General features: G+C 39.4%; 2 protein-coding genes, 2 long non-coding RNA genes and 1 pseudogene across 4 annotated transcripts; 4 read left to right on the forward strand and 1 right to left on the reverse strand.

Annotated features, from left to right (window-relative positions):
- Nucleotides 1-9,708: 9,708 nt before the first annotated feature.
- Nucleotides 9,709-11,548, reverse strand: LOC122900530. Its single transcript, XR_006383243.1, has 2 exons — nucleotides 11,456-11,548; nucleotides 9,709-10,403 (listed from the first exon to the last, which is right to left on the reverse strand). It is a non-coding gene; the product is annotated as an uncharacterized LOC122900530 (long non-coding RNA).
- A 5,511-nt stretch (nucleotides 11,549-17,059) lies between these two features.
- On the forward strand, nucleotides 17,060-18,874 carry LOC122900531. The gene is made up of 2 exons (XR_006383244.1): nucleotides 17,060-17,152; nucleotides 18,205-18,874. It is a non-coding gene; the product is annotated as an uncharacterized LOC122900531 (long non-coding RNA).
- A 22-nt stretch (nucleotides 18,875-18,896) lies between these two features.
- On the forward strand, nucleotides 18,897-19,016 carry LOC122901381 (annotated as a pseudogene).
- A 28,376-nt stretch (nucleotides 19,017-47,392) lies between these two features.
- LCE6A (late cornified envelope 6A) lies at nucleotides 47,393-57,408 on the forward strand. The gene is given in 3 exon segments (XM_044236798.1): nucleotides 47,393-47,417; nucleotides 48,431-48,698; nucleotides 57,383-57,408. Coding segments are annotated over 2 exon segments (273 nt in total). The 5' UTR covers nucleotides 47,393-47,417; nucleotides 48,431-48,451.
- Nucleotides 57,409-67,830: 10,422 nt separating this feature from the next.
- LOC122898844 (late cornified envelope protein 2D-like) lies at nucleotides 67,831-68,261 on the forward strand. Its single transcript, XM_044236526.1, has one exon. The coding sequence runs from the start codon at nucleotides 67,839-67,841 to the stop codon at nucleotides 68,181-68,183; it is 345 nt and encodes a 114-aa protein (XP_044092461.1). The 5' UTR covers nucleotides 67,831-67,838; the 3' UTR covers nucleotides 68,184-68,261.
- Nucleotides 68,262-72,089: the final 3,828 nt, after the last annotated feature.

The raw sequence follows: 72,089 nt of genomic DNA on the forward strand, positions 1-72,089 counted from the left end.
ACTTACATTAGCACCACCCTATAATAAAATACTTAGGTGTAATTCTGACAAAATATTTATAAGATGAATATGAGGAAAGCTATAACACTCTGATGAACAAAATCAAATAAGAACTACAGAAATGGAATGATAATCCATGTTCACGGATAGGAAGAATCAATATTATCAAGATGTCAGTTCTTTACCATTTGATCTATAGATCCAATGCAATCCCAGTCAAAATCCCACAAAATATTTTTTGGTATCAAGAAACTGATTTTAAAATTGATATAGTGAGGCAAAAGATCCAGGATAGTCAACACAGTGTCAAAGGAGAAAAATAAAGTTGTAGGACTGACCCAACTTTAAGACTTAGTATAAAGCTACATAATCAAGACAATTTGACATTAAGAAAATAATAGATAATAGATCAATGGAACAGAATAGAGATGCCAGAAATAGACACCCATAAATATAGTCAATTAAACTCCGACAAAGAACAAAAGTGATACAATGAAACAAAAATAGACTTTTCAACAAGTAATGCTGGATAAAAGGGCTATCTACATTAAAAAAAAAAAAAAATCTAGACACAAACCTTATACCTTTCATAAAAATAAACTCAAAATGGATCACAGACCTAAATGTAAAATGAAACATTATAAAACTCCTGGAAGATATCTATTGTCTCCCATCCGAGTACTAAGCAGGCCGGACCCTGCTTAGCTTCCGAGATCAGACGAGATCGGAAGCATTCAGGGTGGTATGGCAATAGACCTGGAAGATAACTATTGAAGAAGACCTAGACTAACTTGGATTTGGTTATGACTTTTTAGATACAATACCAAATACACAATACAGGACAGAAATAAGTGATAAACTAGACTTGATTAAATTAAAATCTTTTGTTTGCAAAAGACAAAGTTAAGAGATGATAAAACACAGACTATCAGTATTTTTAAAAGACCATATGATGAAGGACTATTATTCAAAACGTATAAATAACTCTTAAAACTCAACAAGAAGAAAACAAACAACTCAGCTAAAAAATGGACAAAAGTCCTTAACAAATACCACACCAATGAAGATATACAAATGACTAATAAGCATATGAAAAGACACTCCTCATCATATGTCATCACGGGAATGCAAATTAAAACATCAAGGAGAAACCAGTATATACCTATTAGAATGGCCAAAATCTGCAACACTGACAACACCAAATACAGATAAAGATATGGAGCCACAGGAACTCTGGTTTATTGTTGGTAGGAATGCAAAATTGTATAGCTACATTGGAAGATAGTTTGGTGGTTCCTTACAAAAGTAAATGTACTCTTAACCATTTGATCAAGCAATCTTATGATATTTAACCAAAGGGATTGAAAACTTATGTAAATACAAAAACCTGCACACAGATATTTAGAGCAGCTTTACTCTTAACTACCAATTACAATATCCTTCAGGAGGTAAATGAATAAAAAACTGCCCAGACAAGGAAATGTTATTTGGCACTACAAAGAAATTAATTATCAGGCAATGAAAAGACATGGAGGAACTATAAATAATATTACTAAATAAAAGAAACCAATCTGAAAAAGTTATATGTTGTATGACTCCAGCTATATGACATATGGAAAAGACAAAACTATGGAGACAGTGAAAGGTCAGCGTTTTTTTAGTTTTTTTAAGATAAGGATGTTGCTGAGGATAGGATGGGGAGGTATGAGTAGGCAGAACACCAAGGATTTTTAGCACAGTGATAGTACTCCATATAATACCATTTTTATGGATACTTGTCATTGTACATTTGTTCAAACCTATAGAGTGAGTAAACAGTAATGTAAACTATGGACTTTGGATGACATTGATGTATTGATATAGGTTCATGGATTGTAACAAATGTAGCACTCTTTTGGGGGATGTTGATAATGGGGAAATTATGCATAGATGACCGTAGGGGGTATATGGGAAGTCTCTGTACCTTCCTCTCAGTTTTTCTATGAATCTAAAACCACTATAAAAAATGGTTTAATAAATAACTTGGGAAAATAGATTGCAAATGACAGTTATAGGACTAAAATCCCTAATAAATATAGGGTTCACATAAATTAAGAGTAAACAAGTAACATTCCTATAAAAGATTTGGAAAAACCACGAAGGATGGATTCTAAAGAAAGAGAAAGTGGGCCACCTGCTTTTGTTACTCAGGTCAGGATCGCAGGACTCTGGAATAAGGGTCCCCATCCCCCCATGTCAGGCTCCCTGCTGGTCGGGAGTCTGCTTCTCCTTCTTCCTAAGCCTCTTCCCCTGCTGTGCTCTCTCTCTTTATCTTCAAACAAATAAATAAAATCTCAAAAAAAAAAAGAGCCAAAGAGAAGGAAGAAAAAAAAAATCTGTAATTACCACTGAAATTAATTTGGAAAACCAATTCTATCTCACTCATACAGAAGAAACAGGATTTGTTTTTTAAGGAGGGAGCTGTCAGATTTAAAATTAGCTCACAAAACTCATTATTGGTACAAAAACAAGTGAAGTGCAAATGGTCACTTATGCTTTGTTCCTGAGAATGCAAATTAGCATAAAGATTTGATTCCTTAATTCATTCAACAAATATTTATTGGGGTAGATGAACTGAGCTTAAAGTGAATGTACCATTCATAACATAAGATAAACATTGTTATGACATTGAGTCAATGTTAAAAAAAAAAAAATGAAAGAAAAGATGCATAAGAATGTCCACTCAACAATTCAGAAGTAATGCGAGAACCCAGCACAGTTGAGATAGATATGAGGTAAATATAAAAAAATTAGTAAGAAGACTTAGAAAATATAACTTTAAAAGTTGCTATTTAAAACAGTAACTGAATTTTCATTTAGACTCTAAGAATATTACTTCATCATTTATAATTTAATAGGATTTAAAGGGTTTATAGAGAAAAAGCAAAGATTGCAGATTTGCTTGGTGCTGGTTCTGGGGCACAGAGAAAAATGATTTCTCATTCTGCACTGTTTCTGGTTAGATCTCAGCAGTGCTTTCTTCATTCCATGAGATAATGAAAAGTTGACAACTCAAGGTGCTGGGAAAAAAGTTTTGTTGGTATAGTGTTTTGATCCCCACTCAGCAGCACAGAATGGGGCCTTGGGCCTGGAACACTTCCTCATCAAGAGATAAAGGGGCTGGCACCTGGCCAATCCCACTGTTGCATCTGTGCTCTGAGTTGGGGGGTGGGGGAATGTTGTGTATCTTGCATCATATCACTCAGATAAGGTTATAATAAGTTCCTTCACATTCTGGCTTGGATCTTATATTTGTTTACCTCCATTGGTTCATACAGAGCTATGCACAGTGAGTAGTTAATGATCTTAAAATCGTATTACTAACATAAGCATTGATTTTTTCAAGTGGCAAATACCTAATCCTGATGAATAAGGTCATTCCCACAGGAGACTACTCTCCAAAACAGGCTCAGTGAGGTGTGTTCCCCACATTGTGCTGAGAGATTTGTTCTCCTGCTCAGTGTTGGGGGAGGTCATGGAGAGGATGTGACTACTGTTTGGCCCATAAGCTAGATGGAACTTGGCAATTGATTTCTCACCCCTTCCCCATCCTTGGGATGTGAGTTCAGCTATTTTCCCTGCTCCCAGAGGCTGCCCTAAGGACACAGGCTTGAGATGATTATGTGTTGAGACCACCTAGATATTTTATGTGACTGAGCACAGTTAAGGCCTCCATATAAATTTTTAAGATTTGAAGGGGTGGGGGTGTGAAGATCTACCTGTCTTGCAGTGGCCCAATGCAAGCCTCTTGTCGTCAAACCTGTTGCCTACCAACCTGAGGCTTTCTTCATTCTCTCCCTGCCCTCTGCCAATAAAAGCCAGTTTCAGATTATACCAGGGAAGCTCGTAAGCAGCTTGGAGCCAACATTCAGGCTCTTGCAAAGGAGTTGGTAATGGGGAAGTGGTCAAAACATGAATTCCTGCTCCTGATTGGTGAGATGATGGAGTTGAGATGCCATTTGATCCATGCAGTTACCTCTATGCAGGCAATGCCCAAACTGTCAATTGACCTGACTTAGATGTAGTTAATGAGTCAGTAGAATAGTTGTATTATGAAGACAGGATTTTAAGCCTTGGTTAAAAGTCTCATGGTGTTATTAGCAGTCCAATATATAAACATTTTGCCCATCAAAGCATTGGTTTTCTGAGGTTTCCCATTTGTCAATGTGTCTGTTGCACCCTCTTCTTTTTGTCAGACAGAGTACCATGCACAGGTTATGAATCCCAGGGGAGCACTATAAACACTCTGCCCATTGAATCTCAGTATCAGAGTTGCCAAGGAAAACATAGTGCATTCAGTCACTAAAAGGAATAACATTTCACTCATATAGAGAAGAGACAGAACAAGACTGGCTTCCACAGTGGACATTGATCCCTCATGGCCAGTGGCCATCCCTGTCATGTGGCAGTGGAGGAACTCCCACACTTTATTCCATGATATTTTCCTTTCTGAGACAATGAAGTTCAAGTCCCATTTGCTCTGTATCCTTTACATAACATTATCTTACAAAGGAGATTTTAAAAATCCCTTTAACAACACAGCTGTGCCTCATATTTCTCATTCCCCTTTAGCAAGTAGTATATGCTTATGCAAGCATAGACTTTTAAAAACCCTTTCATTAGTCTTACTACTACCTTGGCAGTTTGCAAACAGCTATTCCCTATGACTCCAGTCACCCTCATGAGAGACCACACTCCAACACAGGCTCAGTGAGGTGTGAATGGCCACACCCCTCAGAAGCCAGCCACTGTTTCACCTGACCATGACATTTGTTCAATTTGTTCCAGTGGGCTTCCTTATGGGAAGTGTCTAGGATATCCATGCCTTGGCTCACATGGGAGTTCAGCTTCTGATTCAAGGAGGTAATCTGGCCCCTGCCCCTGCCTCTAGGCAGGGCAGCACTCCAACTCTCCATCTGCTTGGACTTAGTGATGAGTCAGCCACATGGTTGCAACCCTATCACTTGGACTGACACTTTGGCTTTGGTTATGAGCTATCAATGGCTTTTGGCATTCAGTAAACATGTTTGACTATTAGAGGGCTTCTGAGGTCACCTATTCACCCAAAGGGGTCTCCAAAGAGACACCCATGTCTCTTACATGGTCATTCCCTCTTCTCTCAGGGAGCTGGATGGGGGCACTGCTGAGATCACATGGGAAGCAATTCAGACTAAATTAATTTTCCTTTCCTCCCTTCAGAGCTACAAATGAGTACTTAATAAATTGTAGTTTTCTTCATCTCTGAAATTAATATTCTAAAATCAATAGAAAATACAGACAACTGTTGCTCAACTATTAATGGGGGAGGGTGTAATAAGAATGGCACGAAACCCATAATATATAAAGAAAAGAGTTGATCAGTTAAATTACAGGAAAAAAAAGTTTTATACAGCACAAAGTATCATATATAAGGTAAAAAGACAAATAATTACAGAACAATACAACACATATACCCCGTAAGAAGTTGATAGCCCCAATATATAAATACATCTTACAAAATCAAAGTAAATAAGCATACACAATGAAATGAGTAAAAGACACAAAAGCCCTTACCTAATCCATCCCTCCCCCCACCTCATTCTTTCCCTCATTCACTCATATATCCACATGCCTTGTGTTAGTCTGGGTTTTCCAGAGAAACAGAACCAATAAGATGTGTACACATATACAGAGAAATTTATTTTAAGGAACTGGCCCACACAGCTGTGGGAGCTGACAAGTTTGAAAACTGCAGAGCAGGCTGGCAGGCTAGAGACCTAGGGAGTGGTGATAGTGCAGCTGCCAGTCTGAAGGCAGCCGGTAGAATTCCTTCTTCTTGGGTGGCCCTGTTGTTTTATCTAATTCTTTCTACTGACTGGTTGGGGTACATCCACATTATGGAGGGTAATCTCTTTTACTCAAAGTCAACTGATTTAAATGATAATCACATTAAAAAAAATACCTTCATATCAACATTTACATTGAGTGTTTCGTTTAAAATCTGAGTGCCATGGCCTAGCCAAGTCCACACATAAAATTAACCATCACAATTCATCCCTTGTCAACTTGACACCCATATACATCTCCTTAAACAATATTCAACCTCCAAATAAAGACAATGACAAGGCCATACTGCCAGCTAACATGAAGCAATTGGGCTCTGGATAGCAAATAATGCAAAAACTCTTTCACCAGAAAAGGATGTGAAGTCCTTGAATGATGTTGGCTCTTCTCTTTGATATCCTTAACTTAACTTCTATTATGTAATGTTGAACAATACTAAAATACATCAGTCAAAACATCTTATGTTATATGATAAGGGGATAAGAATGGGAGGAAACCAAAGGTACTTAACACACACACACTCACAACAAAGTAAGGAAGTAAACATATCCTATAAAGAAATGCCTGCAGTTCTGGCCATGGTTCTTTCTGGCTGGTGAGGTGACCCAATATTCATTCCTAAAGGGTATGGGGCATGAATAGTCCTGTCTGAATTGGGTTCTTCTAGTTTTCCATGGACTTTAATTGCAGGGCATGGCAGAATTAAGAGTTGCCCCAAGGGATTTCCTGTATTCCACACATACTCTTCTTTACCTCCACTGTGAATAGCAGTTTAATTTCTCTGTGGAAATCAAGATCATCCCACTGAGCTCAGTAACTACCTTCTTTTCCTATTGATTCAGAGTCATGAGGAGGCCAAAGTAGCCATGTGGCAGCCTTAACTTGCCGTTCAATGGAATCACTGTGTTTGCTGGTGCCTTCTCCTATCTTGGACCCCATTGAAAACTAGCAGATTCACAGTTACTCAGTAAATGGGCTAGGGTAACACACCCAAATGAAGAATATGTTACCTCCAAAACCCAAAGAGTCACACTAGGTGTTGTGCCTTATTTTTTTATTGTAGGAGGGGCCAGATGGAACTACTTCTATTTACTTCTGTTTCACTGTACTATACCTTGTACCACTGGACCCCTAGAAATTCCACCAAGGTAGAAGGCCCCTGAGTTTTTATCAGAGTTATTTCCTACCCTCTGGCACACAGATGCCTTGACAATAAGTCTAGAGTAGTTGCTACTTTTTACTTGTTAGGCACTAATCCACGTAATATTGACATAATGGACCAGTGTGAGGACTTGTTGAAGGGAAGGACAATCAAGATTCCTGAGAACTAAACTATAACATAGGGTAGCAGAATTGTCCTACTTCTGGGGAAGGACAATAAAGGTACATTGCTGGCCTTTCCAACTGAAAATAAACTGCTTCTGATAGTCTTTCCTAACAGATCTGAAGAGGAAAAAAAAAAAAAAAAAGTTTTCCAGATCCCTAGCTGCATGTCAGTTACCAGGGGATGTGCTAACTCCCTCATGTAACAAAACCACAGCTGGTACAGCAGCTACAAGTGGAAGGAGTCACCACTGGCTTCAGTTTACAGTAAACCACCATCATTCTCTAAGACTCATTTGCTTTCTAGCAATAGGCAAGTTAAATAGGGATGTGGTGGGAATAACCACCTCTGCATCCTTCAGATCATTCATTGTATCACTAATCTCTGCAATCCTTTCAGAGGTGTGGGGTTGTTTTTGATTTATTGTTTTCCTAGATAGAGATAGTTCTAATGGCTCCTATCTGACCTCCCCATCATAATAGACCTCACTCCACCGATTAGAGATTCTGCCAGTTTTTCTGTATATTGGTTCCAATCATACATTCTAGACCAGGAAACAACCAAAGGGTGGGTTCAGTACCCACTGGGCCTATTGTAAGATAAAAAAAAAAAAAAAAACAAAAAAAAAACAAAAAAAAACCACACACAAAGAAACAAAAAACTGAGCTGAAATTCCATTGATCAGCAGACTTCTTTAAGCTCCTATTCTAAGTGGACCAAAGTGTACCAAAGTGATGTTTTGAGGCTCCTGGAATTAGTGTCAATCCAGAGCCAGTGTCCAATTAGCCCCAAAGTCTGATTATTTTCTTTTTCCCCAGTGCACAATTACTCTGGTGAAGTGCCATAGGTCCTTTTGGGGAGGGCTGGGAGAAAGATTAATAGTATAAATCTTTGGCAGAGTTCAAGGATTCTTCCTCAAGAGGACCTAGCCTCCCCTTCATTCAAGGGGTTTGTGTCTATAACTAGCTAAAAGTTGGGAATTGATTGGGAGAGCGTTATTCTCTCTTTTTACAGTTCAGAGTTTTGTTCACTTGACTTAGAATTTTTCCTCTTATACATATCAAGTGACAATGCAGTAGACTTCCCATCAACTTCATTTCCACACCACCATGATGAACAGCCAGAACCACAGCTCTGTGTGAGTCAGAATGTTCTGATTACTGCCTTGACTATTATCCACAATAGTAACCACACCCCCTTTGCCTTTGGTACCTAAGTGCTGTCAATGGTATCCAATTATCCCTATTGCATTTAGGTTTCCCAGTTCAGTGGCATCAGATTCCACTGTAATTTCTAACCTAAAGAGAACAATCACATAGCTTTTCAAGGAAGCTATTATCTCCTCACAGATATATTTCTCATAGTCATGAAAGATAAGTCTCATGGGCCCCTCCAGAGGAGATGAGAAGATCTCAACTGATAATTCCACTCTAACATTCCGATAAGCCTTGGACGCCTTCATCTATAATATACCAAGGAAGTCCTGGCATTTCATCTTCATTTAGTGTCAGCCACCTTTTGGTCCATCTCAGCCAACCAACCCAACAAACTATTAGAGCCCTGTCTAACCACCCCCCCACCCCACCACCATGCCCCATCACCACCACCACCAAACTATAGTATTAAGTCTAAAATATCTGCTTGGTGGACCTATATAAATAAGTTCGGCCTCATCCAACTTTATGTCCCTTTTATAATTATCTCATACCCTTATTATCCATCCCATACATATTCCCTGGGTTTATATCTATATAAATCAGAAAAAAAATATATGTAGTTCTTTTACAGTGTATTGTACCTATTTATGGGTCACACTTTCTACATCACCTTTTGGGTCCTACTGGGACTTGAGTCGAGGTGCATGTATGGAAACAAAGATAGATGGTGGGACGGTTTCTGAAGAGAACTAGTGGTGTACAGCAAGGCAAGAGCTTCCAGGAGGTCTGTCAGCTTCCTTGGGAAATGCATGGTTAACCTCCTCAGAGTGGGATGAAAAGGCTGTTTTATTGGCAAAAGATACACATTGGTGGAATGAAATTTAGAAATTCAGTGTCTCAGTTTTATCAGGAATTTCCCAGATGTCTCTATTCCAATTTTCAGGGTCTAAGGGGTACGACAACTAGATATCATGTGAGGCATGGTATCAGCCCTCAGGACATTCCTTACAAAAATGTACCACTGAACCGAGTCAGGAAGAATCATCAAACAAGCCCAAACTGATAAGCATTCTACAAAAACCAACAACTGTTTAAAAATCTTCAAATCATGAAAGACAAAAAGCCTGGACTGTCACAGATAGGAGGAGACTAAAGAATTCTGGCAACTAAAGGCAAAGTTGGCTCCTGGATTGGATTCTGAACCAATAAAAATTTGTTTTGCTCTTAAGGACATTAGTGGTGCAGTTGGTAAACCTGAGTAAGTTCCGTACACACTGAGGCCTCGGGGGAAGCAGGAGTTGAGGACAGAGTATGAAAAAGATACTGTAGGAATAAAAAGAAAACAACAATCAAAACAAGAGGGAGTGAAGATTTCTAGTTTTATTGTTTCACATCAGGCTGGGTTTACAACAAGGTAAGCTACTGAAAGTTGTAGGGTCTGTGCTTTGGATTCCTAGGGCAGCCATGCATATGGGGGAGAAGGTGAGTAAATGGGTTTGGGGGAGGGGTTGTGCCTCCTGGACACCAGGGAACAGGGATCCTATGGGCCAGAGCACAAGGCTTCACTCAGACCCGTGAAACATATGGGCAGAACCAGCAGGAAAATAGGAACAAGAGAAAGGATTTGGTCACTCGCTATCCTCAAGCATACTTTTCTTGGCACAGGGTCCCCATCAGCAGCAGCCTCCAGAGGACTGACTGCTGCCTCCTCCACAGCAGCCAGAGCCCCCCGAGGGCTGACTGCAGCATCCTGAGCCCCCTGAGGGCTGGCTGCAGCAGCCAGAGCTCTGGTGTCTACGACGGGACCTGTGTCGCCTGTGGTGGCTCAGGCAGCACCCACCACCTCCAGAGCTGCAGCAGCCGCCACCCCCAGAGCTACAGCAGCCGCCACCCCCAGAGCTGGAGCCACAGCAGCCCCCAGAGCTAACACTGCAGCAGGAAGAGACTGGGGGGCACTTGGGGGGACACTTTGGGGGACACTTGGGGGCGGGACACTTGGGAGGGGGCTGGCACTGCTGCTGGTTCTGCTGGCAGGACATCTGGGCTGGCGGGGTCAGGAGCTGAGGGAGAGAGTTACACAGTCAGACCCAGGACCCAGAGCCCCCCTGCCCCACTCCTTCCTGTCTGCAGTTTCATTTCCAGTGCCTTTATTTGATGAACAGTTTAAATGGAGTCCTGGTTAAGCCAACAGAGAAACTTTAATTATTTCTACCAGTTCCCCGAATGCTCTCATATCATCTCTGAAGTGCTTCATCTGTTATATAATTAGAGCACTGAAGTCAAAATATGCTAAGGAAAAGTCCTCAAAACCAAACATCTAGAGGAGAAATTCTAGAGCAAAAACCATGGAAATACTTAATCTAGACAGCAGATTAGAAATGGAATTGCTTCTTTGGGGAAAACAGTCATTCCCTCTTGGAGAACTTTCTAGATATCCCGGTCCAGTAGGGACATAGAAGTTCACACCCACAAAGGACATTGGAGATTGGCTGGAAGAATGAGCTGAGGGAAATGATAACTGACTGTAAGCTGGGACTTGCACCAGGCCTCTGACTGGGCCCAGTGCTCTGGTATCCTGTACACACTCACCTCAAACTAACACCTCAGCATCAAGATTTGAGTTGTTCTACTCTAACTCTGAAGCCCTTTTGTCTGAGTGCTTAAATAAGTCAGTCAACTGTGATTTCCTCTCTGCTGGCTGAGTGTCCCTGTTCCCATCTTTACTTTTCCCGGGAGGGATAGTTACGCTTTCAAAGATAAGCCTCCCTTTTGACAACAGTTGCAGGTTGGTAAGGTGGTAGATGCTGCAAAGTCTTCCAACCAGAGACCAACAACTACAGATCAGTTTGTTTTTTCTAGAGTACTGTCAACACTCACACAGTTGCTCCTGCTCACGTTGTTCCCAGCCTTCCTTGCTCCTTGCCCCTCCCTCAGTGTCCCTGTGGCTTGTTCCTTGCTAACACGAACCCAATCTCATCCTCTGTTCACGGCCACCCCCACCACACACACACATGCACTACAAAGGCCCTAATACCCCCCTGCCCCCTGCCCCCTGCTCTGGTCTGAGCTCCCTCTGTGAAAGGCTCTGCTCTCAGTCCCAAGGGACACTTACCAGTCCACAGGCAGCACTGGGTTTGTCAGCACCTCAGGAGAGGAGGGTATAGAGATGCCCTGACTGTGAGGCCCTTTTATCCTGGCTTTGGGCTCTGCCCTCAGCCTGTGAGACAGAACCTGGGCATGAGGGGACTGCCTCCTGCCACCCACATGGTCCTGTGACCGGTGGTGACTGGCAGCTGCTCCCTGCCTTCCTCCATGGGAACTCAGGATAGCTACTCCCAGCTTGTAATAGGGCTGCTTAGAAAAAGTGGGGAGAGAATAACTGTAATCATCCCCCACCTTGCTCTCCCACTGTCCCTGCTGAATACATGCCTGGCTCAGTTTTGGAGCTTGAGTTTCCAAAGTCTCTTTTCTTGTCTCTCATATCTTAATGTTTCAGTCTAGTTTAACCAAGTTTCACAGAATTCTCTCTTTATTACCTTATATGTGTGTGAGTGAGTGAGTGTGTGTGTGTGTGTGTGTGTGTGTGTCTGCAGATATGTATGTGTGCCTTAGCAACCAAGAAACTACTTTAGGAGTCAGACCCAAGAGAGAATCCTGGTTCTGCCACCTATTATCTCTCTGACCTTGTGAAAACTACCTCATCCTTCTTGTTCTCAGTTTTGTCCACCTACAATAGAAATAATATAAAAAATACCTCTTGGTGGGGGTGTATGTTTATTTGAGAGTCAGTGAGCTAACGCAAAGAAAATTTCTAGTAGAGAGTTTATAACGTGCTATAATCTCTAAAGAAATGCCAACACATTCTTTCTTTCTTTCTTTCATTTATTTAATTACAATTGTATTTTAAAGAAAGTGAACCTGGTTAGGAAAATACAAGACCCTTTTTGTTTTGTTGAGATTATGGATAGGTTTTAATAAGACAGTGTGAATCAGGAATAAGGTTTTATAGAGGAGGGACAGAGGGAAGACCTGGCCAGTGAGACTGAGAATTCAGATTTCCAGGGGTCATGTGGGAAGGCAGAGGAAAAAGAGGAAAGGCAGCATGGAAATAGTGAGACGGTAGAAGGATAGTCACTGCCCAGCATAAAACAACCAAGGGAAAGACCCCTAGTGAAGTGGAGGCCAGAGGACATTTAAGAACAGAAGTAATACATCATACAACTTTTTGTCCCTTTCTGTTTCATAAGCTTCTCCTAACTCCTATTATCAATTCAATTATATGAACACAGGATTTTCTTGGAAGTAATATTGATATTCTCACATTTTTAGGGGATAAAGAAAAGGGCCAGAGTTAATATCTGGGTTGATAGCAAGTCAGACAACAAGAGCCCCATCTATGGCTGTGCAAGGTTATTAAATAACTAAACCATTTATCAGATGAGAAAGAATAAAAGCTAGGGAGATTGTATGAAGAAATTCTACTGCCCTCCAGTCTTGGGAGGAACTCTGGGATTTCCTAGACCCTGAGTGGATGTTGATTCCATAATATCTAGGTCACTTGTTGTGGTATGGACCCTACTATTATGTGGTTGAGGAGTGTGTGTGTGTGTGTGTCTATGTGTACTTCTATTTAGAGATATTACAGAGACAATGAAAGAGACAACATATGTGACTATGCGTATGTGGGTGTGCACAAATACACATCTGTATATCTTACTATGTTCCTTTCAGCATCTGGTACCCCCTGGTGTCCAGCCTTCTCTGAATTGTTTTTTTAAAAAGATTTTATTTATTTATTTGACAGAGAAAGAGAGCACACACAAGCAGGGGGAGCAGCAGGCAGGGGGAGAGGGAGAAGCAGGCCCCCTACTGAGTAAGGAGCCAGATGTGGGGACCCTGGTATCATGACCTGAGCCGAAGGCAGATGCTTAACCAACTGAGCTACCCAGGTGTCCCCCCTGAATTGTATTGCCTCTTGCCTGCCATGTTTCCTTTTGTTCTGTTCCTCCATAGGTTCCAGTTCCTCATTGATTTCTAATCCTCATTGAATTCTACCCCTCTCCCTCAGGAATAATTACCCAAGACCATTAAGGATGTCTCTTCTTAGAGTCCCCTGGGTCCATGATGAGCTCCAATCTCTACTGATTGGTGGTTGAGGCCTTTTCAATAGTACCCTTGCCATATCTCCAATTTTGGTTTTGCTATCTCCCTTTAGAAATATTCTTAAGCTAAAATAGCTTATTTTTTCTACTTTGAATTTATCCTACCTGTTAAGCTTCCATGATTTATTCCATAATCCATGCATTTCTAAAACTGTGTTGTTCAAATGTAACTTGATGTGATAGACTGTATGAGTCTTTTCTCTCAAACACATTTAAATAAACACTCCTTAAATCCCCAGCTTGAGTCTTACATTTCTGTATTCCTCATCAGCTCTAATATAGCACTATGCATTTAATGGATACTGAGTTTAAAAATCTATTCATTGATACTAGCATCAACTTCACTTTGATTGTGACTTAAGCCATTATCATCAGAATTCTCACTCTGAGATATTCACATTAGTGTGTTCTAGCCTTATCACCCTGCAGAAATTGGCCAGTGAGTTATCTGGGTGTAGCTCATAGAGTTGCAAAGAATGCATTTAATGTAATTGTTGTCAAGATATTGATTGCTGGCTCATATAGGGAGTTCTGATTCAGGAGCCCAACTCATTCATTCCAAGCATGATGAGATTTAGAAGCTATTCTGTCTGTGTCCTGACTCCACAAAGATCAGGACCCAAAACATCAATCAATCTGACTTGGACTTAGGTGACAAGATAGGTGTTCTCCAATGTAACATTGAAGACTGGCACAAGATCTCAAGGGTTTGGACATCATTTTAATATAAACAATGTGTACTAGCAAAAGATGAGTTTTTTGAGAGAGTATGTTTCTTATGTTGTCAGGTTCTCATAATCTCTGGAGATAGGAGGGAAAAATGCTAAGACCTCGAAAGAAGTAATTCAGACTCAGTATCCCTGAGCCAGGGATACTGGCTCTATAGTAGGGACAATAAATCAATACTCCAAAATTACTAGAATATGCTCCTAATTATTCTTTTACAGATAGGTAAAATATTTTAAGTATGGCAAAAAAATACTGACAAATTTCACCACATAGAAAAAAATTCTGTATGACAGAACACATCATTTTTTTAAAAGATGGAAAAATTAACCAATAAAGGAAAAATAAAATACATAGGTCAGTAATAGAAAATTAAAATTAATAATAAACAGTAAGCTATTACAATTATATTGAAAATAAATAAAACTATTTACAAAACTATGGGCAAAGCACATGAACAAATAGCTTAGAAAGAAATATAAATGACTAAGAGATTTTAAAATGTATTGTTTTCTGTTTATGCATACAAATAACCAATGAACTACATATAAAACAATGATGACTTTTCAGAAATGAGTTCTATTAGATCTATTCCTTTATACTGAACTGGAAAAAAATTAAAATGGATAACAAAACTCAGTATTGTTGAAGATAATCAGAAATGGGTCTTAGTAAGTGGTTGGAAATATAAATTGCCATAACCCTCTGGGTGGAAAAAAAAAATTGTTGATTCATTATTCAACACATAGTTGTTACATATACAAATTAAAATTTAAAATGAGCATACTTTAAAATGAGCATAATTGCTTTTATATAGCAATTAAGCTTCTAAGTATGTAACCCAAGGAGAAAGAAAAGATGTGATAAAGAAAATGATGTGCATACAAATGATTACAAGAAATAAAAATAATAGGAAGAGTTAGAAAAGTTGTAAGATAAAATATCAGAAAAAGAATAAATTAGATTTATATTTACCAGAAACAAATAATTTAAAATTATAATTGTAAAAGTTGTTATTTAAAATAGCAAAAATTATGGTGTTTAAAATATTAGTGTAAAATATTTTTGACAAAATGTGGAGACTTTAATGAAAGGCATTGTGGACTACCAAAAGAGAGATATACCATATTCATGGATGGTTCAAAAGGAAAATTATGAAAAAAATCTTACAATCCTTCATTTATAAATGAATGAATTTAGTGATATTTCTATAAAATTCTAAAGATATTTTCTTTTTCTTTATTTTCATTTATGGCATATGACAAGCTGCCTCTAAATTTTATATGAAAGAGCAAAGTTCTTGTAATTACCAACACAATCTTAAGCGGGGGGGGGCAAAGTTATGGAACCTATGCGATATCACAATTGATTACAAACTTATAGTAATCAAGGCAGCAGAATAGTCTCACTGGGATAAACAAATAGGCAATGAAAAGAATGATCAGGCCAGTTACAGAGCTACACAAATGTGGAAACTCAGTCAGGACTAAGGAGGCATTTCAAATTAGTGGGGAAAATGAAATATCTGATTATGATAGACAACTGATTACCCATTTAGAAAAGAATGTTAAAATAAATATAAAATGTATAAAAAAATCCATTCTGTGTTAAAGAAAACCTTAATTTTAAACAGAATATGAGTTTTCACAACTTTTTAAAGGAAACAGAAAAGTTCAGGTTTCGAGCTTATGAGTGGTTGAGACTTCTTAAAGTCATGAAAAGGGCAAATAACATAGTTAATGTTGCACAGATAGAGCTGTACTAAAAACAAAATACCTGCTCATCAAATTGCACAATTAAAGCGAACAAGATGAAAGATGTTCACAAATCATTTACTAATACTGTACTAGAAACCAGAATATGTGAAGAATTTACAGATCTTAACAAAAAGAGGCAACTAGAATTTTTTTTTAAAAGAACAGATAATTCATAGAAAAGGAAACCAAAATGACCAGCAAACATAAAAAGATGTTCATGATCATTACTATGCAAGAAACACATATTAGAAGTATAAGGATACATCAGTTAATGTACATAAAATGGCAGTTATTTAAGTTTAGCAACAATGTACAAAACAGTGATTCTTATAAACCGTAAGTAGAAACAGAAATTGGCAAGAGCAAATTAGAGGGATGGGTATTATTGAAAATTTAACATCTACTTATAGATTATTAACTTGGAGAGCCTCTTCAACATTTAACCAAGTAGACACACACACAAATCCCCATAGATGAAGTATTTATACATCAAATAGTGCAAACAACTTCAATGCCCATCTAAAAGGGACAGGATATCAAAATCACGCTGTGCTCATAAGGTGGATACTATGAGGCTGTGAAAATGAATAAATGACAGCTACACAGATCAACTTGAATAATACACAAAAATAATGTTTAGAGAAGAGAGCAAGTGTAGACGAGAGTCTCAAGTATTATGCCATTTCTATACAGTTAAAACCATACACAACACAGTATTTAAGCAGTGACGATTACCAGCATAAAATAAAGCATGAAGGAATAATTTTAAATTTGGTGTAAACCAGGTTGATTGTAAACACTAAATTAACATTTGGGAGTAAGGAAAGGATGTTGGGGTTGGGAGTATGGTATCCAAGAATAAGAGGCTAGGGTCCTGAGTGGCAATTGGTGGTAGGAATAAACCCACACCCTCATTTCTAAGCGGCCTTATTACAAGCTGGGAGTAGCTATCCTGAGTTCCCATGGAGGAAGGCAGGGAGCAGCTGCCAGTCACCACCGGTCACAGGACCATGTGGGTGGCAGGAGGCAGTCCCCTCATGCCCAGGTTCTGTCTCACAGGCTGAGGGCAGAGCCCAAAGCCAGGATAAAAGGGCCTCACAGTCAGGGCATCTCTATACCCTCCTCTCCTGAGGTGCTGACAAACCCAGTGCTGCCTGTGGACTGGTAAGTGTCCCTTGGGACTGAGAGCAGAGCCTTTCACAGAGGGAGCTCAGACCAGAGCAGGGGGCAGGGGGCAGGGGGGTATTAGGGCCTTTGTAGTGCATGTGTGTGTGTGGTGGGGGTGGCCGTGAACAGAGGATGAGATTGGGTTCGTGTTAGCAAGGAACAAGCCACAGGGACACTGAGGGAGGGGCAAGGAGCAAGGAAGGCTGGGAACAACGTGAGCAGGAGCAACTGTGTGAGTGTTGACAGTACTCTAGAAAAAACAAACTGATCTGTAGTTGTTGGTCTCTGGTTGGAAGACTTTGCAGCATCTACCACCTTACCAACCTGCAACTGTTGTCAAAAGGGAGGCTTATCTTTGAAAGCGTAACTATCCCTCCCGGGAAAAGTAAAGATGGGAACAGGGACACTCAGCCAGCAGAGAGGAAATCACAGTTGACTGACTTATTTAAGCACTCAGACAAAAGGGCTTCAGAGTTAGAGTAGAACAACTCAAATCTTGATGCTGAGGTGTTAGTTTGAGGTGAGTGTGTACAGGATACCAGAGCACTGGGCCCAGTCAGAGGCCTGGTGCAAGTCCCAGCTTACAGTCAGTTATCATTTCCCTCAGCTCATTCTTCCAGCCAATCTCCAATGTCCTTTGTGGGTGTGAACTTCTATGTCCCTACTGGACCGGGATATCTAGAAAGTTCTCCAAGAGGGAATGACTGTTTTCCCCAAAGAAGCAATTCCATTTCTAATCTGCTGTCTAGATTAAGTATTTCCATGGTTTTTGCTCTAGAATTTCTCCTCTAGATGTTTGGTTTTGAGGACTTTTCCTTAGCATATTTTGACTTCAGTGCTCTAATTATATAACAGATGAAGCACTTCAGAGATGATATGAGAGCATTCGGGGAACTGGTAGAAATAATTAAAGTTTCTCTGTTGGCTTAACCAGGACTCCATTTAAACTGTTCATCAAATAAAGGCACTGGAAATGAAACTGCAGACAGGAAGGAGTGGGGCAGGGGGGCTCTGGGTCCTGGGTCTGACTGTGTAACTCTCTCCCTCAGCTCCTGACCCCGCCAGCCCAGATGTCCTGCCAGCAGAACCAGCAGCAGTGCCAGCCCCCTCCCAAGTGTCCCGCCCCCAAGTGTCCCCCAAAGTGTCCCCCCAAGTGCCCCCCAGTCTCTTCCTGCTGCAGTGTTAGCTCTGGGGGCTGCTGTGGCTCCAGCTCTGGGGGTGGCGGCTGCTGTAGCTCTGGGGGTGGCGGCTGCTGCAGCTCTGGAGGTGGTGGGTGCTGCCTGAGCCACCACAGGCGACACAGGTCCCGTCGTAGACACCAGAGCTCTGGCTGCTGCAGCCAGCCCTCAGGGGGCTCAGGATGCTGCAGTCAGCCCTCGGGGGGCTCTGGCTGCTGTGGAGGAGGCAGCAGTCAGTCCTCTGGAGGCTGCTGCTGATGGGGACCCTGAGGCAAGGAGATCAGACCTGGAAGCACAAACTGCTGAGAACATCATCTTTCTTCTGCTAGGCCTGCCTCAGAGTCTGAGAATTCCCAGAGAAGACTGAACATGCAAAGACAATATGGCAACCCTGGGGTCTAGAAACTGACCCTCTCCTGCATCCCTGTGTACTGGCCTTGAATTCTATTCCCATGTCAAAGCCCTAAGCAATTCTATGTCACAACTTCTCACACAGTGCTGTCTCACTGATGTGAAACAATAAAACTGGGAATCTACTCAACATCTGATTCTGGAATGATTGTATCGCTTCTCGGCCTTTTGGCTAAGATCAAGTGTAGTATCTGTTCTTATCAGTTTCCTACTTGGGTTGCCACTGTATTCCTCTACCCTGTCCTCTGTAGGCAGTGGCCTTGGTACCTCAGGGGCCAGAGAGGCACTCTGGCCCAAATTGAGGTAAATGGAGGTAGAGTATGAAAGACAAATGCTTCCCACTCTGTTTTGTACCAGGCCCTGAAGCAGATTGCTGTGATTAAGTGTTTGGTGTCTTTTTGTAAACATAAATGTTGAGTTTCTGGTCACATTTGGGGCCTTAACTCCATCCCTGCATATTCCCCTTCCTCTGTGTACTCATTCTGCTATTCTTTTTTTTTTTTTTTAATACTTTTTTTTTTAAGATTTTATTTATTTATTTGACAGACAGAGATCACAAGCAGGCAGACAGGCAGGCGGAGAGAGGAAGAGGAGGAAGCAGGCTCCCTACAGAGCAGAAAGCCTGATGCGGGACTCGATCCCAGGACCCTGAGATCATGACCTGAGCCGAAGGCAGCAACTTAAGCCACTGAGCCACCCAGGCGCCCCTCATTCTGCTATTCTTTTTTTTTTTTTTTTTTTAAAGATTTTATTTATTTATCTGAGAGAGAGAGACAGTGAGAGAGAGCATGAGCGAGGAGAAGGTCAGAGAGCGAAGCAGACTCCCCATGGAGCTGGGAGCCTGATGTGGGACTCGATCCTGGGACTCCAGGATCACGCCCTGAGCCGAAGGCAGTCGTCCAACCAACTGAGCCACCCAGGCGTCCCTCATTCTGCTATTCTTAATCTACCCACCAAATATCCTTCCTCCTCTACCATACATACACACACAGACAAAAGAAAAATCATATTAACAAAACAAAAGAAGAAAAAATAGACATATTTTGAAAATACACATTTCCTGCTCACCTCTCCTGTAATTCATTTAGGTCCAGGTACATCCAGAAGTAAAAATTGCTGTTACACTAACCTCCCAGCAAATCTTGCCTCTTTTTTCCTCTTCTGGTTCCACTAAAACCTCAATATGCTTTTCCTCCAAACACAGTCCCTATGCCACATGTATAAACTTGTCACTCTACTTCTGAGCAGCAGGGGATCTGTACAGAATAAAACAAATGCTTCTTAAGTCCTACATTTAAGACCTAATAGAAAGTGTTTCCAACTTAGTTTCTAAAGTTAGCCCTTCATGATGCCCCAAGAAACCTCAGCCCCTGCCGCACTGAACAATTCACTTTACATAGAGTGAACTCAGACTTGCTTGTCATCTTGATGCCTTTTCATCTGTGAAGTCGTAGAGTTTACTATCTGTAGCTTGGTATCTAGAACATTTTACATCCTCAATAAAGGGTAGCTCCTCATGTTGTTGCTATCGTATTGGCACTGCTGTTACTATTACTACTACTACCATTCTCAGCACCACAACTACTGCCACCAACACTACTCTTAGCAGCATGACTTCTACTGTCTGAAGTCCAATTCCTTCCCTGCCATCTGGACATTTTGTAATTCTATTCCCTCCTTGAAGGCCCACTTAAAATATCATCCTTCTATAAAGCCTTCTCTGCTCCCCTAAGCACTTCGTTAAGCAGGTGGATGTTAAACAGTTTGACTAGAACCATCAGATTAACCAAGCTTTGCTTATAGTTGTCACACTAATAGAACTTTTTAATATTATGCTATTGTGGGATGCCTGGGTGGCTCAGTGGGTTAAGCCTCTGCCTTTTGCTCAGGTCATGATCTCGGGGTCCTGGGATTGAGCCCCACATCGGGCTCTCTGCTCAGCAGGAAGCCTGCTTCCCACCTCTCTCTCTGACTGCTTGTGATCTCTGTCTGTCAAACAAACAAATAAATAAAATATTAAAAAAAAACTACTATGCTAATGTGTTTATTGGAATGATCTTCTAATTCCTAAAGGTCCAGGAAGACCTAGTGACTTTACAGCTCTTTCCAAATAAAGGAAAGTAATCTGTCTTTTTTTTTTTTTTTTAAGATTTTATTTATTTGACAGAAAGAGACACAGTGAGAGAGAGGAACACAAGCAGGGGGAGTAGAAGAGGGAGAAGCAGGCTTCCCGCTGAGCAGAGAGCCCAATTTGAGGCTCTATCCCAGGATCCTGGGATCACAACCTGAGCTGAAGGCAGACGCTTAACAACTGAGCCACCCAGGTGCCCTGTGATTTGTTATTTTGAAGCACAAACCCAGTCTCAGTTTGGAAATTAGGATATCCAGTGTGAGAAAGAGTCACAATGCCAGACTTGGTCTTATGGTACATTTGTCAGTCCTGTGGGTTGACTGATCACAGCATGGGAAGGGAGCCTGGTCCTCCCCATTCCCTGCCTGACATTTGTTGTTTCTTCTAACTTTCTAAACACACTTCTGACCACTGCATGGTCACTGGGGGAAGGGGAACAGTCTCACATGCAGGTGTAATTTTCTTCTGATGATGGATCCCACAAGTTAGCAGATTTGTCTCTGTCTCCTGCTCTCATGGACGTCATTTTAGTGTCTTCCCCTTATCTGTAATGTGAGTGATGTCTTTCTCATAGTAGATCACTCTAAGGTCACACCTAGTTCCATAATCTTCTCTTAGACAAGGGATGAAATGGCTCAAGACCAGTTGTTCATTCCACTGTGATGGATGTTTGGTCACAGGAAGTGTTAGTACATCATTTGACCCACACTTGCAGAGGGACCTGCTTAGGTGACACAGCTGGTCTCATTTACTCACCATTTCCTGTGTATAACTTTGGGAATCCCTGAACTCAGGCAGACATCTAACCAGCTCCTCCCTGGGGAAGATTAAGAGAACAGGGTCCTGAGGTCCTAATACTAGGAAATTCCTTATTCCTTTTGTCTCTCAGCAGTCTAGTTATCTTCTTCACCTACCACAATTCCCAGACTGACAAAGTACTCCTCTCTGTCTGTGACTTACACAGTTAGACCCAAACTTTGAGACTGGTGAGAATCAGATAACTGAATACAATAGAAGAATTCATACAAGGATTTAAAATGTGATAAAGCAGGTGTCAATCAATAGGAGAAAGATTATTGTTCAATATATAAAGCTAGGGAATTTGCTTAATTGAAAAGGAAATATAAATCTTCATTTAACATCATATGCAAATATGAGTTCCATGGGATTAAGTAGTTAAACATTTTGGGGAAAATTAAGTAATAAAGGAAAAAGTACCTAGAGCCAAGTGTTTATTTTATTTCAGAATAGAAAAAAAAAATTCCTAGTATAAACATAGTAAAGAAATCTCAAGGAAAAATAGATATAAATACATACATATGAAATAAGATGTTTTGGGGACAGCTAGGTGGCTCAGTCGTGATCCAGGCTCCTAAGATGGAGTGCCGCATCAGGCTCCCTGCCTGGTGGGAAGCCTGCTTCTCCCTCTGCCCACTCCCCCTGCTTGTATTCCCTCTCTCGCTATCTCTCTCTCTGTCAAATAAATAAATAAAATCTTAAAAAGAAAGAAGAAAGAAAGAAAGAAAGAAAGAAAGAAAGGAAGGAAGAAAGAAAGAAGATGTTTTGTAAGACAAAATTACTAAGGCAAATTTTTGAATATTTTAATATATATGGTGTATAATGAACTAATACCTTACTTTATAAGTATGTATAAAATTTTGTGTATAGTTTTTTAAACAAAATATTTTATACAGATGTTTAATAGTATAATGAACAATGGTATATATATTCTCTATTCAAATTAAAAAAATAAAACATTATAAAGATAACTAAAACCATCCCCCTCATATATCTCTTCTACCTAGAGATGTTCACTATTCCGTATTTTTTATTTTTCCTTCCTGTGTATTTTATATGCCTTACTGTATTTATTTTAACTTAAAATTTATTTATAATAAAATTTTAAAAGTATAACATCCACTTGCACTTCAATAGAATTTATTTGTATTTAACTAAACTATATTTTCTTTATAATTTATTTAGCATTAATTATAACGTATTTTTAACTTTCTAAATGTGAAAACATACCCCATGTCTTTGCTACACTTACCTACATAGATATAGCTGACTCTATCTCATTTCATTTATTTTCACTATTGTATGATATTCTAATGTAAAAGTACTCACACTTTACCTATGAATTCACCTGCAGTTGGATGTTTGTCTTGCTGCCAGCTCTATAAATAATCCTGCTTTTTTGAACATTCTCACACATACCTTTTTGTATCCAGTCCATAGATTTAGGAGTGGGATTGGTGGGTCTTCAAGTTGTCTGTTTTTAGCCTGACTAGATATTGCCATATTGCTCCTCAAAGTCATGCAAATGCATATTCTTACCAGAGGTTATGGGAATTTCTGTCCTTCAACAGTGGTTCCAATAATAAATACTGTCAAGATTTTAATTTCTTGCTAATATAATGGGTATGGAATTGGATACCATTATGGCTTTTTCTTGCTTTTCTCTGATTCCTCTCAAGGTTGGAAAGCCTTCTCAGAACTTGTTGGTTATTTAGTTTTCCCCCTCTGGGAATCGATTTCTTGTGACTTTCCCTCATTTTTCCTTCTTTGCTTTCTTCTCATTGGTTTGTAAGGTTATTTATATACTAACTTGTTGTCAATTTTATGTGTTGCAACTATCTTCTCATAATCTATATTTTAGATTTTCACTCTTTCTGACATTATTTAATAAAAGATGATTTTATTTTTTTTTATGATTTGATTTTTGTATAACCAAATGTTTTCTCCTTTCTGCTTATGTTTATTTGTCTCTGACATGCACTTGTTTGTATCATTTAGGTGACCCCTCTCAACCAAATCTTTATAGGGTTATTGTATAAAATAATTCTTGAAATTTTTAATAAATGTTCATTTTCCACGTTAGGTCTTCCCAATTATGGAGCTGACTTTTGTTTATTGTGTGAGGTAGTGGTATTAACTTATTGCCCAAATGGATAAACAGTTGGCATAGAACCATCTTTTTTGAATTGCTTACCCCACTTTTCTGTAATCCTGCCTATGACATGGTTCAAGTATTATTATGTATGCAAGTTGATTTTTAATTACAGTACCCTCTGACATCATTCTTTCACCAATAGCCCATGGTCCTCATTTCAACCACCTTATATTGCTTGATATTTTGTGAGTCAAGTTCTCACATTTTGTTCTTCTTCATGGGTATCTTATCTATTCTTGGACTTTTGTTCTTTTATGTTAATCATAGAATCAGCTTGCAAAATTCCTTTAAAGTTCCTGTGGTGATTTTGTTGGAATTGCATGGAATCCAAAGATTGAGTTAGAGAGAACTGACGTCTTCAAGACAATGTTGTCCTCAAATCATGGACATGACATCTCCTTCTATTTGCTGTGGCAGACTTTAATGTCTTTCAGTAGTTTTCCAACTTTCTCCACTTCTACATCTTTTGAGACATCTATTTTTAGATATATGTTTGTTTTTGTTGTTATTATATATAGTTTTATTTTTAAATAATATTTTTTAAAGATTTTATTTATTTATTTGACAGAGGTCACAAGCAGCCAGAAAGGCAGGCAGAGAGAGAGAGAAGAAAGCAAATTCCCTGCTGAGCAGAGAGCCCAGTGGTGTGGGGCTCAATCCCAGGACCCTGGGATCATGACCTGAGCCAAAGGCAGAGGCTTTAACCCACTTAGCCACCCAGGGGCCCCTTAAATAATATTTCTAATTGTCATGGTACAATATATGTGTTCTGCAACAGCTTTAGTTGAGAAATATCTTTTCATGATTAAATATAAAAACACAAAGTAATTTTAATCACTATATATTTCTTTGCATGCTTATATTACAATCTATTATAGGTATTGAGGTTTTTCCAAATTCTCGTATTATAAATATAATAGTCAACATCCTTGAGTATTGAGATATTCACATTTTTGTGATAATAGCTATAGAAGAGAAGTCCTAAACTTAGAGTTGTCTGGTCAAATTTATGTACATTCTATGCTTTAATCATTTTATTCCTCAGTAAATATTATCTTTGCTTTCTTCTCATTGGTTTGTAAGGCTATTTATATACTAACTTGTTGTCAATTTTATGTGTTGCAACTATCTTCTCATAATCTATATTTTAGATTTTCACCCTTTCTGACATTATTTAATGAAAGACGATTTGATTTTTGTATAACCAAATGTTTTTTCCTTTCTGCTTATGTTGTATTTGTCTCTGACATGCACTTGTTTGTATTATTTAGTAATTATCATCAGTAAATATTATATGAATGAATGGACCAATAATTTGCCCTAAAGAAAGGTAAAAGATATTCCCTATTTACATTTTATCCATACCACCCTTATCCTTCCACATCTAGTTAGTTTAAAAACTTTTAAATCTTTGCCTATTTGATATGAATGCATGTATTTGATAGAATAAAACAAAATGTCTTTTTTCCTAGGTTTTCTAAACATTTATTGGTTATATATAAAAATCTAACATTTTTGTTGCCTGTTTATCTCTTTGGTATTATTTCCATTGGGATTTTTTTCTCCTTGTTAATTTGTAAAATATAATTGCATATCAACTATTTTAATCTTACTCATGGAATATATGTTATAATTTTACTCTTAATCTGTCATTTCCCTTTCAAATCTGTTTACATGTTGTTCTTTTCCACATGAGTAGTTTTATTTGGAAGTGGATAAACATTGCATTTTCCTTTTATATTATAGTTTTAGGGGCCACCAGGCTTAAGAAATAATTAACTACCCTTTCTTTACTACTTTAAGACTATTATCTAATAATGTGTGTTACAAAAAATAATTAGATGGGTAAAAAATGATTCATGAGTTTACTTGTTTCTGGTTTAGGAACATAAAAATAAAATAAAACTTAGTATGAAGTGCAGGGTGATTCTATAAGTACTAAACACTTTCAACAATTTACTATGCAGCTACTAGAGTATAGATAGACACAGTCAAAATAAATTAGAAAATAAATAATCACAGTTATTTCTACAACTTTCCAGTGTGAGACATATTGCGGTACTTTTAATTTACCTTCTAGTTCCACTCTAGATCTCATACCCAATCCCTGATAAGAGAAGACTAAAAAGTAACCATTTGCTTAATAACTTTTTCTCTTAATAAGTTGAATATCAGTCATTGACACCACATAGTCAAGGCAAGCAGACAAGTCCTTACAAAGTTCCTAATAAGCTATTAAGTTCTCACCCAGATCTTAATCAAACTGATGGATAGTTTGAGTACCACAGTGCTAGAGACACCAGCCATATGAACCCTCAGGCCAATTACCTTAAGAATCAGTGCTCAGCCCCTGACTAAGACTTACCTGTGTGAGCCAAGGATATCCTGAGTCAGAATATCCTGACTGCCCCCTTTATAGGTAAGCCTTTTAATGACATAAGCAGGAAGATAAGAGTCATTCTCAGGCAACATATGGCCAGACCTCTGCAGGGTAAGGTCTTCTCCATGTGTGTCTGCATGTTATAGGTCTTATGCTGATGGCCTAAGTCATATAGAAAAATTATCTGTAAATTCTGAAGTCTTATGCAAATGCTGCACTTGACAAAAAAAGAAAAAAATCTGTTGATTGCCACAGCATGCATATAGAAGTTGAGGAAAATGACAATGATGATGACAATGATGGTTTTTGGTGTGCATAAACTGTGCAAAGCAAAGTTGCATGAATTTCAGGTGTGTTATCCCATTTAGCACTTCTAGCGAACTCATGAAGCAGAGGTTATCAGAGTCACCATTTCACAGATGAGGAGACTAGGGCAGAGAGGTTAAAAGATTTGCCCTAAGTTATATAAATAGTGTCAGAGTTAGAATTCATGCCCAGCATGTCTGACATCAGAGTCCCAAACTCCTAAATAATTTTTCCAGCTCGAGTTGATTTTAAGAGGTACATCAGTTTTGGAATGTGAGCTCAGTATAACACACACCTAAAGCATAGAGACATTTAGAAACAGACACAGACACAGACGCCTGTTCAAATGCACATTCTCAATGGCAAAGTGATAAGGAACATATGTGAAAAAGCTTGGAAGCATCTTTGTTTCATTGTTCAATCTAGGAGGCCTAGAGCTAATGAATTAACATTGCAGGAGGGAGAAGGGGAAGGTGAGGGGGGACCAAGACCCAAGAAAGAGAATGAGAGTCAGGAATCACTGAGGAAAAGAAGGTGGCTGGTGATGTGGGAATTTACCCTCTATTACCAGCTGGGAGCAGCTGCCCCAAGCCCTGTGGAAGGTGGCAGGAAGGAGCAGCCTGTTACCACCTGTCACAGGAACATGTGGGTGACAGGAGGTGGCAGTCCTGTCATGCCCAGGTCCTGTCTCACAGGCTGAGGGCAAAACCCAAGGCCAGGAAAAAGGACCTCCAAGTCAGAACACCTCCATACCCTCCTCTCCTGAGGTACTGACAGACCCAGTGCTGCCTGTGCACCGGTAAGTGTCCCTTGGGACTGAAAGTAGAGCCTTTCACAGAGGGAGCTCAGACCACAGCAAAGGGAAGGTAGGGCAGAGCCTTGAGCAGGGTAGATAGAGAGGGACAGAAAGTCTAGAAATTCTGAAGAAGGGAGATGAGCTATGAGACAGGAGAGATAGGAGACAACAAGATGATTAGTGTGTCTGTGCTTTAAATAAAATCAGTACTATATCTTTTTAAGTCTCTCAGGTTTTTTGATAAGTTAAAAGTTTCTTCCTTTCAGAAGGAAGAGTTTACTTTGGTGAAATCAACCGTGTCCCTTGCCCAAAGTTTCTACTGGAGTCACAGTGACTCTCAAACAGTAGAAAGAGGAAGCATAAATCTAGACATGCATAGATCTTACCCCCAGCACGTGTCGCTAGCAGGTCAGGAGGGGTTTCTGGGCAACTGCACCAGAAGCCCCAAAGTTGGATAGTGAAAAACAAATAGAAATTTATGGTGCTAAGGTGTGGAAAACAAAGGAGGCTGTGTGCTGTAAAGGGTATATAGCATATCCCAACTTCCCACAGTTAGGTCTTGCCTCACTTCTACATTTCTAGAATGATTTGGGTAACCTGTTTTATATATATATATAAATATATATATATATATATATATATATATATATATATATTTGCCAAGGATCATCATACAAGCTGGTTAACCCAAATATAAATGTATGTATATGTATTGTATATAATTATATGGTATAGGTAATTTATATGATATTATACATAGTATATAATATATGATAATAATATATATCTGTTGAAAAGCCAGCTGCAAAGTTCCTCCAAAAGGAAACCCTTATTTCTTGTTCAGCAAAGAGCACTGTCACTCTGACCTGGCTCCAAGGTGGGGTATTTTCAGAATTTGGCAGTGTGCAGAGCATGGGTTCAAGTCACAATTTGTGAACGCATGTTTTGCCTTCCCCACTTAAAGTCACTGATTTTGGATTACTTTGTTGATATAGCCGTCCTCTGTGCTTTATTTAGAGAAGGTCACCATGTCGTTTTATGAGAAGTTCCTAAGCATCAAATGAGATAAAGTGAGAGCATTGACAGACTATTTTAGAGATAATTACCCCATGGCTTATCTTGAACATGCTTTTTAAAATGTAGGTTAAAGAAATGGTAAAACAAGGGAGAACTGTGTCCTGGGTCTAACTTGCTGTGTGACTTTCCCTCAGCTCCTGAACCTGCCTGCCAAGATGTCCTGCCAGCAGAATCAGCAACAGTGCCAGCCCCCTCCCAAGTGCCCCTCCAATTGCCCCACCCCCAAGTGCTTCCCAAAGTGTCCCACAAAGTGCCCTCCAGTCTCTCCCTGATACAGTGTCAGTTCTGGGGGCTGTTGCAGCTCTAGCTCCGGGGGTTGCAGCTGCTATAACTCTGGGGGTGTCAACTACTGCAGGAGCCACCACAGGCGACACAGGTCTCACCATCATAGACATGAGAGCTCTGGCTGATGCAGCCAGCCCTCAGAAGGCTCAGGATGCTGCAGCCATCCCTAAGGGGGCTCTGGCTGCTCTGGAAGGGGCAGCAGTCAGTCCTCTGAAGGCTGCTGCTAAGGACCCTGGGCCAAGGAGAGCACAGTTGTGGACAGCAAATGACCAAACTCTTCCTCCAGCTCCTGGTCCTCCTGGGCCTGTCCACGTGACTGAGTTTTCTCAGTGAAGGTTTTGACCTCTTGGGCTGGGAGGTCCCTCTGCCTTGGGACTCAGAAGCCTGAGTCCTCTCCCTTAATTCCACCTCCTGATGTCTGACACCAACTGAGTTGCCTGCTCTGGGATCTCCAAACCAGAGCAATCCACTCCCCAACTACTCTCCTTGCCATCTGCTTCTCCAATGAAAAACTAAAATAAGAAATTTGTTCACCGTCCCATTCTAGACTCTTCCTTGCCTGCTTGCATCACAGTATTTTTTTTTCCACCACTATTCATTCTCTTGATGCCTAGAGATTTTGGAAATCAAATTCATGCTAGTCACATGGTTGGTGATAGGAGGAGGGGGAAGAAAACGGCTCTGCCTCATACTCTGATACCATTTCTCAGACAAATCCTATATAGCTCTGCTGGAACTTGAACTTAGACTTTCTTTGGGGTCCAGACAAGTTACCAGGGCAATGCATATTCCATCCCTCTATTGGTCTCCTTCTCCTTTTCCCTTGTGACATTGCCCCAACTCATCCTCAAATTTCTTTCTCCTTCAGGCAAAAACTTTTTGAAAATTATACCTGAACTTTCTACAAATAGTTCATGATTCTTGGTTAATTCTTTTTTTTTTAACTTTATTATGTTGTGTTAGTCACCATATAGTACATCATTAGTTTTTGATGTAGTGTTGCATGATTCATTTGCATGTAATACCCAGTGCTCCGTGCAATATGTAGCCTCCTTAGTACCCATCACTGAGCTAACCTATCTCCTCACTATCTTCCCTTCTCAAACCCTCAGTTTGGTTCCTGTAGTCTATTGTCTCTCATGGTTTTTCTCTCCTCTAATTCCTCACTCTTCATTTCTCCCTTCCTTCTCCTAATGCCCTCCAAACTATTCCTTATGTTCCACATATAATGGAACCATATGATATGAAACCATATGATAATTGTCTCTCTCCACTTGGTTTATTTCACTTAGCATAATCCCCTCCAGCTCCAAACATGTTGATGCAAATGGTGGGTATTCATCTTTTCTGATGGCTAAATAATATTCCATTGCATATATGGACCACATCTCTACTGTGGACATTCCTGCTATGAACATTAGGGTACATGTGCCCCTTCTTTTCACTATGTCTGTATCTTTGGGGTAAATACCTAGTAGTGCAATTGCTGGGTCATAGGGTAACTCTATTTTTATTTATTTATTTATTTTTTTATTTTTTTCTTCTTTGAGAATGAATATATTAATAGAGATCATTTCCATTACCCAGGTTGAATTACATGGTTCTCCTTTGCTAATCTAAATAAAAAAACTAAATGGAAATACTAGAGTCCATTTATTTTTTTTTCCAATTTATTTATTTTCAGAAAAACAGTATTCATTATTTTTTCACCACACCCAGTGCTCCATGCAAGCTGTGCCCTCTATAATACCCACCACCTGGTACCCCAACCTCCCACCCCCCCGCCACTTCAAACCCCTCAGACTGTTTTTCAGAGTCCATAGTCTCTCATGGTTCATCTCCCCTTCCAATTTACCCAAAAGCACATACCCTCCCCAATGTCCATAACCTTCCCCCCTTCTCCCAACCCCCCTCCCCCCAGCAACCCACAGTTTGTTTCGTGAGATTAAGAGTCCCTTATGGTTTGTCTCCCTCCCTATCCCATCTTGTTTCATGGATTCTTCTCCTACCCACTTAAGCCCCCATGTTGCATCACCACTCCCTCATATCAGGGAGATCATATGATAGTTGTCTTTCTCCGCTTGACTTATTTCGCTAAGCATGATACGCTCTAGTTCCATCCACGTTGTCGCAAATGGCAAGATTTCGTTTCTTTTGATGGCTGCATAGTATTCCATTGTGTATATATACCACATCTTCTTGATCCATTCATCTGTTGATGGACATCTAGGTTCTTTCCATAGTTTGGCTATTGTGGACATTGCTGCTATAAACATTCGGGTGCACGTGCCCCTTTGGATCACTACGTTTGTATCTTTAGGGTAAATTCCCAGTAGTGCAATTACTGGGTCATAGGGCAGTTCTATTTTCAACATTTTGAGGAATCTCCATGCTGTTTTCCAGAGTGGTTGCACCAGCTTGCATTCCCACCAACAGTGTAGGAGGGTTCCCCTTTCTCCGCATCCTTGCCAGCATCTGTCATTTCCTGACTTGTTGATTTTAGCCATTCTGACTGGTGTGAGGTGATATCTCATGTGGTTTTGATTTGTATTTCCCTGATGCCGAGTGATATGGAGCACTTTTTCATGTGTCTGTTGGCCATCTGGATGTCTTCTTTGGAGAAACGTCTGTTCATGTCCTCTGCCCATTTCTTGATTGGATTATTTGTTCTTTGGGTGTTGAGTTTGTTAAGTTCTTTATAGATTTTGGACACTAGTCCTTTATCTGATATGTCGTTTGCAAATATCTTCTCCCATTCTGTCAGTTGTCTTTTGGTTTTGTTAACTGTTTCCTTTGCTGTGCAAAAGATTTTGATTTTGATGAAATCCCAAAAGTTCATTTTTGCCCTTGCTTCCCTTGCCTTTGGCGATGTTCCTAGGAAGATGTTGCTGCGGCTGAGGTCGAAGAGGTTGCTGCCTGTGTTCTCCTCAAGGATTTTGATGGATTCCTTTCTCACATTGAGGTCCTTAATCCATTTTGAATCTATTTTTGTGTGTGGTGTAAGGAAATGGTCCAATTTCATTTTTCTGCACGTGGCTGCCCAATTTTCCCAACACCATTTATTGAAGAGGCTGTCTTTTTTCCATTGGACATTCTTTCCTGCTTTGTCGAAGATTAGTTGACCATAGAGTTGAGGGTCTATTTCCAGGCTCTCTATTCTGTTCCATCGATCTATGTGTCTGTTTTTGTGCCAGTACCATGCTGTCTTGATGATGACAGCATTGTAATAAAGCTTGAAGTCCGGAATTGTGATGCCACCAACTTTGGCTTTGTTTTTCAATATCCCTTTGGCTATTCGAGGTCTTTTCTGGTTCCATATAAATTTTAAAATTATTTGTTCCATTTCTTTGAAAAAGATGGATGGTACTTTGATAGGAATTGCATTAAATGTGTAGATTGCTTTAGGTAGCATAGACATTTTCACAATATTTATTCTTCCAATCCAGGAGCATGGAACATTTTTCCATTTCTTGGTGTCTTCCTCAATTTCTTTCATGAGTACTTTATAGTTTTCTGAGTATAGATTCTTAGCCTCTTTGGTTAGGTTTATTCCTAGGTATCTTATGGTTTGGGGTGCAATTGTAAATGGGATTGACTCCTTAATTTCTCTTTCTTCTGTCTTGTTGTTGGTGTAGAGAAATGCAACTGATTTCTGTGCATTGATCTTATATCCTGACACTTTACTGAATTCCTGTACAAGTTCTAGCAGTTTTGGAGTGGAGTCTTTTGGGTTTTCCACATAGAGTATCATATCATCTGCGAAGAGTGATAATTTGACTTCTTCTTTGCCGATTTGGATGCCTTTAATTTCCTTTTGTTGTCTGATTGCTGAGGCTAGGACTTCTAGTACTATGTTGAATAGCAGTGGTGATAATGGACCTCCCTGCCGTGTTCCTGACCTTAGTGGAAAAGCTTTCAGTTTTTCTCCATTGAGAATGATATTTGCAGTGGGTTTTTCATAGATGGCTTTGATGATATTGAGGTATGTGCCCTCTATCCCTACACTTTGAAGGGTTTTGATCAGGAAGGGATGCTGTACTTTGTCAAATGCTTTTTCAGCATCTATTGAGAGTATCATATGGTTCTTGTTCTTTCTTTTATTGATGTGTTGTATCACATTGACTGATTTGCGGATGTTGAACCAACCTTGCAGCCCTGGGATAAATCCCACTTGGTCGTGGTGAATAATCCTTTTAATGTACTGTTGAATCCTATTGGCTAGTATTTTGGTGAGAATTTTTGCATCTGTGTTCATCAAGGATATTGGTCTATAGCTCTCTTTTTTGATGGGATCCTTGTCTGGTTTTGGGATCAAGGTGATGCTGGCCTCATAAAATGAGTTTGGGAGTTTTCCTTCCATTTCTATTTTTTGGAACAGTTTTAGGAGAATAGGAATTAGTTCCTCTTTAAATGTTTGGTAGAATTCCCCCGGGAAGCCATCTGGCCCTGGGCTTTTGTTTGTTTGGAGGTTTTTAATGACTGTTTCAATCTCCTTACTGGTTATGGGTCTGTTCAGGCTTTCTATTTCTTCCTGGTTCAATTTTGGTAGTTTATATGTTTCTAGGAATGCATCCATTTCTTCCAGAGTGTCAAATTTGTTGGCGTAGAGTTGCTCATAGTATGTTCTTATAATAGTTTGTATTTCTTTGGTGTTAGTTGTGATCTCTCCTCTTTCATTCACGATTTTATTTATTTGGGTCCTTTCTCTTTTCTTTTTGATAAGTCTGGCCAGGGGTGTATCAATTTTATTAATTCTTTCAAAGAACCAGCTCCTAGTTTCATTGATTTGTTCTATTTTTTTTTGGTTTCTATTTCATTGATTTCTGCTCTGATCTTTATGATTTCTCTTCTCCTCCTGGGTTTAGTCTTTCTTTGTTGTGTTTTCTCCAGCTCCTTTAGGTGTAGGGTTAGGTTGTGTACCTGAGAGCTTTCTTGTTTCTTGGGAAAAGCTTGTACCACTATATATTTTCCTCTCAGGACTGCCTTTGTTGTGTCCCACAGATTTTGAACCGTTGTATTTTCATTATCATTTGTTTCCATGATTTTTTTCAATTCTTCTTTAATTTCCCGGTTGACCCATTCATTCTTTAGAATAATGCTATTTAGTCTCCATGTATTTGTGTTCTTTCCAAATTTCCTCTTGTGGTTGAGTTCTAGCTTCAGAGCATTGTTGTCTGAAAATATGCAGGGAAAGATCCCAATCTTTTGATACCGGTTGAGTCCTGATTTAGGACCGAGGATGTGATCTATTCTGGAGAATGTTCCATGTGCATTAGAGAAGAATGTGTATTCTGTTGCTTTGGGATGAAATGTTCTGAATATATCTGTGATGTCCATCTCATGCAGTGTATCATTTAAGGCCTTTATTTCCCTGTTGATCTTTTGCTTGGATGATCTGTCCATTTCAGTGAGGGGAGTGTTAAAGTCCCCTACTATTATTGTATCTTTGTTGATGTGTTTCTTTGATTTTGTTATTAATTGGTTTATATAGTTGGCTGCTCCCACGTTGGGGGCATAGATATTTAAAATTGTTAGATCTTCTTGCTGGACAGACACTTTGAGCATGATATAGTGTCCTTCCTCATCTCTTATTATAGTCTTTGGCTTAAAATCTAAGTGATCTGATATAAGGATTGCCATTCCTGGTTTTTTCTGATGTCCATTAGCATGGTAAATTCTTTTCCACCCCCTCACTTTAAATCTGAAGGTGTCTTCGGGCTTAAAATGATTTTCCTGGAGGCAACATATAGATGGGTTTTGTTTTTTTTATCCATTCTGATACCCTGTGTCTTTTGATTGGGGCATTTAGCCCATTAACATTCAGGGTAACTATTGAGAGATATGATTTTAGTGCCATTGTATTGCCTGTAAGGTGACTGTTACTGTATATTGTCTCTGTTCCTTTCTGATCTACCACTTGTAGGCTCTCTCTTTGCTTAGAGGACCCATTTCAGTATTTCCTGTAGAGCTGGTTTGGTGTTTGCCAATTCTTTCAGTTTTTGTTTGTCCTGGAAGCTTTTAATCTCTCCTTCTATTTTCAATGATACCCTAGCTGGATATAGTATTCTTGGCTGCATGTTTTTCTCGTTTAGTGCTCTGAAAATATCATACCAGCTCTTTCTGGCCTGCCAGGTCTCTGTGGATAAGTCAGCTGCCAATCTAATACTTTTACCATTGTATGTTACAGACTTCTTTTCCCGGGCTGCTTTCAGGATTTTCTCTTTGTCACTAAGGCTTGTAAATTTTACTATTAGGTGACGTGGTGTGGACCTATTCTTATTGATTTTGAGGGGCATTCTCTGAACCTCCTGAAATTTGGTGCTCGTTCCCTTTGCCATATTGGGGAAATTCTCCCCAATAATTCTCTCCAGTATACCTTCTGCTCCCCTCTCTCTCTCTTCTTCTTCTGGAATTCCAATTATTCTAATGTTGTTTTGTCTTATGGTGTCACTTATCTCTCGAATTCTCCCCTCATGGTCCAATAGCTGTTTGTCCCTCTTTTGCTCAGCTTCTTTATTCTTGTCATTTGGTCTTCTATATCGCTAATTCTTTCTTCTGCCTCATTTATCCTAGCAGTGAGAGCCTCCATTTTTGATTGAACCTCATTAATAGGTTTTTTGATTTCAACTTGGTTAGATTTTAGTTCTTTTATTTCTCCAGAAAAGGGCTTTTATATCTCTGGAGAGGGTTTCTCTAATATCTTCCATGCCTTTTTCAAGCCCAGCTAGAACCTTGAGGATTGTCATTTTGAAATCTAGATCTGACATATTTCCAATGTCTGTATTGATTAGGTCCCTAGCCTTCGGTACTGCCTCTTGTTCTTTTATTTGTTGTGAATTTTTCCGCCTTGTCATTTTGTCCAGCTAAGAGTATATGAAGGAGCAAGTAAAATACTAAAAGGGTGGCAACAATCCCAGGAAAATATGCTTTAACCAAATCAGAAGAGATCCCAAATCGTGAGGGGGATTTCTCCCCCTCACGATTGGGTGAGGGATCTCCTCCGATTGGGATCTCTTCTGATTGGGTTATCCCAATCTCTTCTGATTGGGATCTCTTCTGATTTGGGGATAAAAAGAGTTTCAAAAAGAAAGAAAGAAAAAAAAAGAATTAAAAAAAGAGATTAATTCAAAATTCAATCAAGAATTGAAAAAAGAATTAAAAAAAATAGATTGAGGATTTTGGGATCTCTTCTGATTTGGGGATAAAAAGAGGTTCAAAATAAAGAAAGAAAAAAAGAAAAAAAAGAATTAAAAAAAAGAAAATGAATAAAGAAAAGTTTAAAAAAGAAAAAAATATATATATATTAGATAAACTAGTTAAAAAACGTTAAAAAAGAAAAGGGTAAAAGTTAAAAAAAATTTTTAGCAGAAGAAGAGAAAAAAAATGAAAAAGAAAAAATTTAAATTAACTGCAAGACTAAAAAATCACAGGGAGAAAGCCATGAGTTCCGTGGTTTGTTTTCTCCTCCTCTGGAATTCTGCTGCTCTCCTCAGTATTGAAACTGCACTCCTTGGTAGGTGAACTTGGTCTTGCATGGATTTCTTGTTGATCTTCTGGGGGAGGGGCCTGGTGTAGTGATTCTCAAGTGTCTTTGCCCCAGGCAGAATTGCACTGCCCTTACCAGGGGCCGGGCTGAGTGATCTGCTCGGCTTTGCTTTCAGGAGCTTTTGTTCCCTGAGCGCTTTCTGTAGAGTTCTGGAGGACATGAATACAAATGGCGGCCTCCTGTTCTCCGGCCCAGAGGAGCCGAGAGCCTGGGACCCCGCCCCCCACTGCGCCTCAGGGAACAGCTCCTAGTAACTCGCGTCTGCCTAACCTCTGGCCGCGCTCACCGAGCCTGCGACCGGTTCAAGGCAACACCGAGCTGTGAGCTTACTGTCGGCTCTGTCTCTGTAGCCGGCTTTCCTGTTCCAACATCCGCAAGCTCTGCAACACTCAGACACCCCCGATCCTTCTGTGACCCTGCGAGACCTGAGGCCATGCTGACCCCGCGTGGACTTCGCCCCGGTTTAGCCTCTGGAGCGATGTCCCTCAGCGGAACAGACTTTTAAAAGTCCTGATTTTGTGCTCCGTTGCTCCGCCGCTTGCCGGGAGCCGGCCCCTCCCCCCGGGGTCTATCTTCCCGTCGCTTTGGATTCACTTCTCCGCCAGTCCTACTTTTCAGAAAGTGGTTGTTTTTCGGTTTCTAGAATTGCTGTTCTTCTTCTCTTCGATCTGCTGATGGATTTGCAGGTGTTTGCAATCTTTAGATAAGCTTTCTAGCTGATCTCCTTCTAGCTGAAGTAGCCTCAGCCTGCTACTTCTCCACCATCTTGACTCCTCCCCCTCCTCTTTTAACTTTTTAAAGCTAGTTTATCTTAACAATACCTTTCATTTAAAAAAGTCTTTTTGAATCTTCATTATTGTAGTCATATTTTATCCTTAATTATATCTAACCTGATTTTTTTGTATACACAAAGGGATTTTTCTTCTAAGAATTTTGCGATACAACTTCTAATAGATCAAAATATACCCTAAATCTAGCACAGGGCATTGTTCTACTCTCCATCACGAGGAAATTCTCTCCAGTTTCTTTTTCTTTCTTTTTTCCAGCCAATTTGTCAACTCCATTTTTTAGAGTTTTTTTTTTTTAAATTTTTATCTTTACAGTTATATTCCTACCCTTCATCATGTTTACCCTTATTTTTGTATAAATATATAAATGTTTTCTTTCCTTAAAATTTTGGGAGGTAGTTTCTTCTAAGAGACAAAAATACTTCCAAAATTAAGTGGTCGGCTCTGTTCTATTCACCAGTCAAATATATATTTTTTCTTTTTCTTTTTTAAAATTTTTTTAACTTCTTTTTACCACCTTTCTCTCCCCCCCCACCCCCAGGGTCTCTTCTGATTTGGTTAAAGCACATTTTTCTGGGGTCTTTGCCACCCTCTTAGTATTTCATTTTCTTGTTCATATATTCTTATCTGGATAAAATGACAAGGCGGAAAAACTCACCACAAAAAAAAAGAGCAACAGTCAGGGACCTAATCAATATGGACATTGGTTATATATCAGATCTAGAATTCAAAAGGATTCTCAAGGTGCTAGCTGGTTTTGAAAAAGGCATGGAAGACATTAGTGAAATCCTGTCTGGAGAAATAAAGCCCTTTCTGGAGAAAGAAAAGAACTAAAATTTAACCAAGCTGATATAAAAAAAGCTATTAATGAAGTGCAATAAAAAATGGAGGCTCATATGCTTACGATAAAGGAGGCAGAATAGAGAATTAGTGATACAGAAGACCAAATGATGGAGAATAAAGAAGCTGAGCAAAAGAGAGACAAATAACTACTGGATCGCGAGGGGAGAATTCAAGAGATAAGTGATACCATAAGATGAAACAACATTAGAATAGTTGGGATTCCAGAAAAAGGAGAAAGTGAGAGGGGGGTAGAAGGTATATTGGAGTGAGTTATTGCAGGGAATTTCCCTAATATGGCAAAGGGAGCAAGCATCAAAATTCAGGAGGTGCAGAGAACCCCCCTCAAAATCACTAAGAATAGGTCCACACCCCATCATCTAATAGTAAAATTACAAGTCTTAGTGACAAAGTGAAAATCCTAAAATTAGCTCAGGCCAAGAGTCTGTAATATACAATGGTTAAAATATTAGATTGGCAGTGGACTTATCTACAGAGACCTGGCAGGCCAGAAAGAACTGACATGATATATTCAGAGGACTAAATGAGAAAAACATGTAGGCAAGAATACTATGTCCAGCTAGGTTATCATTGAAAATAGAAAGAGAGATAAAAAAAAAACTTCCAGGACAAACAAAAACTAAAAGAGTTTGTAAACACCAAACCAGCTCTACAGGAAATATTGAAAGATGTCCTCTAAGCAAAGAGAGAGCCTAAAAGTAGTAGATCAGAAAGGAACAGAGACAATATACAGTAATAATCATCTTACAGGTAATGCAATGGCACTAAATTCATATCTCTTAATTGTTACCCTGAATGTAAATGGGTTAAATGTCACAATCAAAAGACACAGGATATCAGAATGGATATAAAAACAAAACCCATCAATATGTTGTCTACAAGAAACTCATTTTAGCCCCAAACACACCTCCAGATTTAAAGTGAGGGGGTGGAAAACAATTTAATGTGTTAATGGACATCAAAAGAAAGCTGGGGTGGCAATCCTTGTATCAGATCAAGTAGATTTTAAGCCAAAGACTATAGTAAGATATGAGAAGGACACTATATCATACTCAAAGGGTCTGTCCCACAAGAAGATCTAACAATTTTAAATATGGATGCCCCAAATATGGGAGCAGTCAAATATATACACCAATTAATAACAAAATCAAAGAAACAAATTGACCATAATACAATAATAGTAGGGGACTTTAACACCTCCCTCACTGAAATGGACAGATCATCCAAGCAAAAAATCAAAAGGAAATAAAGGCCTTAAATGACAAACGGGGCCAGATGGACATCAAAGGTATATTCAGAACATTCCATTCCAAAGCAACAGAATACACATTGTTCCCTAGGACACATGGAATCCTGGGCCACAAATCAGGGCTCAACCAGTATCAAAAGATGGGATCATTCCCTGCTTATTTTTAGACGATGATGCTCTGAAGCTAGAACTCAATAACAAGAGGATATTTGAAAGAACACAAATACATGGAGGTGAAAGAGCATCCTTCTAAAGAATGTATGGGTCAACCAGGAAATTAAAGAAGAATAGAAAAAATTCATGGAAACAAATGATAATGAAAACACAACAGTTCACTACATCTGTATCTTTGGGGTAAATACCCAGGAGTACAATGGCAGGGTTATAGGGAAGATCTATTTGCAATTTCTTCAGGAATCTCCACACTGTTCTCCAAAGAGGCTGCACCAACTTGCATTCCCACCAACAGTTGAAAAGGGTTCCCCTTTCTCCACATCCTCTCCAACACATGTAGTTTCCTGTCTTGCTAATTTTGGCCATTCTAACTGGTGTAAGGTGACATCTCAATGTGGTTTTAATTTGAATCTCCCTGATGGCTAGTGATGATAAACATTTTTCATGTGTCTGATAGCTATTTGTATGTCTTCATTGGAGAAGTGTCTGTTCATATCTTCTGCCCATTTTTTGATATGATTATCTGTTTTGTGTGTGTTGAGTTTGAGGAGTTCTTTATAGATCCTGGATACCAACCTTTTGTCTGTACAGAAGGGCCATCTGTACCCCAATGTTTATAGCAGCAATGGCCACGGTCACCAAACTGTGGCAAGCCTGTGGTGCCCTTCAACAGACGAATGGATAAGGAAGATGTGGTCCAATACTATGGAGTATTATGCCTCCATCAGAAAGGATGAATACCCAACTTTTGTAGCAACATGGACGGGACTGGAAGAGATTATGCTGAGTGAAATAAGTCAAGCAGAGAGAGTCAATTATCATACGGTTTCATTTATTTGTGGAGCATAACAAATAGCATGGAGGTCAATGGGAGTTAGAGAGAAGAAAGGAGTTGGGGGAAATTGTAAGAGGAGGGGAACCATGAGAGACTATGAACTCTGAAAAACAATCTGAGGGGTTTGAAGTGGCAGGGGTGTGGGAGGTTGGGGGAACCAGGTGATGGGTATCAGAGAGGGCATGGATTGCTTGGAGCACTGGGTGTGGTGCAAAAATAATGGATACTGTTATGCTGAAAATAAAAAAAAAAACAAAAAACAAAAAACAAAAAAACAGTTCAAAATCTGTGGGACACAACAAAAGCAGTCCTGAGAGGAAATATATAGTAATACAAGCTATTCTCAAGAAGCAAGAAAGGTCTCAAATATATAACCTAACCCTAGACCTAAAGGAGCTGGAGAAAGAACACCAAAGAAATACTAAACCCAGCAGGAGAATAGAAATCATAAAGATCGAGGAGAAATCAATTAAATGGAAACCCAAAAAAACAATAGAATAAATCAACAAAACTAGGAGCTGGTTCTTTGAAAGAATTAATAAGTTTCATCAACCCATGACCGGACTTATCAAAAAGAACAGAGAAAGGATCCAAATTAATTAAATCATGAATGAAAGAGGAGAGATCACAACCAACACCAAATAATTATAAGACCATATTCTGAGCAACTATACACCAGCCAATTTGACAAGGTGGAAGAAATGGATGCAATCCTAGAGACATATAAACTACCACAACTAAACCAGGACGAAATAGAAAACCTGAACATACTCATAATCTATAAGGAGATTGAAACAGTCATCAAAAATCTCACAACAAATAAGAACCCAGGGCCAGACAGCTTTCCCAGGCAATTCTACCAATCATTTAAAGAAGAATTAATTCCTATTCTCCTGAAACTGTTCCAAAAAATAAAAATGGAAGGAAAACTCCAAACTCATTTTATGAAGCCAGCATTACCTTGATCCCAAAGCCAGACAAGGATCCCATCAAATAAGAGAATTACAGACCAATATCCTTGATGAACACAGCAAAAATTCTCACCAAAATATGAGCCAAGAGGATCCAACAGTACATTAAAAGGATTATTCACCATGACCAAGTGGGATTTATTTCTGGGATGCAAATTTGGTTTAACATCTGCAAATCAATCAATGTGATACAATACAGAAGAAGAAGCATATGATACTCTGGATAGATGCTGAAAAAGCATTTGACAAAGTACAGCATCCTTTCTTGATCAAAACTCTTTAGAGTGTAGGAGTAGAGGGCACATACCTCAATACCATCAAAGCCATCTATGAAAAACCCCACGGATATCATTCTCAATGGAGAAAAACAGAGCTTTTCCACTAAGGTCAGGAACATGTCAGGGATGTCCATTATCACCACTGCTATTCAACATAGTACTAGAAGTCCTAGTCTCAGCAATCAGACAACAAAAAGAAATTAAAGGCATCCAAGTTGGCAAAGAAGTCAAACTCTCACTCTTTGCAGATGATATGATACTATATGTGAAAAACCCAAAAGACTGCACTCCAAATCTGCTAGAACTTGTACAGGAATTCAGTGAAGTGTCAGGATATAAAATCAATGTACAGAAATCAGTTGCAGTTCTTTACACCAACAACAAGACAGAAGAAAGAGAAATTAAGGAGTCAATCCCACTTACAATTGCACCCAAACCATAAGATACCTAGGAATAAACCTAACCAAAGAGGCAAAGAATCTATACTCAGAAAACTATAAAGTACTCATGAAAGAAATGGAGGAAGAACACAAAGAAATGGAAAAAAATGTTCCATGCTCCTGGATTGGAAGAATAAATATTGTGAAAATGTCTATGCTACCTAGAGCAATCTACATGGTTAATGCAATTCCTTTCAAAATACCTTAATTTTTTGCAAAGAAATTGAACAAATAATCCTAAGATTTATATGGAAACAGAAAAGACCTCAAATAGCCAGAAGAATATTGAAAAAGAAAGCCAAAGTCAGTGGCATCACAATTCTGGACTTCAAGCTCTATTACAAAGCTTTCATTATCAAGACACTATGGTACTGGCACAAAAACAGACACCTAGATCAATGGAACAGAATAGAGAGCCCAGGAATAGACCCTCAACTCTATGGTCAACTAATCTTCGACAAAGCAATAACGAATGTCCAATAAAAAACAAACAAACAAACAGTCTATTCAACAAATGGTCGTTGGAAAATTGGACAACCACATGCAGAAATATGAAACTGGACCATTTCCTCCCACCACACATGAAAATAAACTCAAAATGGATTGAGGACCTCAATGTGAGAAAGGAAAACATCAAAATCCTTGAGGAGAACACAGGCAGCAACCTCTTTGACCTCAGCTGCAGGAACTTCTTGAAACATTGCCAAAGGCAAGGTAAACAAGGGCAAAAATGAACTATTGGGACAACATCAAGATCAAAAGCTTCTTCTCAGCAAAGGAAACAGTCAACAAAACCAAAAGACAACTGACAGAATGGGAGGAGATATTTGCAAACAACATAGTAGATAAAGGGCTAGTATCCAGAATCTATAAAGAGCTTATCAAACTCAACACCCAAAGAACAAATAATCCAATCAAGAAATGGGAAGAGGACATGAACAGGCATTTCTACAAAGAAGACATCCAGATGGCCAACAGACACATGAAAAAGTGCTCAACATCACTCAGCATCAGGGAAATAGAAATCAAAACCACAATGAGATACCACCTCATACCAGTCAGAATGGCTAAAATTAATAACTCAGGAAATGAGATGCTGGTGAGGATGGGGGAACCCTCCTAAACTGTTTGTGGGAATGCAAGCTGATGCATCCACTCTGGAAAACATCATGGAAGTTCTTCAAAAGGTTGAAAACAGAGCTACCCAATGACTGAGCAATCGCACTACTGGGTATTCACCCTAAAGATACAAATGTAGTGATTCAAAGGGGCACATGCACCCGAATGTTTATAGCAACAATGTCCACAGAAACCAAACTATGGAAAGATCCTGGATGTCCATCAACATTTGAATGGATAAAGAAGAAGTGGTATATATATATATATATACAATAGAATACTATGCAGCCATCAAAAGAAATGAAATCTTGCTATTTTTGATGACGTGGATGGAACTAGAGAGTATTATGCTGAGTGAAATAAGTCAATCAGAGAAAGACAATTATTATATTTTCTCCCTGATATGAGGAAGTTGAGAGGTATCAAAGGGGAATTGGGGGTTAGGATAGGAAAAAATGAAACAAGATGGAATCAGGAGGGAGAGAAACCATAAGAGACTCTTAATCTCACAAAACAAACTGAGGGTGGCTGGGTGGAAGGGGGTAGGGAGAGGGTGGTTAGGTTTTGGACATTGGGAAAGGTATGCATGATGGTGAGTGCTGTGACGTGTGTAAACCTGGCAATTCACAGACCTGTACCCCCGGGGCTAATAATACATTATATGTTAATTAAAAAAAATAAAAAATTAAAAAAAAAATAGAAAAATCCCAAATGCACAAGCTAACCTTAAACCTAAATAAGAGATCTGGAGAAAGAATAGCAAATAAAGCCTAAATCAACCAGAAGAAGAGAAATAATAAATATTAGAGCAGAAATCAATGAAATAGAAACAAGAAGAACAGTAGAACAGATCAACAATACTAGAAGCTGGTTCTTTGATAGAATTAATACAATCAATAAAACTCTGTCCAGACTTATGCAAAAGTAAAGAGAAAGGACCCAAATTAATAAAATCATGAATGAAAGGGAAGAAATCATGACCAATATCAAGGAACTAGAGAAAATTATTAGAACTTATTACCACAGCTATATGCCAACAAATTAGGCAATCTGGAAGAAATGGACGCATTCCTGGACACTTATAAACTACCAAGATTGAAACAGGAAGAAACAGACAATCTGAACAGACCAATAATCGTCAAGAAAATTGAAAGAGTAATCAAAAACCTCCCAAAAATCAAGAGTCCAGGACCAGATATTTTTCCAAGGGAATTCTACCAAACATTTAAAAAAAGAAATTATATCTATTTTACTGAAATTGTTCCCAAAAAGTTGAAATGGAAGGCAGATTTCCAAACTCCTTCTATGAAACCAGCATTACTCTGATCCCAAAACCAGACAAAGAGCCCCTCAGAAAGGAGAATTATAGACCAATATCCCTGATGAATATGGATGCCAAAAAACACTTAACAAGATACTAGCCAATAGGATTCAACAGTACGTTAACCATGACCACATTAGTACCATGACCAGGTGGGGTTTATTCCTGGGATGAAAGGATGGTTCAACATTTGCGAAGCAATCAACATGATGGATCACATTAACAAAAGAAAAGACAAGAACTATATGATCCTCTTAATTGATGGAGAAAAAGCATTTGACAAAATACAGCATCCTTTGCTGATTAAAACTCTTCAGGGCACCTAGGTGGCTCAGTTGGTTGAGCGACTGCCTTAGGCTCAGGTCATGATTCCAGATTTCCAGGATCGAGTCCCTCATTGGGCTCCCAGCTCCTTGGGGACTCTGCTTCTCCCTTTGACCTTCTCCTCTCTCATGCTCTCTCTCACTCATTCTCTCTCAAATAAATAACTAAAATCTTAAAAAAAAAAAAAAAACAACTCTTCAAAATCCAGGGATAGAGGCAACATACCTCAATATCATAAAAGCCATCTACTGCAGGGATTTTTGAAGACCTAATAACTGGTATGTGCATTGACCTACTGCATACACGGAAAAAGGATAGGAAATATATGAGACATATCCTCATGCTTGAAATGTTTTCAACCTCACATAAAAATATGCACAGTAATGAATGACATGTATGACAAGCAATAAAGCCTCTGGAAGCTTCTCTTGGTCAGACATTATCAAGGAATGCATTTCAGAGGACATAGGGTTCATATTGGTGCTTGGAAGATTTTCCAAAGGTAAAGAGTAGAGGGGAGGATATTCTTAAAAGAAAATCAAGTACAAAAAAAAAAAAAAAAAAAAAAAAAAGAAGACAGACAGCCAGAAATAAAGAAAGAAGGGAAGGAAAGTAGGAAGGAAGGATGGAAGGGAGGGAGGGAAGGAGGAAGGAGCAAAGGAAACATCTATTGCTTAGAGGAATAAGGTCAAAAATTGGGACTGGGAATGAGAAGGGGTGGATAATTCTCGGAGATGGGCTTCTGTGCCCAGACTAGTATGAGATGCTAATAATAGCAGGAGCAACAACATTCAAAATACTATCAAATTTTGGTTTGGTATATTTAAGCTGACTAGTTCCATTTTCAGCAATCAGAATTTGCCTGTCTCTCTGTTTGGTCATCTTTCACATACTGTCTTATGTTATCTATTAATGTGTAATGTGTCTGCATTATCTCTAGACTGAAAGCTCTGAAGCACAAGACAGGGCTCTTACTACTTCTTGTATCCTGGACACAGTAAGTTCTTAGCAAATATCAAATCAGAGAATCATGACTATAGACACCTGAGCCAGGGAGAAATGGAGTGGCACTGGAAGGAGGCCCATGTCTGATATCTGCCATGAAACTTACTGCACTTGGAAGTCTAGTAGGATGGTGGACCACTCAGGGACTTCAAGGTGTCTTACTTCAGGGAATGGGCAAAGCTAGATGCTGCTCTCATCCACTGAAAGTGTTAATTCAGGTGGGTCAGTCCCCAACTGCATGATGAACTTTGTTGTACTGAAAATGACTGGACTCTGAAACTTCAAGAGGCAAGCGTTATGAGGAGTGGTCTGGGGGACTAGAGAGGAAGCAGGGATGTTCATCCAGAGAGGAACCTCCAAGAAGAGTCCTTAGCCCTTGGTTAGGGGTTGTGGGGTTGGGTAGTTGTTAGTTAACCTTAAAGAAACACATTTGAGATGCATAAAGTGTCAGAGTGCAGGCTTATGTGGTATGAGTCCAGCTGGGGAAAAGGAGCCACTGGTATAATAAGACAAGAGTTACTCTGCTCTCTCAGTGCTTAGTGTCCATGAAAACTTTCTGAAGAGCAGGTAGGGTTCCTTTTGATACCTGATAGGGAGGAGAAGTGAAAAGGAAGAGGAGAGAGAGGAGGGTGAAGGAAGTAAGGGAAGAAGGGGTCAGATCTCTGAAGCACCTAACTCAGGTGGTCCCAGGGTTCTGTTCTAATAGACTGAGAAAGACTTCATACCATCTCCCACCTTCTCTATTGTCTATTCTTTTCTCTATTCTCATTGTACTACCCATACCATCTCTATTTCACTTACAAGGAATCTCCTCTCCCTTCAACCAAACTACATGTCAAAGATTGCTCCCCCCGGTAGCCTTCCCAAATGAAGCAGGTAGACCCTGATAGTCATGTCCTGCTGGATTAGCTCCAGTAGCTTCTTCTCTGATCTTGTCCCACTCTCCACACTGGTTAGGCCCTTATCTGTCACTGTGCAGCCCAAGCTTGTTCACCTTTGTCCTATGTATGACTTAAAGTCTTTGAAGACAGCCCCTATAATCAGAATTTTCTTCTAGTTGCTCATCTTTTTCACTTATTCACCTGTTTCCTGAGTACTTGTTGTGTGGTAGGTGCTGAGAACACAGAGGCAAGAAAGACACTGTTCCTACCACAGGAGTTTAAATAGGACCTTTTCACTTAGCTGGCATGTGTGCAGCAATTCTGAGAGAGATACCTCCAGAAGTGAGGGACCATATTTCAAAGAGACTGTTCCCACCCTAAGCATAGGCAAAATGTGCTGATATCAATTTTCATAAAAGATAAAGAAAATTTTTCATGCTGCAGAAAGCTTTTCCTTGGGGTCTCCCAATAATTACAAAAAAATCCCCTTTGCATGACGAGGTAGCAGGGTTTATGAATATCTTACTTTCCACACTTTCCTCAGCTGGATCTGTAAGGCGAGGTACCCCCACCCATTTCTCTGTACTATTTATAGAAGGATGTTCCCAGAATCCTTAGGTGTGGATGGTGAACACAAGAGATTGAGATTTGAGCCACAGAACAAAAATGAGTGTGTTTTGTTTTCTCCCTATTTTTTGTTCTCCCAAAATAGTCTATTTTAATGGCATATAGATTACTCCATTCTTAATGAGCATCTTCTTTATGTCAGGGATAGTATCAGGTCCTAGGAATTTAGAAGTGATAAAAGACAAGGTCCTGTCATCAAGGAATTGTGTAATAAAGTTGATAGGACAAATATGTAGGTCATCTTGGTCATAAGCAGCTATAAAGGCTGTGAGAAGTGTCTCTGACATTCAGAGTAGGGAGGACTCGGACGTGGCCTGTTGGACCAGGCAAGTCATCAAGGAGGTGGTAGCCTTGAGCTGAGTGGTAGAAGACATGGATGAAGAGAGGGGGTGGAAAGAAGGGTTTTCATCAGACTTGGGTAATATTGGTCCTTCCCCACCAGTCCTAGAGAGATCTCCACAGTGATCAGATCCCTCTCAGTCAACGGAGACTTAGCCAGTGTACCCACTCCACTCAGGCCACACTGAAGGTCACAGTCTCTGTTCACTCATTTTCAAGGGTTTCCCTTTGTCCCACATCCTGCTGCATGCCATTGAGGAATTCAGACCTGGGAATTGTGAAACATCTACATAAATAGTCCACGCACAGCTGCCCTCCAATAATATGTAGCCTGAAGGCTTCAGTGGAGGATGGAAAAAAGGCCTCCAGACTCCTCTTCCTGGAATGATTTGTCCACACATCCTTCTCTAGGGTGAGGCTACCTCTGGGTGAGGAAACACTTGCATGTCCCTCACTCAGATGCTGCCAAGGCAGGCCTGATCTCTCCTCTGCTTCTGCCTAGCGAGTAGATAAGCCAGGTAAGAGAGCTTTGGGGCAGGGAGAAGGGAAGGGAAGTGATCCCTACAAAAGACCTCAAATGATTTAACATGGGAAAAAGTAATAGAAGTCAGAGAGTTAAAGAAGCGGAGAAGATGTACCCAAGCTTGGGAATCTCAGGACATAGTAAGACTGAATGAAGAAAAAGAGTAGAGATTCGTTATTCCTTTACATCTGACCGTGGTGGACCCTGGTCTGGGAAAGTAGACAGTCTGCCCAATTCAGCTGCACTTTGTTCAAGAAGAGGATTTAGTTAATAGCTTGGTTGTTGGTGGGTGGGTCCCCTGGGAGTTCCCACCATGGCTTACTCCTCAAATGTACCCACTCAGAGCCATTTCTGTCCCTCCTAGGATGGATTTAGCAGATTGTAAATGCCAGCTTTATTTTGACAGCTCTAGCCCATGGAGAAAAGAAACAGATAGCTCAAGGACCGGACTTAATTGAATTCTCTTTTGCCTTCCAGCTTCCACTCACTAGCCCACTGATGTCACGACAGAAGCAGGAATCCTGGGAGCCCCCTAGTGCTCCCAAATGCTCACCTCAACAGTGTTCAAACACCTCCCTGGCTCCCTGCTCTGCTCCTTGCTGTGACCTCTGTTCAGGAGGCTACAATTCTGGATCCCAAAAGCCCGGGGAGCAGAGCCCTGGCGGCTCTCAGAGGTCTCACCGCAAGAAGCCCCGCTGCCTCAGTGGTGGCACAGTCTACCACATCAAAGAGGAGGAGTGCTGAGGTAACCAGCCCAAAGGAGAGGGACATAGGTACAGTGGCTCTCTCTCATCCACCTTTCTGAATTCATGCTGCTGGGAAGCTCAGGCTTGCCCCCTTTATTTAGGGCTGGGAAACACTTCCTGGTCCCCATAAGCTTCACTCCTACTTCTGTCTTCTATGCACTCAGCTCAGCCAACAACGTGGAGTCAGAGCCCTGGCTGCTGTGAATCCCTGAGGTCACCTGAGGGGCTAAGGCTTCTACCGGTGGATGCTGCCCCTTCTTTCCTTCCAAGATGTTGACTGGTATTGCTTCAGAAACACATGGTTTGAGATTTCTGTCTCAGCATCCTTGTAGCCATCAACCTATATCACTGCAGAATCTTTACATTGAAAACTTTTGTGTGACAAGCGTGCTGAGCACCTACTCTATATTGTGCTTTGTGTTACCAGATGTAATAGGAGATTTATCCCTGTTCTAGAAAAGCTTACAATCTCATGGGAGAAACAATGTACATTGTATACTGAAATATGCAGACTAATAAATATAATTTTAAGGTGATTGACATACTTCTTTTTTTTTTTCTCACTTTGTGTGAACTCAAAAGGGGAAAAGAGTATAAAATGTCAAGGACAGAAGGGAAAGACTCATCCTGATGGTGTAGATCAGAAGTGGTTTCCTTGGAAGGAGAACTCTGAAGCAGAGAGAACATGTTGTTTGGGGAAGAACAACCTTCAGGGTAGGCAGCATTTCAACAGCGCTTTTAAAGATAAGCAGACTTTGGTGTTGGGGATGAAACAAGGATGAGGATCTTTCCAGGTAGAAATGATACTTTTCATGTGTAATTGGGATACTTCCCCATGGCATGGTTTTCAACTTGGCTAGACTGCCGGGAGTGAGATGATCATATGAAATAGCTCATAAGCCAGGTATGAAACTGCAACTCCCAAAGCACTATTGCCCTGGGGTGGAGAGGACCTGAGATAAAGCAGAGGGACCTGGCACGGCTCGAGGCTCAACACAGTTGCATATCGGTATAAGTTCTAGGTAATAATTTTTAGTTGATTCTCATTTTCTGAGGGAAACTAAAAATGTGTTTTTTACCCAGTCCAGCAGATTCTATTTCCCAGCCTCAGAGCAAAGAATCAGCCTATGATTCCCAAAACACAAGATGTCAATTTTCACAGCTTAGCAATCCTTCTGATGGCTGGAACCTTGTTTTTGCCTCTGCTATGATTTGATTTGTATCTCTAGTATGTAAATTACTAGAGTATATAAATTACTAGTATATAAATTACTAGAGTATATATAAGCATATATAGAGAGCATAATTTTATATAATTATAATTTTGAATGTGTAATTATTCTCACTATACAAATGCTGCACACCTGTATAAAGATGTTTTTTGTAAATAAGCATAAGGAAGATGATAAAAACCAACCAAAAATCTTTTTAAAAATGAATGAATGAATTAATTAATTAACATATAATGTATTATTAGGCCCAGGTGTACAGATCTGTGAATCGCCAGGTTTACACACTTCACAGCACTCACCATAGCACATACCTTCCCCAAAGTCCATAACCCAACCACCCTCTCCCTAGCCCCCTCTCCCAGCCACCCTCAGTTTGTTTTGTAACATTAAGAGTCTCTTATGGTTTCTCTCCCTCCTGATTCCATCTTGTTTCATTTATTCTTTTCCTACCCCCCAACCCCCCCATGTTGCTTCTCGACTTCCTCATATCAGGGAGCTCATATGATAGTTGTCTTTCTTCGACTGATTTATTTCGCTAAGCATAATACCCTCTAGTTCCATCCACGTGTCACAAGTGGCAAGATTTCATTTCTTTTTTTTTTCCAATTTATTTATTTTCAGAAAAACAGTATTCATTATTTTTTCACCACACCCAGTGCTCCATGCAAGCTGTGCCCTCTATAATACCCACCACCTGGTACCCCAACCTCCCACCCCCCCGCCACTTCAAACCCCTCAGATTGTTTTTCAGAGTCCATAGTCTCTCATGGTTCATCTCCCCTTCCAATTTACCCAAAAGCACATACCCTCCCCAATGTCCATAACCCTACCCCCCTTCTCCCAACCCCCCTCCCCCCAGCAACCCACTGTTTGTTTCGTGAGATTAAGAGTCACTTATGGTTTGTCTCCCTCCCTATCCCATCTGGCTGCATAGTATTCCATTGTATATATATACCACATCTTCTTTATCCATTCATCTGTTTATGGACATCTAGGTTCTTTCCATAGTTTGGCTGTTGTGGACATTGCTGCTGTAAACATTTGGGTGCACGTGCCCCTTTGGATCACTACATTTGTGTCTTCAGAAGATGAACCAAAAATCTCATCACCCAAAAAAACTACTAATAATTTCAGGATCTATTTCCAAACCTCATAAAAAAACACAAAATAGGATCATTTCAGAATACTTTGTAACCTGATGTTTTACTCAACAGTACAATGTTAATACACTTACATGCTAATAAATATTGATCAACACTATCCTGTGAACGCACCATGACTTGTGTAGTTTCCTGATTTGGGGCACTTACATTGCTTCCTCATTTTTGCTGTCTAAATAACAGTAAAATAAACATTCTCATTGGTGATTATTCTTAGTAATTTTTCTAAGATAAATTTTTAGAATTGGAATTCTAAAATTGTCAAAGACTATGAAGACTTTTTTCAAACTCTCCCAGAAGATTGCATCTTAGAGGCAATGAAAATGTCTCCATTTAAGAAAATCATTTTGGAGAAAGGAATTTCTTTTGTTCAAGAGCAAGAGTGAGTACTATGTCAAAAAATTACTCTAGTTATGGGCACCTGGTGGTTCAGTCATTTAGGTGTCCAACTCTTGACCTTAGCTCAGGTCATGATCTAGGAGTCCTGGGACAGAGTCCTGCATGGGTTTCTGTGCTCATCAGGGAGTCTTCTTGAGATTCTTTTTCCTTCTCCCCTTGCTTCCCTCCACCACCACCACATGCACACTCTCCCTCTATCTCTCAAATAAATAAATATTCTAAAAAAATTACTCTAACTAAAGAAAAAAAAACACTTTCTGAGAAACTGGGAAAATATCTATCCATTTTACTGATGAAATCTATACTTTAAAAAAGATTAAATGCTTTCTCTTATTGAGGGAAAAAGGATGCTATTTGTTGAATAAAACAAGGCATTGTGAATTTTGACATACCATTGCTTGAACTTCCATACCTAGCTGATAAGCTTTAAATATCCTTGGTTTTAGATGTTCAGTTATGTTTGTGTGAGAGAATTCTGGGGAAAAAATCTAATTTTTCCCTAAGGAAAAAAAAATCAATATTTGGTTGATTGTGCAAAGCTTAATATGTAAGAATGTCTTTTTTTCCCTATTTTTAAATTTCTGTTCTTTACTGAACATGTAGATTCACCAAATAACAATTTTAAAGAAAAGTTTTGACAGAAACAAATTTTCTTTGACAAGAGTACTATTTAATAATTGACCTACTCAGGTTCACTAATCAGTACTTGGATTCCCTTCAATAATTGTTCACCTTATATATTATTGCATACTACACTGTTTAGTCTGTATCAAATTGATTTTGAAATTTCTACATCAAAAAAACATAGTGATTTGATCATTAGTTTTCTTCATAAAGTCTGCATTTGACATCCTCACACTTTCAAAATATGTCTGTACATCAAAAATGTCAATATTATCAGTGTCTTTTTTGGTGTGGTTTCATTTTAATATTGTACATGTACCTTTGTTTTATAATAAATGATTAAAAATGCAGACTTCACATTTTGTACAAAATGTCCTATATCGAAAATCTTACATTTATAGGGATAGTTGAAATAGGTAAGTGGCACCACCAGGGTTTTGTTTTGTTTTATTTTGCTTTTGTTTTGTTTTACTATATCTAACATCATACTTTTAACAAATGTAAAGTAGTTCTACATTTTTAACATTTTCTAGTTAGAAAATTTCATTTTGACATTTGATATTTAATATGCTATTTTGTCTAATTTTTTAAAATGGTACTTCAATATTATATGGACTAAATGAAGAACATAGAATTTTTTTTTTTTTTTTTTTTAGAAAGGAAGTTGTGACATGTTTTAAGGTCCCTTAGTGACTTTGAAAGAGCCATGTTGAATTCACCTGGGGAAACTTGGGTGACTAATTCAACAGAGCTCTGTCCTCACCAGTTTCTACTATAGCCTTCCAGAAGGGACATTCTCACCTGGGAACTGAACTGAGCCCAGTGACCTCACACCCTCCCTCAGAGTGTCCTGCTTTCCTGGATCTCCAGTTGGAAGAAACATGTTCTTCCTAGCTTGGCCAATGGTCACTACTAGGGATGCCAGCCTAGCCCACACCCTGGGTCCAATGCATTTTCAGCAGTTTCCTTTAAAATGTTTGACAGACCCTCCTTTACTACATACCTTATGCTCTATAATAGAGCACAAATAATAATAAAAAGTTATTGCTTTTACTTATTCTTGTCAAGCTGCCATTAATAAAATATGAAACCAAAATCATCCTAAGACAAAACAAGTTTGTCATGCTGATTTCATCTCTTATTTAGTGGCAAGTCAAGAAATGCTGCTTCAACTTGGCAACTGAAGAAATAGGGTTTGAGTTACAGTATTTAAAGTTATAGAGGTAAACAAGAACAGCATGAAAAATAAATCATGTCTAAATAAGAGAAAGGGAGGGAAGGGATGACAAACATGAGCTATTCATTGTGCTTCATTAGGGAAGTGAATAGATACATCTAAAAGGACCCAAAGAAATAAGTGCATGCACAGATTATTTAGAATGAAACTTATTTTTTTCATGTTACAGCCTATCAGATTACCTGATTTTTAATTTTCATGTAATGTATTACATTATTTTATAAAATCACATCCTGTTTTTACATACATCTATGTGAGTCCTAGGCCAAACCTTCCTTAACAGAACAAGTACACATTCAGACCCCTGTCAGATGAAACCCTTTTCAAATCTCTGAAAACCCTGAGATCTTATGCAAGTTTCTGTGCCTTTCTATGCCTCAGTTTTCTCATCTAAAAATTAGGCAAAATAATAATATGTGGCTCTTGAGACTGTGGAAGGAATTATATATGATATTATAGGTGACATATTTTGATGTATTTAGCTCAATAAGCATTAGTTGTAATTTATACTTGGGATGCAATTAATTGTTTTTGAATATTTTATTTGAGAGAGAGAGCATGCTTTAGCATGCGAAAGTGCAGGTGGGATGGGGAGAGGGAGAAAGAGAATCCCAAGCAAACTCTGCACTGAGCACGGAGCCCAAAGTGGGGCTCTGTCCTGCAACTCGGAGATGATAACCTGAACTGAAAACAATAGTCAGACACTTAACTGACTGAGCCACGCAGGTAACAAATGTCGTGCACTTAATTTTTCAAATTGGCTTTTTAAATTCAGAATAGTCATAGATTTATAGGAAAGTTGCAAAGATGGTACAGAGAATTTCCCATGTTCCCTGCATCCAGTTTCCCCTGTAGTTCAGCTCTTATATTAGCATGATAAAATTATTATCATTGAAGAATCAATATTGATATGTTATTATTAACTAAAGTCCATAGCCATATTCTATTTGAGTTTCCTTAATTTTTACCAAATGTTTTTTTTGTGTTCTTGGATTCCAATCAGGGTACCACATTACATTCAGTTGTCTTGTGTCCCTAGGATCCTTTTGACTGTGACAGTTTCTTAGACCTATCTTATTTTTGGTGACCTTGAGGGTTTTGAGGGGTGCCAGTTAGGTATTTTGTAGAATGTCTCTCAACTGACTTTTGTGTGGTGTTTTCCTCCTGCTTAGAATGGGTTTACAGATCTGGGGGAGGAAGACAGATCACAGGGGTAAAGCCATTGTATCAGGGGTACATGCTGTCCACACGCCATCACTGTTTAAATCGACTGACCATCTGGCTGTGGCAGTGTTTGCAGATTTTCCACCATAAAGGTGCTCTTTTTCTTTCCCTTAACATATTCTTCTCTTTGGAAGGAAGTCACTAAATGCAGACCATTCAAAGAGGTAGGGACTTATGTTCCACCTCCTTGAGGGGACACTACTATAAATTATTTGAGATTTTTCTGTAGAAAGATTTATCTGTTCCCTTGTTTCTCTTTTCTTAAAATTTATCATTTATTAATATCAGTATTGACTCACAGATATTGGATATCTATTTATTTTATACTTTGGGTTGTAATACAATGCCCTCCTTGTTGTTCATACCCTTCCAGCTTTGGGACCCCTCTCAATCAGTTCCTGCATCCCTTTGACACACCTCCAATGGTTTCTTTTTTAAGCACTTCCTTGCTTTAGAGCACTATTTATTACATGATTCAGGCTTATTTTGCATAATCTTTGCTCCAGACCTAGATTTAGCTATTTGTTTTGTAAGCCCTGGTTTCTTTTATTGGGGAACTGTATTGTAAACCAAGATCTGGGAGCTGGTTTTTCATTGCTCCTGGAATGTCATTGCTTCCAGGTCTTCTCAATAGACAGAGCTTGGAAATATATATGTGTATATTAACCAGTGCCTGCACACATACTTTTAACTATTTCCGTAGTTATCCATCTGTGTCTATAATAATCTGAATATGAGTTCATATTGATGTCTGCAACTCTAGTTCAATCATGGTTTATTCTAGGCTTTGTGAAAGGAGATTTCAAAAGGAGTAAGTAAGCTTAGCTAGGAGGCCATAGAGAGAGGAATTATGTGCATCCTCATGGGACAAACTAACTTTTTACCAGCTGTAAGTCCTCAGCTTGAGCTTAACTCCCTCCTCACTATGACACCTAAATTATTCACATTCTTCACTGCAAAGGAGCCAATGTGATTTGACAAGTTTCAATACCTTACTTGCATATTAACCCAACCACCTCCAGTTAACCTGGTTTCAATGCCTATTTTACAGAGAGGACATAAATGACAACTGTACTCATGATTTTTTGCTTTTAGAAGTCTGCCCATTCTTGATCTTCCTCAGAACATGAATTAGGTTTCTACCTGAATCTGTCTTCAGAATTGCAATTCTAGTTGCCCAAATAAATGCCTGTTTGCTTAAATTATCAATGAATTCTTTCTTAGCCAACACCTCTTTCTTGCTATCTATAACCAATCAATGAGAAATCTGGCTCCTGCCATCTGCCACACAATGACATATTTGTTTAATCCCAGTATCCAGATATGGTGTCTTCTATTTTGAAAACAAAATTTTGAGGTGTCTACGAGTCAGTGCATGAAAAATGAGCAATGTTTTCTTGCCTCTAAAGGCTATAAAGACTGCTGATTAAACAGGAGAGAATGTTGAAGACTGGGTAAGGATGGATCAGAGGAAAGACAAGACTTCCTCAGGATCAAGGGACTCAATTGAAATGGATGATCTTTCATGAGGACCTCCACCCACTAGAGATCATCACCCAAACAGAGGCTCTGCTCAGCTTCCTCTTCCCACAAACAAGCTTCCATTACATGTTTTGGGCATAAAGTGTGAAGTCATGAACACCGATCAGTGTGGGGCTATAAACAGGAGAAACCTCACTCCATACCTAGGCACAGGTTAGAACAGGTTTGGATTCTCCCTATGAAGCAGAGTGGGTGAAGGCATAGAATCTTTTTCATGAAACTGCAAGTGAAAAATCAGAAAGCAATGGGGGACAGGCTGTGAGTCAATAAAAGGGCATAAATATTCAGTATGTGACCCACATAGTTACTCTACCTCACACTAATGATTAGTTCTGAACTTCTTGGCAGAGAGAATATATAGAAAGACAAATGCTCTAACATACATAGTTTTCAAGGGAAGTCTTGCACTTCTAACATTGATGTCTGAAGGAAATTGTTTGCAATGGTCAGCTATATACTTAAAGTCATTGCTAGAACACAGCCACAGAAGAAAATGGCAACCCACTAATATTTTGTCTCCCACTGAAAAAAGGATGTAACATTAAAATGAGATGTCGCTTATGAAATGACAGAAAGGGTCAGCCAAGGAAAAGGCATATGCCTAAAAGCAGATCTTCCAGTTCTAGTCAGAACTTGGTTCACCAGGGATAAAATTCACCTGTCTGTAAAATGTGACCAACAAGATAACCTTCATTCTTCATCTTAGTATGAGATAAGATCAAGGGGCCTAGATAAATGTGTTGTTTACTGCTTTGTTCACACCCTGCTCAGGTGTTATCTAACACCTGACCAGTATAGGATCCCCTCAACACCCACGTCCCCACAGGGAATATTATAATAATATTATATTATTTATAATAATATAAAAATATTATTAATTTTATTTTTTTCCTTTAAATCTTTAATTTTTGTGGTTACTATTCCTGATGGATGTACCTAGTAGCAACGCTCTTCCCTTAAGAAGTCACATGTCCCTCCCTTCTTGGCTGTGAGTAGGTCTAGGGCCCATGGGTGCTGGAGGGTGACTGCCGCTAGGGGATTTATCGGGCTTTGTAGCGAAAGGAGGGACTCTGCAACTTTTCCCATGTCCTCATTTAGTCTAACTTCTACACTTCTCTACTTAGCATCTGCCATCCCTCCCCTTGGAGCTTCGGCAGGCCCTCTCTACATGTGCCTTTAGTTGTCTTCATTATTCTGATTGAAAGTTCTGGAATTTCTACCCTCATCTCTGACAGGTTCTTTCTGTTTTGTTTTGATTGCCACAGGACAAGAAGTGATTGACATACCCTAAACCCCATGCAAACTCAGTCCCTGCCTGGATCAAGCATTAACTCTACTGGCTTCTCTGGTACATAGTTTCCTCTCATAGGTTTTGGGTGAGTGAATTTTAGGGAAATTTCCCTATTATAGCTTAATATAATAGCCTTGATATATGAAAAATCATTTCCCAAATATTTGACTGGAATCTACCTTAAATTATTGCCTGATCCATCTCAGTATCCATTGTCACAGCTACAACCCCAACCCATGCAAGGCCCATGGGATTTCTGTAGAAGGTGGTGGTAGTCCTTAGGGTGAGACAGGAAGAGGGTTGTGAAATCAGCTTTCCTGAGTCACTGACACATTTTCTTGGCATTCACAAATCTTTGAAGAAATAAAAACATAGCTCCTCATCACTGAAGGGCATTGAACTAACCAAATAATTAATAATAATGATAAAGTATTATAAATATTATAATAACAACAAAAGACAATGAACTAGCCAAATAACAACAATAACAATTAATTATTATGTAAATAGTATAACAAAGGATGATGAACTAACCAAATAATAATAATTATTATCATAAATATTATAACAACAATAACACAAAGAGCAATGTCAGCAATCTGTATTTACACAGAGCTTACTGTGGAGGAACACTCTTCTATCACTATACACGTTACTCATTTAATCCTCACAACAGCTTTATTAAATAGATACAATTTTTATCACCATTATAGATAAGCAGTCAAGGCACAGAGAAAACAAGTGACAAGCCTAATGCCGTACAACCAATAAGTAAGGGAACTTGGAATTAAAATCCAGGTGATCTGAATGCAGACACTTAGCTTTGATACTGTGTCCCCAAGAAGGCAGCGTTGGAATGAATAGGTTCTCTTGCTATCCATATCCCTCACCTCCCCAACCAACCTCAAGCATAGACACTGAGTTGGAAATCAATTGACCTCATATTAGTCCTAACTCTGCCACTATTTTCACTTTATGAATTGAGTAAAATGAGTTATCTGAATCTTCAACTCTCATTTGTGGAAGGAAGGCATATAACCAAGCCAAATGGCATATTTCATTATTAATCAATCCACTCATTCAACAAGTAATTAAGTGCCAACTATATGTCAAGAACTGCTTTCTTTAAAATTTATTTTTTTATTTTCAGCATAATATTCATTATTTTTGCACCAAACCCAGTGCTCCGTACAATCCATGCCCTCTATAATACCCACCACCTGGTACCCCGACCTGCCACCCTCCCCCTTTCAGAACCCTCAGATTATTTTTCAGAGTCCATAGTCTCTCATGGTTCACCTCCCCTTCCAATTTCCCCCTACTCCCTTCTCCTCTCTATTTCCCCATGTCCTCTATGCTATTTGTTATGCTCCACAAATAAGTGAAACCATGCTTTTTTGAGGCCTTCTCATTATTTCTTTACTATCTGATGCATGCTTTTATTAAAGAAAAATTTCTAGGGGCGCCTGGGTAGCTCAGTGGGTTAAAGGCCTGATCCTAGGGTCCTGGGATTGAGCCCCGCATCGGGCTCTCTGCTCAGCGGGGAGCCTGCTTCCCCCTCTCTCTCTGCCTGCCTCTCTGTCTGCTTGTAATCTCTGTCTGTCAAATAAATAAAAAATCTTTAAAGAAAAAAAAGAAAAGAAAAAATTCTAATAAAGATATCAGTCTAGAAAGAAATGGGCTGCTTTGTGAGCTAGTGAGTTCTCCAACTAAAAGTGTTTCAGTTTAGCACAGAAAGCTCATCATTAGACATATGGGAGAGGGTATGGAACCACCAGGTAGAAAACTATACCTAATGTTTGCTAAGACCCCTCCAAGGCTGAATGATTTTCTGAGTTGTCTGTCATCCTTACATCTTTTAACTATCTATGAAGAACCCTGGAAGAGCTTGGAGGAATGTCAAAGTCTGTGGAAATAGTACTAGAATCTTCTGTGGACTGGATATAATTCTATGGTACTACAAGAACACTCTAAAACTATAGTTCCTAAACTAGCAGAATCCCCTGTCGATTTAAACATGCAAATTTTTAGGATTCAGTCCATGGAGATTATGACATAATACGTCTTTTTTTTTTTTTTAAGATTTTATTTATTTATTTGACAGACAGAGACCACAAGTAGGCAGAGGCAGGCAGAGAGAGAGAGAGAGGGAAGCAGGCTCCCTGCTGATCAGAGAGCCCAATGGGGGGTTCGATCCCAGGACCCTGGGATCATGACCTGAGCCAAAGGCAGAGGCTTTAACCCACTGAGTCACCCAGGTGCCCTGACATAATAGGTCATAATTGAGGACAGGAATATGAATTTTTAAAGTGTTTTTCAGATGGTACAACCAGGTTTAGAGTCCTTGATCTATAACAGCACTCAGAGAAAGACTGAAAGAATAGTTTCCTTGTTTCATGTAATCCTTGCTGGGTTAGCTCCATTGCTCTAGAACTGAGTGACTATGTGATCTGCACCTGCACTTAAACTCTCCAGTGCTCAACTTTTCCGCATGTGTTCATATCCACCCAACAGGGTTGTTGACAGGAGAAAACAAAACTTCTGAAATGTAGTACAAATGTTTGGGGGAGGGGAGATGCGTGACCACTCTCTTCAAAAGTATTAAAAGGCTGAGAAGTGTAGGTTCACAGAATGACAGCAGAAGGTCCTGATGTCATAGGTGAAAGTGCAGGCCCAAAAAGTCTAAGGAACTTACCTAAGTCTTCTTAATGCCTGCCTCCTATGTTCATATTTTATAGCACTGTTCTTCCAGGGTAGGGATAACACTACTGATCCAACTGGAAGCAAGTTGTACAGTTTCATAGTCCCTGTCTTTCTCTGAAGATTCTGAAGACGTGTTAATTGCAGGACTAAGTATATAGTCTATTGAGTTATCTTCCCTTGGCACAGTGGAGAAAATGATAGTGAAGTCATTAGCATGGCCTTGTGTTGAGTCAGAGATATTATCAGTACAAGCAGTCTTTTATAATGGGAGGATGGTAGAGCCAAAGGTCTGTTCTGCTCACTCTGCTGAGAGGAACTGACCTCTAACATCAGAAGAGAAGAATGAAGTTACATAGGAATAAGAAAGCTCTGACATTATAGGCTGCGGGGTCTTCTTTCTTAGAAGATTTAAAAATATCTTCTTGGGATCAGTGTCTAGAGGGAGAGGATAGGCAAAGTGTCCTTTCTCCATCCCTTCCTATCTTAGAACTGAAAGGTATTGTTTGATAGTGACATTTGTAGACACAAGACACAACATAATTTTTTAGCTATTGCCCCACTCACTGAGGTCAGTTGAGGGTCCAGGGTGGAGCCTGGGATTGAAAGAAGGAATCCTTACATTTGTTATGTGGTAGAAGGATCCTCACAGTTATGAAGGACAATAGCTCAGGAAGTCATCGAGGTTTAATGTGATCTGGCAGCCCTGAACATGAGCTCTCATCATTAAGTCAGAGATCAAGAAAAAAAAACAACAAAGGCAAACACTCTTTTCACAAATGGAGACCCTGAGGCCCAGAAGAAGCAAATGACCCATGGCTGGTTAGTGTCAGGACTGGGCCTGTGCTACAAGGATGACCCGCTACTTCAATCCAAGGGATTTTTCTGCAGTTGGATACATTACAGAAAATAAGGGCGGTACTGCCAGAACAGATGATATTGTTGTGTATCCCCCCTAGTCTCACAGGAACAGGACACAGAAGCTGGGAAATTCTTGGGACAACAGTGAATAATTATAATGCTTATATTATAACTACAGCTTACAGAACACTTACTCAGTGCTGGGCATGGTGTTGATTTCTTTCCTCATTTGTTTTAATCATCACATTATACATGGTGGGCCTATGTCTCTAACCTACACTATACAGACAAGGGAGGGTGACTGGCTTTTGAGGCCACCCCATGTAAGTGATGGGAATATGTTGTGTTGAGTTGGTCTTGTCTCCTTTCTTTTATCCACTAATTGGGATGGATTAAGACCCATAGGGCCAGGTCACTGAATGCAGATCATGACTCTTCCTCCCACCCCAAGAGAAGTACAAGCTGTGTCAGTCCTTCAACAGGTCAGGTATAAGTCCCATTGCCTCAAAGAGGATGAAAGACCTCAGTGTGAGACAGGAATCCATCAAAATCCTAGAGGAGAACACAGGCAGTAACCTCTATGACCTCAGCTGCAACAACTTCTTGCTAGACACATCTCCAAAGGCAAGGGAAAAAAGGCAAAAATGAACTATTGGGACTTTATTAAGATAAAAAGCTTTTGCACAGCAAGGAAATAGTTGACAAAACAAAAAGACAACTGACAGAATAGGAGAAGAATTTGCAAATATCTTATCAGATAAAGGGCTAGTATCCAAAGTCTAAAAAGAACTTACCAAACTCAACACCCAAAGAACAAAAATAATCCAATCAACAAATGGGCAGAAGATATAAATAGACATCTCTCTAAAGAAGACGTGCAAATGACCAACAGACACATGAAAAAGTACTCAACCTCACTCGGCACCAGGGAAATACAAATCAAAACCTCAATAAGATACCACCTATCACTGATTAGAATGGCTAAATTTAACAAACCAGGAAATGACAGATGTTGGTGAGGATGCAGAGAAGGGGGAATGCTCTTACACTTGGTGGATGTAGCTGGTGCAGCCACTCTGGAAAACAGTATGGAGTTTCCTCAAGAAGTTGAAAGCAGAGATACCTTATGACCTAACAATTGCACTAATAGATGTTTACCCCACCATTTATATTATCCCATATAAATGTAGTGATCTGAAGGGGCACTTGCACCCCAGTGTTCATAGAAGCAGTGTCCACAATAGTTAAACTGTGGAAAGAGCCCAGATCTTCAACAACAGATGAATGGACAAAGAAAATGTGATAATATATATCACGGCATACCAGTCAGTCATCAAAAAATGAGGTCTTGCCATTTTCAATGATGTGGATGGAACTAGAGGTTATTATGTTAAGTGAAATAAGTCAATCAGAGAAAGACAATTATCATATGATCTCACCCATGTGTGGAATTTAAAAAACAAAACAGAGGAGGAGGGAAAAATAAAACAAGACAATATCAGGGACGCTTGGGTGTCTCAGTGGGTTAAGCCTCTGCCTTCAGCTCAGGTCATGGTCTCAGGGTTCTGGGATCGAGTTCCACATGAGGCTCTCTGCTCAGTGGGGAGCCTGCTTCCCCTCTCTGCCTGCCTCTCTGCCTACTTGTGATCAATCTCTCTCTCTCTCTGTCAAATAAGTAAATAAAAATCTTTAAATTAAAAAAAAAAGAAATTGTTAAAAGAAGAAAAAGACAAAATCAGAGAGGGAGACAAATAATAAGAGACTCTTAAACATGGGAAACAAACTGAGGGTTGCTGGAGGGGACAAGAGAGGGGGGATGGGGTAACTGGGTGATGGACATTAAGGAGGGTACATGATGTAATGAGCACTGCTATGTAAGACTGATGAATCACTGAACTCTACTTCTGAAACTAATAATATACCATAAGTTAATTAATTGAATTTAAATAAAAAAGAAAAGAAGAAAATTCCATTGCTCTTGGGAGGACCATGAATCCTCTCCCAGTGCAGTTTGCCAGGGTCAGACCCACATGTCTGCTTGCACATTGGGGTTTTGACCCACAGGAGGATTGTTCAAAGGTCTGACTACTTGGACAGAAGGAAGATCCGTGTTTTCCTTCCTTTCATCAGTTGGGAATTAGTGTGATAAAAATCTCATGCATGCCAATGCTGCCCTCACCCTGCTATTAAGTGGCACACCTAGACAGACAGGAATCCATAGCATGCTTGAATGCCAAGTAGGCAGGAAGGTGGGGAAGTGTTTGGGCAGGTAAGTACAGAATCCAGGAATGCATGGACTGTATGCAGACTGGATTCAGCATAGTAAAGGCCCTCCAATCACTTTCCAACTGGTCTCTTTGTCTATAAGTACATTAATAAGAACTCACTCAAGTCTAGATCTGATCCACACATCAAACTTGTATCCTGCCCATTCACAATGGACTTCAGCACTTTGAGTAACCAAATCACCACACTTAAGGCCACCTGAGCTGAATGATCTTTCTAAAATATAAATCTCATCAGGTTATTTCTTTGCTTGAGTGGTCAAGGGTACCCCAACTGTCCCTGGTCAAACCTTTTAAAGCATCATGATTCTGTTTTCAAGTTAAATGGAATGTATATATTTAATACATAAAGCAGTCAAATTACTCTATAATAGGAGTGAAATGGAAGGCCCAGAGCATTGTCTGCTCAGCCTTCCCATCCCAGGAAGCCCAAATAGTCAAGAACTAAGGATTTATGGTATTTTAAAGTATGACTCAAAATTTTTAGCCCCCCCCATGTTATGATGGGGGATGATGTTGGGACAAAGAAGGAAATTAAAATGTATTTCCAACCTACTATCTGTCAAACATTACTGCATTGTCACAGTAAAATAACTCTATGAATTTCTTATTGTTAATCCCACTTTTTAACTTAATTTAGTTTAATTTTATTATTTTAGTTTATTTTATTATTTTAGTTTATTTCTTCATTTTATTTTATTTTTGTTAATCCCATTTTAAAGATAAAAAAAAGGCTCAAAAACATTAAATAACCTACCCATGGTTCAGATGTCAATACCCTGACTCCAAGACCCATCTTCCAGCTTCCATGCCATGTAAAGACACGGAGCTGGTATGGTAGACAATGGGAGGAGCTGGGGAAGGCAGCTGGAAGGACAGCTAAGCAGAGTAGCTCATACTGCCCAGAAGGATGACTCTTAGAAGAATGATGTTTGAATATACCTGACAACAGGGTTCCAAGGAATATAATCTGGAAGCTATTAATCTACAGGCTAAAGTACATAACCCAACAAGTAGAGTTCTTAATATTCTGGACTCTTCCTTCCTTTCTGCCCAGCTAGTGTCCCAACACTATGCTCTTACCAAATATTATGCCCACTTTTTTTCCAGAAAAGATCATGCCCCTACACATTCCCATGCCTCCACCTGTGCTCTTCTTCCCTCTGTCTAGTTATCCTTCACCTTCTGGCTGATGGCCACTCTGTTCCTGAGCCTCAGTCTTTTTTAATCTGTAAAATGGGATTAACAATAAGAAACTCATAGAGCTGATGTATTGTGATAGTGCAGATAACATGTTTGATGAATGGGAGTTTGAGAATAAATTTTAATTCCCTGTATTTTCCTTGTATTATCCCACTTGCATCTTTTTTTAAAAAAGGTTTTATTTGTCAGAGAAAGAGAGATAGTGAGAGAGATATCACAAGCAGGGGGAGCAGCAGAGGGAGAGGGAGAAGCAGGTTCCCCACTGAGCAAGGATCCTGGTGCAGGGCTTGATCCCAGGACCCCAGGATCATGACCTGAGCTGAAAGCAGATGCTTAATGGACTGAGCCACCTAGGTGACCCCCACTTGCATCTTATGGCAAAGAAGTATCTTAATCTTCTCTAAATTCAAAACCCACATAACCATCATTCGGCAAATAAATGTCCTTAAAGTGATATTTGCAAAGTTACTATAAGAAAGGAATTTCTGTTGGGATAAATAATTTTTTTCATTGAACCAGTAGTTCATTGAGGTATTGGATCAATACAATAGAACAATGTTTTACAACTTTTAAAAATAATTTGTAATATTTTAGTTGAGGCCATGCGGGGAAGGAGCATAACTTTGCCTATCTTTTCTGATCTGGGCTTTAGGAGCTCACACTCACAGCTAGGAGAGGCACAATTAGGTGAATCACATACATACACAATGTTCTGCTTTGGTGTAACAAGGAAAGAAGTTAAGTAAGTAATTTCCTTTGATAACTGAAATTGACTAAATAGATTATATAGAGTTGCTACCTCATAGTGTGACTTACCTTCAAATATTCCATCGTCATATACTCACCAGCTGCCTCTGCTTTGTTGAATTCATCCCCATCCCAACCTCCAGATAAAATATGTTTAGGGAAAAGCAAAACCAGGAAAGGCAGCACTTGGGCTGAGTGTTAGCTTCTTGGAGGCCTGATGCTCATAAATGTAAATATAGATTTGATTATATACTGAAATCATCTGGTCCAGTCTCCTCTGAAACCCAGAGGCAGTAGCAGAGCCAGAACTGGAGCTCTGGCTGACTCCCCTGCAAAGTTCTTGAGGCTGGTCAATATGAGCAACCCCACCCTGAGAGTACCACCCAAACCTGTGCTTACTGCTGGCCTGGCCTCCCAAACTTCCCTCTCTCAAGATGTGAAAGGAGGGAGACCTTTGTCCCAACCACAAATAACTCATTAATTCAACAAATTTTTTTGAGCACTTCAAGATGTCAGGCACTGTGCAGGTGCTAAGAACATGGAGATTTCATTCTATCCAGGATAAGCAATACTGAAAAATAAATACCAGTGTGGTATTATAGGAATATGGGACACCATGACAACATTTCACAGGAAAAACTAATATAACCAAAGCTGAACATATAAAGTACATACAAAGTAGCAGGAACAGGTGTTAGAAAAGAAAAGAGGCTGTTCCTCTTCTAATAGGAGATCGTAGGGATGGTTGCAGATATAAGTAGACTTAAAGACCTGGTATTGAGAAGTAGAAGTGTCTCATATTGATGGCTACTCTCTGCCCCTTGGAATAGAAGTAGTATTATTTACTTACTTACTTACTATTTTTAGTATCATCTATTTAGAGACATCTATTTAAGACAGACCTGGAAAGTTCCAAGGAAGAGAAAAGGCATGGTGTGTGTAGGGGGAGGGTAGTAAACACAGAGAAGTATATGGAATCACTGAGCCATGTTTGGGCTCAGTCTGGATGGAAGGTTATGATCTTATGATAGTGCCAACCTGACAAAGTGTCTTTTTAAATTTTGTTTTTGTATTTGTAACAGCTAGGCATAGCAGGGAAGAATCATCCAGGGTTGGGGTTTTGTCAGTCAAGGGTATTAATAAGCCAAAGGAGCAAGAAAATTAGTTTTATTGGTTAAAAAAAAAAAAGTGGTTGAAATGATAAACTAGCAAAATGAGAGGGAAGTGTCATGAAGCAGTTATCTGGCAGGCAGAGAGTTGGTAGATTCCAGTGGACGTGACCAGGTAGGTTAAAAAGAAGGGACTAAAGTCAAAAAAAGGTGCCTAGCTTCCAGTTCAGACACTGCACTACTTTGAGCATCTCCTTTGTCCTCTTTGGCACTCAGTTCCTCATCAATGTGTAGAATACAGGTACTGGGCTAAGATTCTTTACAGCAGGGCCTTTTATCCATGATGCTATCTTGTTAGTCAATGTCTTATACATTCTAGGATCTGAATCAGTAGTGACCCAGGGGTGCTGATACTATTGATTCCAAATGGTTATAGAACCTACAGAAACTCCCACCTGTGTCCTAGGTTGATCTGACACTTGTAACTTTAGATTTTCATCTAAAGCTTGCATTGGATTCCTGCAGAAACCCTAAGTTCAGTCCCAAGCGTAGCCATTATAAATTCCCTAGAAAATCATGATCTTCCTATCTTTAGGAAATACTTCAAGTTTTACAGAGGGAAGGTATGCTCTGGGAAGATATTCATGAGGATCCAGTAGCGATCTGGTGTGATAAAGTGGCAGAATGACAGAGAAACACAGGAATGTGGGAAGTTGCTGTCATAACCACCTGGTTGGGAAGAGCTTTCACATTATTGTGGCTCATTCCCTTGAGTTTGGTGCAGGATGTGTATAAAAGGCCTTCTCACTTCACTGACCTACCCATTGCTTGCCTGACATTGGGAAAACAAGGTAAGTGTACTTACTGATCTGATGGCAGTTTGGGGATAGCTGGGATTGCCACACCTCAGCTGAATGGGACAAGCCACTCCAGGATGGAGAGAATAGTAACTAACTGGTAATTGCAGGACAATCAGGCTAAAGGATGTCATCAGTTGGGACAGAAGTAGCCATCTCAGAAGGGATGAATGTTAACTGAGGTTGGGGTTGGAGTAGAGGAAGCTAGTTTGTAGGACAAGAGACACCCAAACAGGGTCAAAAAATATAACCGAAGGCAGAGCCCATGATGTAAGAAAGAAAAAAAGAAAAAGAGATGAAAAAGACAGGTGATACAACAATGGACTCAGGCTAACCATGTAGTTTCTAGAATGTATAAATTAGAGTACATCATAAAAATAATTTGAGACTTTCCAAACTATGCAACTTGCTGCCTTGGAAGTCAGGAGTCTTGGGAGGATCAGGATGGGTAGGAGAAGACATTACCAAATTTGCACTGACCCCCTGACTGATTTCTCTTATGCCAGGAAATTGGGTTTTTCTCCACTGTAAACCTATGGGTCCTGGAGGCATAGAATCAGTTACAGAACTTCAGACTCTGGAGAAAAATGGTGATACAATAAAGTTTATAGTCACTGAACTTTCAAAATATCTGCTTTGTTTTTTAGAGTAACTGAACTTTCTTTAAGATGTCCTGCCAGCAAAACCAGCAGAGGTGCAAGTTCCCTGTCAAGTGCCTCCCCAGGTGTTCACCCAAGTGGCCACTTCAAGCCCCACAGGCCCCACAGACCCCACAGGCTTCCCAGGGCCCACAGGCCTCTGCTCCTTGCCCAGCTCCCTGCCCAGCTGCCTGCCCCCCACCTGCTCCCTCCTGCTGTGTCCCCAGTTGCTGTATCACTGGCTTCAGAAGCTGCTGCTCTCTGGGGTATCATGGGTTACCAGGAGTCTGTCTAGGCCAGCCCCAGCCTTCCAGCTGGGAGAGGGAGTCCTCTGGGTGTTCCAGTTATTGCCATGGATTTGGGGGCTGCAGCTGACCTGCAGGTTTTGAGGAGCCAAAGATCCATGGCCAAGGACAAGTCTGGAGTTGACAACTTTTCTCACTCTCACCTTGTTCTCCCTTCTCCTCCTGAACTAAGTTGCCTAGATATGTACTTAAAGGACTACTCTTTTTGTTGAGAACCTCAGACTTTGTGGCCTTGGCTTTGGGCCTACATCAAGGAGACCTGAATGCTACAGAAAACTCTGCTTTCCAAAATCTTGTCAACATGAAAAAATAAAGCCTGTCTTTCCTGCACTCTGAGTTCTTTGGTGGTTGTTGATGCTCCCATCCTCAGCTCAGGGGAGCTCCCATTAACCTGGATTCTTCAAGCACACCCCACAATGAGCTAGCCTGATGGGAAGTTCCCACTAAGGGATGTCTCAGACCTGAGCCATTGGAGAGGAAAGATCCAGAGGGGAGTAATGGGGTGCTCCCAAAACATCAGCCACCCTGTTCCACTACTGCTGCCACTACCACCTGTGAGGTTTCCTCTTACCAATTAAGGACACTGTGCTCCACAGCCCCAGAATGTAGCCTCCAGACCCCTCTGACTTAAGGGAATCCCATGCTTAAGGAAAATGACACAGGGGTACTCATAATTTTTAGATCTTAGTTCAAAAACTACAATAAATACTCTCCTTGAGCATATCCACATGACAGTCCTTCACTACTTCTCTTCACACAGGAACCAGAATCTATCCACAAATCTCTTGGTCAACTTTTGCTATCTACCATTTGTGGTTTCTTTTCTTCTTGTACCCCATGCGGCAAATGATATGGGCTAGGGGGCTGCTGCTTCTAGCCATCCTCTTGCAGCAAAATAAATTATTAGAAGTCATGGCTGGCCAGGGGCATCCATGTCACTTTGGGTTGTCACTAAAACCCAGCTTTGGATTTTAGCATGAAGGTGGACCTGATCACCTTCTTTCACATCCCAATCAACCTTCAGTCCAGGGAAGAAAATTTCATGATCAGTAGTGTTCAACCTCTGACAAAGGCAACAGCAGGCATCCAGAGAGGTATTACAGAGATTCTTGACCTGTCTTTGAGAGGGAAACTCTACATGTATGTGTGTGTATGGAATTACTTACTTATTTTAAATGTTGTAATAACATTCAGCACACTTACTTAGAAGTGTTAAATAACCAGTGATAAATGGTAATATCTTGAAGGTCATCAGGCTCTCCTGGCAATCTGGGTCATCAGCATAACTAGCAGATGTTGGAGTAGAGTAAAAATGTTGTGAAAAATTAGTGTGATTTAAGGTCTTAGTCATATTCATTGATTTAAGGGGGAATATTTTTTTCCAACATTCTAGCTTTATTTTTTGGAATAACATCCATATCTCAAACTAACTCCTTACCTCTGAAGAAAGGGTGAGTGATTTGATAGGTGAGATGGTGAGAGATTTACCATTGTGTGTGCACTTTTCTGCTGTGCTCACTCTTGGTGGCTGAGGAAGTGTCTCTGTGGACCAAGTTCTGTACCAATCCAGGCCCCAAGGCTTAGACTTTGCAATCAATATTATTTATAGCTTCTATTTTGACCACAACACAAGTTACATTCTTCACAGCTTTACCAACCCTCTGTCTTAACACCAATGTCTCTCTCAATTGATTCAGGGTTTGGAGAAGAAAGGAATGTGATTAATTAACCCTCTAAAAATTAAAGAGTGTAGACCTGTGTTGGATCTACCCCCATCTTTTTTTTTTAAGATTTTATTTATTTATTTGACAGACAGAGATCACAAGTAGTCAGAGAGGCAGGTAGAGAGAGAGGGGGAAGCAGGCACCCCACTTGAGCAGAGAGCTCGATGTGGGGATCAATCCCAGGACTCTGGGATCATGACCCAAGCTAAAGGCAGAGACTTTAACCCACTGAGCCACCCAGGTGCCCTACCCACATCTTTTATATACTGTATTTAGTTACACACAATTTTACTCACACAAAATTGTACCACAACTCATTGCCTTAAATGTGATACCAAGTAAGTCTGGGTGCATCAGTGTCTCATGATAAATTATTTTAATAGCTAGTAAACAAGTCATATGTCATATATAATAATATAATGCTAACTCTAATCTTAACCCTATGTAAGTTTTCTTATTTGAATTTATATTTATAAATTCTTATTTTACATAAAGATTAAATAATATTACAAGTGAATTACTGATTAAACAGAAAAAATTTAAAAGAATAGTTACTGCTATACTCAACAGAATGTCCAGACTTCAGATAGGACAAGTTGTACAGTACTGGTACTAGGCGATTTTCAACTAGCAATAACCATATTAAAATTATAGTATGTAAAATTAATGTCATGGGCCTAAAATTTGACCTTAATTTACCCTAAAGTAGTATATTATAATTATGTTTCTTATCATCAGGATGCACCTTTCACAGTGAGTAGGAATAAGTTAAATGTCTGACATGTTCTATGCACTGAAATTTCACAAGATAGTTTATGTCAGCTTCTTCCTGACAATTATAATTTTGCTATAAAGTATAACATATATTTACTTGAAATAGTTAAAGTGATTTTTTAAAGTACAGACGAATTTAAATCTGACAATGAAAATACATTTATATTATGTCGAAAGTGGGCTTCCACAATTTACGTAAGAGAAAAACATACACCACTATAGAACAACTTGTTAAAAAATCACATGAAATTGACACTGTAAGAAGGCTATTTTATAATTGACTGATTCAGAAACACAGTTGGATCACTTACTCATAAAGAAGTTAGGAAAGATTCCAGTATGATATAATCCATATACTTTATGAATTATCCTAAAAGATAATATCATGAGATATTTACAACAAATCTTTAAAAAAAAAAAAAACTCAACAGGAGTATAGCTGTTGAGAACCTTTCCATTTTGCTTATTTTGCTTCAGTACATTTAGGCAAGTTGATATAAAGAAGATTGACAAATATTCAATAGAAGAAAACATCTTTTCATATTAAGATCAGATTTTTGATACATTGTTAAATATATAGGGAAAATGTAATGTTCATACTGATATTGCAAAAGCAAAGGCAAGAAAAATTGTATGTGTTTTGTATAGATACTATTGCTAATATATGTTGAAGTAATAGTGTGTTGCATGAAAAGTAAATGGATTTAATAAAATGTTGACATACTGTAAAACAAGCTCTGACAATCATTCATAAAAATTAATTTTAACTTGCCAAATTTCCAATAGTATTTCTATGAAATGAGAAGAAATGGCATTTTTTTTTTATACCACAGATCATTGCCAATACAGAGGCAATGCCTTGGCATAAATATTTCAAATGCAATAAGAAATGATCATTTTGTTTGTTTATAAATATTATGTTTGGCAAAGTTCTTATGAATATATTATAGTTGTATCTGTTGCCAAATTTTTCAGATTAGCTCAAGAAACTGAAAAAGCTCAACACTTAGAGTATTGCAGTGTCACTACATTTAAATCCGGAAAGCAGGTACAAACAATGAAATAAAAGTTTTTTTTCAAATTTCAATTCTAGTTTAGTTAACAGACAGTGTTAAATTAGTTTCAAGTATAGAATATAGTGATTCAAAGCTTCCATATATTACACAGAGTTCATCAATATAAGTATACTTTTAATGAAATGAAAGCTTTTGACTCAACATAGATAAAAGTAAATTCAACTTTTTAGAAATTGAATTTTAGTAATGCATTAAATGAATATTTATTAACCACTTACATTAGTCTAGTGGTTGAGGATATTGGTGTAAACAGAAAGAAAATAGTCTCTGCTATCATGGAGCCCAGAGTCTAGAGATAGAAGCAGACAATAGCTGTACACTGGTTAATTATATAATATATTAGATGTCACCAAGTGGTACAGAGGAGAAATAAAGGAAAGTTTGGGGCATGTAGAATGCTAG

Source organism: Neovison vison, chromosome 2 (genome assembly GCF_020171115.1).
Source record: "Neovison vison isolate M4711 chromosome 2, ASM_NN_V1, whole genome shotgun sequence".
Lineage (NCBI taxonomy): Eukaryota > Metazoa > Chordata > Mammalia > Carnivora > Mustelidae > Neogale > Neogale vison.

Coding starts and splice junctions, on each gene's coding strand:
- LOC122898844 (XM_044236526.1), top strand. CDS start 67,839: ATGTCCTGCCAGCAAAACCAGCAGAGGTGCAAGTTCCCTGTCAAGTGC.